Source organism: Muntiacus reevesi, chromosome 10 (assembly GCF_963930625.1).
Source record: "Muntiacus reevesi chromosome 10, mMunRee1.1, whole genome shotgun sequence".
NCBI classification, from domain to species: Eukaryota; Metazoa; Chordata; class Mammalia; order Artiodactyla; family Cervidae; genus Muntiacus; species Muntiacus reevesi.
Genome location: NC_089258.1, coordinates 43,404,109 through 43,476,197, shown reverse-complemented (window position 1 = coordinate 43,476,197; position 72,089 = coordinate 43,404,109). Strand labels below are relative to the sequence as shown.

The 72,089-nt window shown below is 39.4% G+C and overlaps 1 long non-coding RNA gene across 1 annotated transcript; it reads left to right on the top strand.

The window, feature by feature from the left end:
* The first annotated feature begins 28,612 nt into the window (after positions 1-28,612).
* Positions 28,613-69,050, top strand: LOC136176446 (uncharacterized). Its single transcript, XR_010664586.1, has 3 exons — positions 28,613-28,816; positions 33,839-33,940; positions 68,925-69,050. It is a non-coding gene; the product is annotated as an uncharacterized lncRNA (long non-coding RNA).
* The last annotated feature ends 3,039 nt before the right edge of the window (positions 69,051-72,089 follow it).

Below are 72,089 nucleotides of genomic sequence, written 5' to 3'. Positions count from 1 at the left end.
GGAAACATTATCACCATTCTAAGAGTCATAGCTCAAAATATACTCAACAAAGTGTCATTTCTTCCTCTTCTGTCATGTTTCATTTCCAGCTGGGCTCTGAGGATGAACTGTCTCAAAGGTTTCAAAATTATGTTTCCTGCGTATTAATATCTTTTGCACAGAAGATCATGCATACATATTTCTTAAATCCTATTTTTTCTTATTGTATACTAAGGAGAGTCTTTTGCACTTTGCTTTTTATTGCTTGCTAGTTTATTATGTTCAATATCAAAATAGTTAAATATTGGTATAAGAGCTCCAATAACATCCTTTTTCCTGAGTTCCCAGAGAAAACCCTTCTCGTTTCTGAATTTGTTTCAGTTGTCTGATTTACTCCTGATTGTGGCTCATGTTGTCTTGCTTCTTGCCATGCTCAGTACTTTTATGTTGGAGTCATGTCTGCACCGTTGTTTTCCTTGAAAGAGTCTGTCCTTTCATCTGGCAGCAGTTTAAGCTACTAGCAGATCTGCTTGATCTCTTTAAGGCCTCTTGTTAAGCTTTGTTATGGTTGGCCTAGAGTAGGCTTCACTCCAGATAGAGTTTAGCTCTAGTACTAATGCATGACCCCGTGGATTATCACCAGGGACCCTCAGTGGCCTGATCAAATGTCTTTCTACTTTCTCTGATCTCTGGGATTGTTCAGCTTACAAGTTACGGACTATCCTTTGTTCAGCCTCACGAACTTGAACTCTATACATAGACTGATTAGTTCTCAGCAAAAATGCAAAAGTACCCCGAGCACGTTTCTGAAGCTTTTTCCCCTTGTACTATTTGTCTGCAACTTTGCTGTGCAATCTCAGCATGCTCCTCCATGGTTTCTGTATCCTCAACTCAGCAAGACCTGGAGGATTTGCTTGGACTCCCTCTTCCGGTGCCCATGATTCAATAACGCAACCAAACAGAACATGGGTCCTCATGTGCTAATCTTGTTTCCTTTCTCTCAAGGTTCCCTGTTTCTTCTGTCCATTGTACAATGACTGAAAACAATCGATGCCTATATCTTGTTCAGCTAAGTTTTTACCTCACTAAAGCAACTTTGGTTTCTGTTTTTACATCAGGCTTGAAGGCTGAAGTTTGCCCTTTCTGAGTCAATGATAATCAGATTATAAGCAGCACCCACTAGCCAGCATGCCACCTTTGTGCATCGTGGGATTAGTCGTCCATTCTTTAAGATGCTTAGTCACCATTCACTAATTGTGGCAATAAATAGTATGCCAGTCTCTGAGGACTGTGATATGAACAGTGCTTCTGTGGCCGTGAGATGTATAACCTAAACCTGCACAAGTAATGAATTTTGACTCTGAAAGGATTCTAGAAAGAGAGAAGAATTACTGATACCACATCCTGAGAATGTATTATGGAATTCTACTTGCAGAATAAAATGGGCACTGTGATCTTATGTTTTTGTTAGAGGCTATGATGACTTGAAAGAATTCTTAAAACAGATTAGAAACATTTTGACTACTAAAAGAAATAGGTATATAGGTCAAGAAGTATGAGAAGCTAATAAATATAAACTTTGAGAGGAACGTTGTGAAAAACCAGTCAAATGGTTGGATGCTGGAAACTAAACTACAGGGTGTGATGCAATGAAGACATTAGGGATTCCCAGGATGTATATAATTATACACACACACACAAACACACACACACACACATTATAGGTGCATATATATATGTGTGTGTGTGTGTGTATGTATATATACACCTGTATACACACAAAGATTATGTATATTATGTGTGTGCCTACAGAATCACACATAATAGTTAGTCCTTGAGTCATTTTTATTTAGGAGAAATCAGTTTAAGTAAGCAACAGAAAGACTGCCTTAATTGGGAACAAAAGGCAAAAATTAGATCTGAAACTGTGGACAACCTGTCTGTCTTGATGCTCACTTGTTGACAAGTGAACTATGGGATTGAGACCTTTTTTAAAACCACTAGCAGATTAAATAATTCTCTGTCCTTAGCATCTTCTTGATTTACTGCCTAGGCATTTATATTATGGAAGTTCTCTAACTTCATCCACTAGTTTATTGACCATCTAATAGCCATTATGATATATAGTGCCATGACAAATAAGACAAATAAAATGTGACCTTTGTCTTTGAGCATTTCATAATATTGCAGGAGGGATAGACAAAAGAAAAGTCATTTCAATGGAAGTGATAGCTCTCCAAAATGAACCGCATATGGAAGATGAAATTTTAAGGCGTATTAGTTGTGTAGAAGCATCCTCCCAAATCATTATAATCTACAGACCTCTCTCACTGCATATATGTCTCCATGCGACTACATGTATATATTTATATGCTCATTTAGAGCACAGTGTTTGTGAATCCTTGTAAATAATTAACATAAGGTGTATTAAAGTTTTTGCTTCAAATCATATATTCTCTAGCATCAAAGGTAGACATTTATTGCTCTGACAAATATAATTTCAGTAATTAATGTGTTTCATGTAACACTGTCATATCCATCAGGCTGTATTTGGTGAGAATAATGCAGTTGCAATTGCATGAGAGCTTATATCATCTACTGCTATCTTTTGGGCTTCCCTGGTGGTTCAGAAAGTAAAGAATCTACCTGCAGTGTGGGAGATCCAGATTGGATCTCTGGGTCAGAAAGATCCCAAAGAAAGGAATGGCTACCCACTGGCTAGTAGTAAAGAAACTGCCTGCCAATGCAGATGTTTAAGAGACATGGGTTCGATCCGTGTGTCAGGTAGATCCCCTGAAGAAGGGAATGGCAATCCACTCCAGTATTCTTGCCTAGAGAATCCCATGGACAGAGGAGCCTGGTGGGCTACAGTATGGGGGGTCACAAAGAGTCAGACATGACTGAAGCAGCTTACCAAGCATGCATACTGCTGGTTTTTGCAATGGAACTCAGTGAGCTTGCTACATTTCCAGTGAAATTTAGCAGACAGGTTGCTAAGCTGAATGAGGAGCATTAAGATCCAGTGCATTTGTATGGAAATACAAAAAACCTCGAATAGCCAAAGTAATCTTGAGAAAGAAGAATGGAACTGGAGGAACCAACCTGCCTGACTTCAGGCTCTACTACAAAGCCACAGTCATCAAGACAGTATGGTACTGGCACAAAGACAGAAATATAGATCAATGGAACAGAATAGAAAGCCCAGAGATAAATCCACAAACCTATGGACACCTTATCTTTGACAAAGGAGGCAAGGATATACAATGGAAAAAAGACAACCTCTTTAACAAGTGGTGCTGGGAAAACTGGTCAACCACTTGTAAAAGAATGAAACTAAAACACTTTCTAACACCATACACAAAAATAAACTCAAAATGGATTAAAGATCTAAATGTAAGACCAGAAATTATAAAACTCCTAGAGGAGAACATAGGCAAAACCCTCTCCGACATAAATCTCAGCAAGATCCTCTATGACCCACCTCCCCGAATATTGGAAATAAAAGCAAAACTAAACAAATGGCACCTAATGAAACTTAAAACCTTCTGCACTACAAAGGAAACTATAAGTAAGGTGAAAAGACAGCCCTCAGATTGGGAGAAAATAATAGCAAATGAAGAAACAGATAAAGGATTAATCTCAAAAATATACAAGCAACTCCTGAAGCTCAATTCCAGAAAAATAAACGACCCAATCAAAAAATGGGCCAAAGAACTAAACAGACATTTCTCCAAAGAAGACATACAGATGGCTAACAAACACATGAAAAGATGCTCCACATCACTCATTATTAGAGAAATGCAAATCAAAACCACAATGAGGTACCATTACACGCCAGTCAGGATGGCTGCTATCCAAAAGTCTACAAGCAATAAATGCTGGAGAGGGTGTGGAGAAAAGGGAACCCTCTTACACTGTTGGTGGGAATGCAAACTAGTACAGCCACTATGGAAAACAGTGTGGAGATTTCTTAAAAACCTGGAAATAGAACTGCCATATGACCCAGCAATCCCACTTCTGGGCTTACACACTGAAGAAACCAGATCTGAAAGAGACACGTGCACCCCAATGTTCATCGCAGCACTGTTTATAATAGCCAGGACATGGAAGCAACCTAGATGCCCATCAGCAGATGAATGGATAAGGAAGCTGTGGTACATATACACCATGGAATATTACTCAGCCGTTAAAAGAATTCATTTGAATCAGTTCTAATGAGATGGATGAAACTGGAGCCCATTATACAGAGTGAAGTAAGCCAGAAAGATAAAGAACATTACAGTATACTAACACATATATACGGAATTTAGAAAGATGGTAACGATGGCCCTATATGCAAAAAAGAAAAAGAGACACAGAAGTACAAAACAGACTTTTGAACTCTGTGGGAGAAGGTGAGGGTGGGATGTTTCGAAAGAACAGCATGTATATTATCTGTGGGGAAACAGATCACCAGCCCAGGTGGGATGCATGAGTCAAGTGCTCGGGCCTGGTGCACTGGGAGGACCCAGAGGAGTCGGGTGGAGAGGGAGGTGGGAGGGGGGATCGGGATGGGGAATACGTGTAACTCTATGGCTGATTCGTGTCAGTGTATGACAAAACCCACTGAAATGTTGTGAAGTAATTAGCCTCCAACTAATAAAAAAAATAGATTAAAAAAAAAAAGATCCAGTGCAATATCTGATCCTAAGGATTTCCAAATGGATCACACCCATGGTCCCAGTGAGCAGCCAAACTGATGTCCTACTAGAAAAGATGAGACATAGAAAGATAGACCTTGTGGCATATAATCAGTGGGGAAATCTTAGAGCTGTGTTAAAATATAATTTACTAAAAGGATAGTTTGCCCATTGTATTAGCTCTATTGTTGCTGGAACAAATTACTACAATCTTAGTGTCTTAAAACAACCACTGTAATACCTTACAGTTCTAAAGTTCAGACATCTGAAATAGTCTTGTGTGGTTAAAACCAAAGTCTCTACAGGGCTTTCTGAAGACTCTAGGGAAGTGTTTAGTTCCTTGCCTTTTCCAGTTTTCAGAGGCTTCCTCAGCTCAAGGTCTCTTTCTAATTTCAAAGTCAGCAATCTCATCATTCTGACCTTGGCTTTGGTTGTCATATTTTCTTCTCCTCCTGTTCTCTTCCCCTTATGCCTGTTTCACTTATAAGGATCTTTGGAATTACACCAGAGGCCACCTGGATAATCTTCCCATCTCAGTGACATCTGCAAAGTTTCTCCTGCCATGTAGGTATCATAGTCTCAGGGCCAGGACTTAGTCCATATACTTCTTTAGGGGGCCATGATTATGCCTACACCACCCAGACTGTCATTTTTTAAAAAAATTTCACCATGTTATAAATTTTGGTAGGTTATATTAGTTAGCTGATAATATTAAAAAAGTAATTCTGAGTTGCTGACTTAAATTAGGCATAGGAAACAATTTGATATTCAAGGTAAATTTAACTAACTGTAGAAAATCTCTTTGAGATGATACAATACCTTTTCGTGTTGAATCTGTTACTAGAAATGCCTGGAAGCAAGGAGGCCTTGCATATTTAAAATATTTGATTTATATTTCTGTAAAAGAAGATGTCCAGTGTCTGCAAACCAACTTGCTCTCTCTGTACTCCTGGTGCTTATCTATCCATTGGTTATTGCTGAGCATGGATACCACAGAGTACTTGGTCAAAACCTCCTTGTTGCTCTATTAGAGAACTTAATTGATTCTGGGTTATACTGGTGGCTGAGCAGAGAATCAAGTTTTCTGAGGACACATATTTTGGCTCTGAGAGTAGATTTTGGGGAAAAACAAACAAACAAAAAGCCTAAGCTACATCCTATCTACTAAATACCTCCCAGGCATCAGAAAATGTACTTGTCAGTAGCCATTATACCTAACTGCAAGGGGGAATACTTAAGGCAAATAGTCTAGGGACCTGGTTTTTGTTGCGAATATTTTTTGCAAAATTCCTATTTACCCTGGACCCTCCTTTACCTCTTACAAGCAGTCCCTCAGAGCTGAGAGGCTGTCTTCTGGGTTTACGTCCTCAGAAATTCCTTCAAATAAAACATAATTCTAAAACAAACAAACAAACAAACAAAACAGCCTGTGTGTTTTTCCTTTGCTGAAGCATTCCTGCCAGGGCAGTGTCCTCTTCTGACTTTGAACAGATACCGAGTCCCTTGAATCACTGCTAACAGGGTGCTTATTTCTCTTCCTCTGCATCCCTCAGCACTGACTTGGAAGTTAGAGAAGGAAATGTGTGTTGTGTGCTGTGCAGAGATCCTCACATCATTGGATGGGATGAGACTTAGTGGTAGTGGGTGTTAGCTATATTGAGCACATGTTCTTGACAACTGACTCATATTTCCTGTTAATTATTATCTTATGGTGTCATCTCATTAAGTAGCAAGATGATGGGATTTTGAATAAAGGAGAAAACCATGCTTTAATTTTTGTTTTCTGGGGGGAATCCTAAAATTTGATTATATTATTATAAAATTTTATTATATTAAATAATTTATATGGATACATTTATTTAAATCTTCACAAGTTGTTGAAAATCTGCTTACTCCAGGAGTCCCTGTGCTTATTAATATGTGATTAATGTATGATTCAACCATTTAATAAGTACTGCTTATTTATATTTTTATAGGGTCTAGAAGAGGCATCTTGTGAATGAAGAGAATAAAAATACATTTTGAAAATGATAAATACCCTAGATAATTTTTAAATTTTGTCTTCTGCTTCATATCAGCAGAGATAATAAAGTAGTTTGGTAGCAGTGAGTTAAGTGGTTATATATTTACTCCTTGGAAGGAAAGTTATAACCAACCTAGACAGCATATTAAAAAGCAGAGACATTACTTTGTCAACAAAGGTCCGTCTAGTCAAGGCTATGGTTTTTCCAGTAGTCATATATGGATGTGAGAATTGGACTACAAAGAAAGCTGAGTACAGAAGAATTGATGTTTTTGAACTATGGTGTTGGAGAAGACTCTTGAGAGTCCCTTGGACTGCAAGGAGATCCAGCCAGTCCATCCTGAAGGAGATCAGTTCTGGGTGTTCATTGCAAGGACTGATGTTGAAGCTGAAACTCCAATACTTTGGCCACCTGATGCGAAGAACTGACTCATTGGAAAAGACCCTGGTCCTGGGAAAGATTGAGGGCAGGAGGAGAAGGGGACGACAGAGGATGAGATGGTTGGATGGCATCACTGACTCAATGGATATGAGTTTGGGTAATCTCCGGGAGATGGTGATGGACAGGGCGGCCTGGTGTGCTGTGGTTCATGGGGTCACACAGAGTCAGACACAACTGAGAGACTAAAATGAAAGATAACTTCATGTAAAAAATTGGAAATTTCTGAAAATTAATTATCTTGTTAACTTTATTGTTGGTTTCAAAGGTAGCTTTAAAGATGTTAAGAATATAATGAAATGTTCAAGTGTCCTGTCTGTATGATGTGCACCCATCAGATGTTGAATTTGACGAGCATCTCCCAAGAAATGTCTCCAATGAGTGGAGCCCAGATTATAATCCCTGGAACCTCTGATTATGTTTACATGCATGGAAAAGGGATTTTGCAGATTCAGTTAGGTCAAGGACATTTAGATGAGGAGATTATCATAGATTATCCAGGGAGAGTCAGTATACTCACAAGTGTCCTTACAAATGGAAGGAATCAGAAGAGAGTCAGAGGAAAGGATGACTGTGGAGGAAAGCTTGAAGTGATGTGGTGTAGTCAGTCAATCAGTTCAGTCGCGCAGTCGTGTCCGACTCTGCGACCGCATGAATCACAGCACACCGAGCCTCCCTGTCCATCACCAACTCCTGGAGTTTACACAAACTCATGTCCATCGAGTCGATGACTCCATCCAGCCATCTCATCTTCTGTCGTCCCCTTCTCCCCCTGCCCCCAATCCCTCCTAGCATCAGGGTCTTTGCCAGTGAGTCAACTCTTCGCATGAGGTGGCCAAAGTATTGGACTTTAAGCTTCAGCATCAATCCTTCCAATGAGCACCCAGGACTGCTCTCCTTTAGGATGGACTGGTTGGACTTCCTTGCAGTCCAAGGGACTCTCAAGAGTCTTCTCCAACACCACAGTTCAAAAGCAGCAATTCTTCTGCTCTCAGCTTTCTTATAGTCCAACTCTCACCTCCATACATGACTACTGGAAAAACCATAGCCTTGACTAGACGGACCTTTGTTGGCAAAGTAATGTCTCTGCTTTTGAATATGCTGTCTAGGTTGGTCATAACTTTCCTTCCAAGGAGTAAGTGTCTTTCACTTTCATGGCTGCAATCACCATCTGCAGTGAATTTGGAGCCCCCCAAAATAAAGTCTATCACTGTTTCCACTGTTTCCCCATCTATTTCCCACGAAGTGCTGCGACCAGATGCCATGATCTTAGTTTTCTGAATGTTGAGCTTTAAGCCAACTTTTTCACTCTCCTCTTTCACTTTCATCAAGAGGCTCTTTAGTTCTTCTTCACTTTCTGCCATAAGGGTGGTGTTATCTGCATATCTGACGTTATTGATATTTCTCCCGGCAACGTTGATTCCAGCTTGTGCTTCTTCCAGCCCAGCGTTTCTCATGATGTACTCTGCATATAAGTTAAATAAGCTGGGTGACAATATACAGCCTTGAGGTACTCCTTTTCCTATTTGGAACCAGTCAGTTGTTCCTTGTCCAGTTCTAACTGTTGCTTCCTGACATGCATATAGGTTTCTCAAGAGGCAGGTCAGGTGGTCTGGTATTTCCATCTCTTTCAGAATTTTCCACAGTTTATTGTGATCCACACAGTCAAAGGCTTTGGCATAGTCAATAAAGCAGAAATAGATGTTTTTCTGGAACTCTCTTGCATTTTCAGTGATCCAGCAGATGTTGGCAATTTGATCTCTGGTTCCTCTGCCTTTTCTAAAATCAGCTTGAACATTTGGAAGTTCACGGTTCACGTACTGCTGAAGCCTGGCTTGGAGAATTTTGAGCATTATGATGTGGTTTAAGAAGGGCTCAATTTTCTTTTGCTCATTTAAAGATGTAGAAAGGGGCCATGTGCCAAGGAATGTGGGCAGTCTCTAAAATCTGGAAAAGGCAAGGGAATGGATTACCCTCTATAGAGTCCAGAAAAAAAATGTAGTCTTTTGGACACTTCTGTTTAATCTCATAAGGGACTTTTGACTCCTGACCTTAAGAATTATAAGATATTAATTTTGCATTAAGCCACTAAGTTTGTAGGGATTTGTTATAGCAGCAATAGAAAACTATGCACATGAACCAGAGAATATTAGAATTATTACTATTGGTTTACATGCTACAAGCAGGTAAAATCATCTGTAGTTTAAAGTGAATTACAGAACTTTCAGATTGTTCCAAGAGAGAAAAAATGAAGAACTCTAAAAATTATTAGCTTTAATTAAAAGAAAAAAAGATATTCATGCAAGCCAAGTTTTGAAGCCAACTTAAATTTAGAAAGTTATGATTTTTAAAAAAATATTGAATAGTTGATTTATTATGTTATGTTAATTTCTCTTCTATATAGGAAAGTGGCTCAATTATCCAATATATTCTTTTTCATATTTTTTCCATTATAGCTTATTACAGGGTATTGGATATAGTTCCATGTGCTATATAGTAGGACACTGTTTATCCATCCTATATATACTAGTTTGCACCCACTGATTCCAATTAACTCTCAGTCTTTGGGAGTTTGACCCTCCCTTGGCCAACAGTTTGTTCTCTATATCTGTGTGTCTTTTCTGTTTTGTAGGTAAGTTCATTTGTGTCGTACTTCAGATTCCACATCTAAGTGTTGTCATATGTATTTGTCTTTCTCTTTCTGACTTATTTTACTTAGTGTGGTGATCTCTGGGCTCATCCATGTTGCTGCAAATGGCATTATTTCATTTTGGATGGCTAAGTAAATACTCCATTGTATGTATTTACCATACTTTCTTTATCCATTCATCTGTTGATAGACATTTAGGTTCTTTCCATGATTTGGCTATTGTAAACAGTGCTGCTATGGACATAGGGGAGCATGGATCTTTTCAAATTACAGTTTTGTCTGGGTAAATGCCCAGAAGTGGGATTGCTGGATCATATGGTAATTTTATTTTTACTACTATTTTTATTTTTACTACTTTCTACAGTGTCTGCACCAATGTACATTCCCATCAACAGTATAGGAGGGCTCCCTTTTCTCCACTCTTTCTCGAGGGGTCTTCCTTGGTGGCTCAGATGGTAAAGAATCTGCCTGCAATGCGGGAGACCAGGGTTCAATCCCTGGGTCAGAAAGATCTCCTTGAGAAGGAAATGGCAACCCACTCCAGTATTTTGCCTTGAGAATTCCATGGACAGAGGAGCCTGGGGAGTTACAGTCCATGGGGTCACAAAGAGTTGGACAGGACTGAAGAACTCCTTATTGCCCAATTCAGACTTAAATTGAAGAAAGTAGGGAAAACCACTAGACCATTCAGGTAGGACCTAAATCAAATCCCTTACAATTATACAGTGGAAGTAAGAAATATATTTAAGGGGCTAGATCTGATAGACAGAGTGCCTGATGAACTATGGACAGAGGTTCATGACATTATACAGGAGACAGAGATCAAGACCATCACCAAGAAAAAGAAATGCAAAAAAGCAAAATGGGTGTCTGAGGAAGCCTTGCAAATAGCTGTGAAAAGAAGAGAAGTGAAAAGCAAAGGAGAAAAGGAAAGATATCCCCATGTGAATGCAGACTTCCAAGAAAAGCAAGGAGAGATAAGAAAGCCTTCCTCAGTGATCAGTGCAAAGAAATAGAGGAAAACAAGAGAATGGGAAAGACTAGAGATCTCTTCAAGAAAATTAGAGATACCAAGGGAAATTTTCATGCAAAGATGGGTACAGTAAAGGACAGAAATGGTATATGTCTAACAGAAGCAGAAGATATTAAGAAGAGGTTGCAAGAATACACAGAAAAACTATACAAAAAAGATCTTCATGATGGAGATAATCATGATGGTGTGATCACTCACTGCCAGGGTCCAGCCTTGGCAGGATCCAGGGGGTACCCTCAGGATGAACGGCGTCGGCGAGAGAGAGAGAGAGAGAGAGAGACGTGAGACTAGCCTTGATAGGGCCAAGTCTGCGTGGGAGAGAGAGAGAGAGAGAGAGAGAGAAATGACCAGACGGGGGTGCAGAGAGTCTGGAAGAGTCTGGCAATGCTTTATTTTTTACCATAGCTTTTATACCCTAAGTTTGTACATTTCTAAGGGGAAGATAGTTTAACATTACGTCAGCTTGTCCTTCATGAAACCAGGGTGTTTTCTGCATACTTCTTTGTTTATGAGGGTCTTGTACATTATCTTCTGGCCTTGGGGCCTATCAACACTTTTGCAGGTCAGGTGATTGTAAACCTGTTTTCTGTTTTTATGGTTACCTTAACTGAAAGGTAACAGGGTCATAGGGAAGTAGTACAGAGTAGAATTATATTCTTGTTAATACAAAAATTAATCTTTAAGAAGTTTACCCCATACTGACTCTGCGGCTTCAGTGAGGCAGCTTCTGCCTAGTACTCCTGGCTGACAATTAACAACCATCTCATTGTTACCACACTAGGGCTAAGTTCTTATTTCCCTAGATCTTTAACTATATTAACAATGGTTTTTATAACACAACCTTAGCACATTAAAGGCAAAAATACAGCAAGCAAAACACAGCAAGTAAATCACAACCCAATAACCACCTATAGAATAAATTGTCTTATGTTTTCTAATAGGACTCCTTTACCCCTTAAAAGGGCTCTACATCTGAAGAAGGAATTCATAGGGCCTGGACTCCATCTCAGGCCTGTCCGTGCTGATCGTGCTCGGCTGCCTCTCCAGTGGACTCTGAACTCTCTGCTTAGTGCCTGTGGGAACGACAATGGAAGGATAAGACCCCCTCCGGACAGGGGAACCTTGAAGATCATATCCAGGTTACTCATCGCCTAAGAGAAAACAGACACTAATCACCCCTGCCTCCGGACACTATCTATCAGAATGTAAGCACAGGCTTATCGGTTATTAACTGTTTGGAATGTAACTGCGGGCTGATTGATTATTGACTGTTTGAACACATAACATGGGAATGATGGGGTTATTGTAGTTGTATTTACCCTGCCTTTGTTTATGTAAGTCTCAAGGGAATTGAGGTGGTGGGTTTGGACAGGTACACATGGGGTAGGTGGTGGGTTTGGACACGTACACATGGGGTATAAAAGATTTTCACAAATGCTGGACGGGGTCCTTGGCTAAGAGGTGACTCTGCCTTGGGCCCGCCGGTGTAATAAACTGCACTCCACTATCTGCATTGTCCTTCTGAGTGAGTCTGTTTCCCGGAAAGCGTGGCTATAACACATCTATTAGGGCTTTTATATAATCAGGTTCTTTATGCTATTTTATGATTAGGATATTATAAGCAATCATGCATATTAGTACCAAGCACATAAATGCATTTGGCTAACAAAACTACCAGCAAAGGAGTTTGAATTAAAACACTCCTTTCACCCTAAATAATTTCATAAAATACCACCACCTGGGAAACTTATTGATTAAAATTCTAAATTGATTCTTATTTGGGAAGAGATCGGGGAAGGCCTTCCTGCCTGTGTCAGAGAAATTAGGGAGTAGTCCATTGAGGCAGGCATCAGAAAGACAGATATCATCTTTAAGGTGAGAGCCCGGGGCAGCTTTCCGAAATCCCTGAAAACCTGATCTGCCTTGCCTGTCAGGCTTTCTCCTCATGACCTTGTCATGGGTGGGATCTCATGAGCTGGCCTTTTCGAAAAACCCCTGATAACCTGATTCGCCTTGTCCATCAGGTTTTTTTCCTTACGGCATTGTTAGGGGCAGGGTCTCGTGAGCTGACCTTTTCGAAACCCCTGATAAGGTTTTTCTCCCCTATGGCCTTTCCAAGGGCGGGGTCTCGTGTGTTGGCTCCCGGCAACTCACCTAGAGCCAGACATCCTGGAATGAGAAGTCAAGTGGGCCTTAGGAAGCATCTCTAAGAAAAAAGCTAGTGGATGTGATGGAATTCCAGTTGAGCTATTTCAAATCCAAAAGATGATGCTATGAAAGTGCTGCACTCGATATGCCAGCAGATTTGGAAAACTCAGCAGTGGCCACAGGACTGGAAATGTCAGTTTTCATTCCAATCCCTAAAAAAGGCAATCCCAAAGAATGCTCAAACTACCACACAATTGCACTCATCTCAAATGCTAGTAAAGAAATGTTTAAAATTCTCCAAGCCAGGCTTCAGCAATACATGAACTGTGACCTTCCAGATGTTCAAGCTGGTTTTAGACAAGGCAGAGGAACCAGAGATCAAATTGCCAATATCCACTGGCAAGAGAGTTCCAGAAAAACACCTATTTCTGATTTATTGACTATGCCAAACATTTGACTGTGTAGATCACAATAAACTGGAAAATTCTGAAGGAGTTGGGCATACCAGACCACCTGACCTGCCTCTTGAGAAACCTGTATGCAGGTCAAGAAGCAACAGTTAGAACTGGACATGGAACAACAGACTGGTTCCAAATAGGAAAACGAGTACGTCAAGGCTGTATATTGTCACTCTGCTCATTCAGCTTATATGCAGAGTACATCATGAGAAACTCTAGGCTGGATGATGCACAAGCTGGAATCAAGATTGCTGGGAGAAATATCAATAACCTCAGATATGCAGATAACACCACCCTTATGGCAGAAAGTGAAGAAGAACTAAAGAGCCTCTTGATGAAAGTGAAAGAGGAGAGTGAAAAAGTTGGCTTAAAGCTCAACATTCAGAAAACAAAGATCATGGCATCTGGTTTCATCACTTCATGGGAAATAGATGGGGAAACAGTGGAAACAGTGTCAGACTTTATTTTTGGGGCTTCAAAATCACTGCAGATAGTGACTGCAGCCATGAAATTAAAAGACGCTTACTCCTTGGAAAGAAAGTTATGACCAAACTAGAAAGCATTTAAAAAGCAGAGACATTACATTGCCAACAAAGGTCTGTCTCGTCAAGGCTATGGTTTTTCCAGTAGTCATGTATGGATGTGAGAGTTGGACTATAAAGAAAGCTGAGAGCAGAAGAATTGCTGCTTTTGAACTGTGGTGTTAGAGAAAGCTCTTGAGAGTCCCTTGGACTGCAAGGTGATCCAATAAGTCCATCCTAAGGGAAATCAGTCCTGAGTCTTCATTGGAAGGACTGATGTTGAAGCTGAAACTCCAGTACTTTGGCCACCTGATGTGAAGAGCTGACTCATTTGAAGACCCCGAAGTTGGGAAGAATGGAGGGCAGGAGGTGAAGGGCACGACAGAGTGTGAGCTGACTGGATGGCATCATCGACTCAATGGACTTGAGTTTGGGTGGACTCCGGGAGTTGGTGATGGACAGGGAGGCCTGGTGTGCTGCGGTTCGTGGGGTCACAGAGTCGGTCAGACATAACCGAGTGATTAAACTGAACTGAACTGTTGGGAAAAACCATAGATTTGACTAGACGAACCTTTGTTGGCAAAGTAATGTCTCTGCTTTTTAATATGCTTATTAGGTTGGTCATAGCTTTTCTTCTAAGGAGTAAGCATCTTTTAATTTCATAGCTGCAATCACCATCTGCAGTGAATTTGGAGCCCCCCAAAATAAAGTCTTTCACTGTATCCATTGTTTCCCCAACTATTTGCCATGAAGTGATGGGACCAGATGCCATGATCTTAGTTTTCTGAATGTTGAGTTTTACACCAACATTTTCACTCTCCTTTTGAACGTTCATCAAGAGGCTCTTTAGTTCTTCTTCACTTTCTGCAATAAGTGTGGTGTCGTCTGCATATCTGAGGTTATTGATATTTCTCCCAGCAATCTTGATTCCAGCTTGTGCTTCATCCAGCCCAGTGTTTCTCATGATGTACTCTGCATATAAGTTCAATAAATAGAGTGACTATATATAGCTTCGATGTACTCCTTTCCCAATATGGAGCCAGTCTTTTGTTCCATGTCCAGGTCTAACTGTTGCTCCCTGAGCTGCATAGAGACATCTCAGGAGGCAGGTCAGGTGGTCTGGTATTCCCATCTCTTTAAGAGTTTTCCACAGTTTGTTGTGATCCAAATAGTCAAAGGCTTTGGTGCAGTCAGTAAAGCAGAAATAGATGTTTTTCTGGAACTCTTGTTTTTTCAATGATTCAGCAGATATTGGCAATTTGATCCCTGGTTCCTGTTCCTTTTATAAATTCAGATGGAACATCTGGAAGTTCAAGGTTCATGTAGTGTTAAAGCCTGGCTTGGAGAATTTTGAGCATTTCTTTGCTAGCATATGAGCTGAGTGCAATTGTGTGGTTGTCAGCATTTTGTGGGATTGGAATGAAAACTAAACTTTTCCAGTCCTGTGGCCACTGCTGAGTTTTCCAACTTTGCTGGCATACTGAGTGCAACACTTTCACAGCATCATTTTTAGGATTTGAAATAGCTCAACTGGAATTCCATCACCTCCACTAGCTTTGTTCATAATGATGCTTCCTAAGGCCCACTTCACATCACACCCCGGGATGTCTGGCCCTAGGTGAGTGATCACACCATTCTGATTATCTGGGTCATGAACCTGTTTTTGTATAGCTCTTCTGTGTATTGTTGCCTCCTCTTATTAATATCTTCTGTATCTCTAGGTCCATGGAATTTTTGTCCTTTATTTTGTCCATCTTTGCACAAAACACTCCCTTGGTAGCTCTCATTTTCTTGTAGAGACCTATAGTCTTTCCCATTCAATTGTTTTCCTCTATTTCTTTGCACTGATCACTGAAGAAGGCTTTCTTATCTCTCCTTGCTATTCTTTGGAAGTCTGCATTCAAATGGGGATATCTTTCCTTTTCTCCTTTGCCTTTTGCTTCTCTTCTTTTCACAGCTATTTGTAAGGCCTCCTCGGATAACCATTTTGCCTTTTTGCATTTCTTTTCCTTGGGGAAGTACTTGATCCCTGCCTCCTGTACAATGTCAAGAACCTCCATCCATAGTTCTTCAGGTACTCCTGTCTATCAGATCTAATTCCTTGCATCTATTTCTCACTTCCAATGTATAATTTTAAGGGATTTGATTTAGATCATACCTGAATGTTCTAGAGGTTTTCCCTACTTTGTTCAATTTAAGTCTGAGTTTGGAAATAAGTAGTTCATGATCTGAGCCACAGTAAGCTCCGGGTCTTGTTTTTGCTAACAAGAGTTTCTCCATCTCTGGCTGCAAAGAATGTAATCAATCTGATTTCAGTTTTGACCATCTGGTGATGTCCATGTGTAGACTCTCCTCTTGTCTTGTTGGAAGAGGGTGTTTGTTATGACCAGTGTGTTCGCTTGACAAAACTCCACTAGCCTGCTTCATTTTGTACACCCAAGGCGAACTTGTCTGTTACTCTAGATATCTCTTGACTTCCTACTTTTGCATTCTAGTCCCCTATAATTAAAAGGACATCTTTTTTGGGTATTAGTTCCTGAAAGTCTTGTAGGTTTTCATAGAATTGTTTAACTTCAGCTTCTTCAGCATTACTGGTCGGGGCGTAGACTTGGATTACCATGATACTGAATGGTTTGCCTTGGAAAGGAACAAAAATCATTTTGTTGTTTTTGAGATTACATCCAAGTCCTGCATTTTGGACTTTCTTGCTGACTGTGATGGCTAGTCCATTTCTTCTAAGGGATTCTTGCCCACAGTAGTAGGTATAATTGTCATCTGAATTAAATTACCCCATTCCAGTCTGTTTTAGTTCACTGATTCCTAAAATGTCAGTGCTCACTCTTGCCATCTCCCTTTGACCACTTCCAATTTGCCTTGATTCGTGGACCTAACATTCCAGGTTGCTATGCACTATTACCCTTCACAGCATCGGACTTGACTTCCATCTTGAGTCACATTCACACCTGGGTGTTGTTTTTGCTGTGGCTCCATCTCTTCATTCTTCTGGAGTTACTTCTTCACTGATCTCCAGTAGCATACTGGGCATCTACCAACTTGGGGAGTTCATCTTTCAGTGTCCTATCTTTTTGCCTTTTCGTACTGTTCATAGGGTTCTCAAGGCAAGAATACTGAAGTGGTTTGCCATTCTTTTCTCCAGTGGACCACGTTTTGTCAGAATTCTCCACTATGACCTGATTTTAAAGCAGCCAAAATCCTGCCATGGAATCCCCTGTGACTTTAAATGGATATGAATTCTTTGTGTATATTTAGCTTCTTCAAATAAACTTCAGAGTAAGTAACACACACACAAAGTAGTTTTTCAATAAACATTTTTGAGATTATATTTCTCTTTTGCATACATGTGTGCTCAGTCTAGTCCAACTCTTTGTGACCCCATGGACTCTATCTCACTAGTCTCCTCTGTCTATGGGATTTTCCAGATAAGAATACTCAAGGCAATGGTCATTTCCTTCTCCAGGGGATATTCCTGACCCAAGCATCAAACCTGCATCTCCTGAATCTCCTGCATTGACAGGCAGATTTTTTACCACTGACTCATCTGAGAAGCCCATATGTCTCTTTTGACTTAGATATTCATTTTGATATACCAGAAGAGCTAGCATACTGCCTTTCTCAGAGTAGTGACTTAATAAATATACCTGAAAAAATGCTCCTATAAAATAATTACAACTTCTTTTTCTTTGTGAAAAGATTGTCCTCCCCAATTCTAATATTTAAGACATTCCAAAAAATTAAATGTTTTTTTTTTTATTAGTTGGAGGCTAATTACTTCACAACATTTTAGTGGGTTTTATCATACATTGATATGAATCAGCCATAGAGTTACTCGTATTCCCCATCAACACTAAGCAGAATCATTAAATTCTCTATTATTAATTTGATGATGACACATTTTAAAATAATAAGACTGCATTTTGATTTTAAAATACTTCATTCAATACTTGGAAAATTGGGATATAACTCAAGTGCAATTTTGGATTCTTTCAAAACAAATCGTGACAAATTAAAATTCTTTAAGACCCTCCAAGACCCTTCCTACAGAGCATAAAATCAATTTACATTTAATTTTAGGCATAGTAGAATGTCAACTAGAAATATTTATGCTTCAAAGTAGTTGGAAAGACAACATGCCAAAATATATCCCACATTTAGATTATTTGAAACACTGAGATGTTAAGAACCTGGAGCTCCACATTGGTAGGATGGTGGTCCATATGAATTCTTCCAGTCAAGTAGTTTTGAAGAGAATAAATAAGGGAACTACTCATAGAATAATTTTACTGGAATAAAAGAATGTTTGAAGAGCTACATCCCCATCCCTTCTCTGTGTTTTTTGTCTACTAATGTCTAAAAACTAATCAAAGCAGGAAAATTACCATGTTCCTCTTCACTTTCTCTTCCTCGTTTAGAACCATTCAGTCTATTTCTCCTAAAATACAGGAAAGTCATCCTTTCATGTGATGGTCAGTTTCTTGAGGGGGGAAGAATGCTGTCTATGCCTGTCTTAAAGTTTAATGCTTCTCCTCTGATCTTTGATGCTCTGACTATTTCTGCACAAGAAAGAGAGACAGATGGACATGGACACACACACAAGAAACAAAGTAGAAATGACTGAAGGGAGAAAGGAAGAAACTCAAGGGGAAAGCGGTGGCCACTACTGGTACAATACATTTTGAGGGATGTATCAACAGGGGCTGCACTGTAGTTGTGACAGGAGGCAGCAGACTGAGAACACACATAACTCTGTCTATGGGAAAGCATTTGGTCTAGATGGATTGCTTCAAGGATCTGGTGTCACAAAGAAAAATGACAATAACAACAAAGACGTGAGCTATGAAATTTCCATAAGACAAGGGAAAATAAATATGATTTGAGATGAGTTTCTATAGCCAAGATTACCAGCCAGTCTACTGGCACTCATCTAGATGTGGCACACAGACTACAAGTGGCAGAAATTTATTCTTTTCAGCTCTCAAAGTAACCATGGAGAACCTGACATATAGCTGGAACCCATGAGCACTCAAGTTTGCCCTGATTCAAATGTCCCTTTTCTATGTGTTTGAAGAACGATACCAGAAAAAAACAAAGAAATGATAATAAAATTATTCACTATCCCTGTAGTAAATAAAATGGCATGATTTTCATGAAAAAGAAGGAAAAGACAATTAAGTTTTTAATGTCTATATTTGTTTATGTTACCATCAATTCAAACATGAGGTTTCTGGATCAAGACAGATTGTTATTACTGACAGTAATACTTGTATCAGTTCACTACACAACAATTTCTACCTTCTTCTGCGGTGATGCTATATGGACAAGCTGGCATGTTTGGGTGTCACATAACAGGAGAGAAGCCTTGAAATTAAGAATCAGGGATTCAATACACATGCTGTCCAGTTAACATTCTTCCTTCCTGAGAAGAGAAATGAGTCTCCCTAATGCAAACAAATTCTCCTAGGGTAGAGAAAGGGAAGTTCCCTTGTGGGAAGTAAGTAGTGGTCTCTAGATGAACTGTAAGTCAAGTGTCTCCAGGTTTATATATCCTGGTATACACCCAAGGATCCAGGTTTCCTTCCCTTTTGGAATGTAAATATATAGTTTGGGGAGGTAAAGTTCTCTTTATGGAAAGCACAATCACAGAAAACTAATCAAACTGATGACATGAATCACAGCCTTGTCTAAATCAATGAAACTATTAGCCATGCAGTGTAGGGCACCCAAGATGGACGGGTCATGGTGAAGAATTCTGACAAAACGTGGTCCACTGAAGGACGGAAAGCCACTTGAGGATTGTTGCATTGAGAACCCCATGAACATGAAAAGCCAAAACTATGACACTGAAAGATGAACTCCCCATGTGGCTCGGTGCCCAATATGCTACTGGAGAAGAGCGGAGTAATAGCCCCAGAAGGAATAAAGAGGATGAGCCAAAGTGGAAACAGCCAGGTGTGGATGTGTCTGGTGGTGAAAGTAAATTCTGATGCTGTAAAGAACAATATTGCAATAGAAACCTGGAATGTTAGGTCCACACATCCAGGTAAATTGGAAGTGGTCAACCAGGAGATGGCAAGAGTGAACACTGACATTTTAGGATTCAGTAAACGAAAATGGACTGGAATGGGTGAAATTAACTCAGATGACCATTGTATCTAGTACTGTGGGCAAGACTCCCTTAGTAGAAACGGAGTAGACCTCACAGTCAACAAAAGAGTCCAAAATGCAGGACTTGGAGGTGATCTCAAAAATGACAGAATGACCTGTTTGTTTCCAAGGCAAACCATTCAATATCACAGTAATCCAATCCTGTGCCCCAACCACTAATGCCAAAGAAGCTGAAGTTGAACAGTTCTATGAAGACCTACAAGACTTTCTAGAACTAACACAAAAAAAGAGATATCCTTTACATCAGAGGGAACTGAAGTACAAAAGTAGGAAGTCAAGAGATACCTGGAGTAACAGGCAAGTTTGGCTTAGAGTACAAAATGAACCAGGCTAACAAAGTTTTGTCAAGAGAATGTGCTAGTCATAACAAACACCCTCTTCCAACCACACAAGAGATGAATCTATATGTGGAGGTCACCAGATGGTCAATACCGAAATCCAATTGATTATATTCTTTCCATCCAAAGATGGAAAAGCTCTATACAGTCAGCAAAATTAAGACCGGGAGCTGACTGTGGCTCAGACCATGAACTCCTTATTGCCAAATTCAGACTGAAATTGAAGAAAGTAGGAAAACCACTAGAGCATTCAGGTATGACCTAAATCAAATCCCTTACGATTATACAGTAGAAGTGACAAATAAATTCAAGGGATTAGATCTGAGAGAGAGAGTGCCTGAAGAACTATGAACAGAAGTTTGTAAGACTATATAGGAGGTGGAACCATACCCAAGAAAAGAAATGCAAAAAGACAAAATGGTTGTCTGGGGTGGCCTTAGAAATAGCTGAGAAAAGAAGAGAAGTGAAAGGCAAAGGAGAAAAGGAAAGATATCCCCAGGTGAATGCAGATTTCCACAGAATAGCAAGGAAAGATAAGAAAGCCTTCCTCAGTGTTCAGTGCAAAGAAATAGAGGAAAACCATTGAATGGGAAAGACTATGGATCTTTTCATGAAAATTAGAGATACCAAGGGAATATTTCATGCAAAGAGGAGAACAATAAAGGACAGAAATGGTATGGATCTAACAGAAGCAGAAGATATTAAGAGTAGATGGCAAGAATATACAGAAGAACTACACAAAAGAGATCTTAATGACCCAGATAATCACAATTGTGTGATCACTCACCTAGAGCCAGACATCCTAGAGTGTGAAGTCAAGTGGGCCTGAGGAAGAATCACTACAAACCAGGGTACGGTAGGTGATGGAATTCCAGCTGATCTATTTCAAATCCTGAAAGGTGAGGCTGTTTAAGTGCTCAACTCAATATGCCAGCAAATTTGGAAAACTCAGCAGTGGCCACAGGACTGGAAAAGGTCAATTTTCACTCTATCCCAAAGAAAGGCAATCCCCAAGATGTTCAAACTACCACACAATTGCACTTATTTCACATGCCAGCAAAATAATGTTCAAAATTCTCCAAGCTAGGCTTCAACAATACATGAATCCAAAACTTCCATATATTTTAGCTGTGTTTAGAAAAGGCAGAGGAACCAGACATCAAAATGCCAACATCCACTGAGTCATAGAAAAAGCAAGAGAATTCCAGATAACCATCTACTTCTGCTTCAGTGACTATGCACATCCTTTCAGTTGTGGATCACAACAAACTGGAAAATGTTTTAAGTGATAGGAATACCAAACCACCTTACCTGCCCCCTGAGAAATCTGTATGCAGGTCAAGAAGCAAGATACAACCAGACATGGAACAATGGACTGGTTCCAAATTTAGAAAGCAGTACATCAAGACTGTATATTGTCACCCTGCTTATTTAACTTATATGCACAGTACATCATGTGAAATGTCAGGCGGCTGGATGAAGTACAAGCTGGAATCAAGATTGCCAGGAGAAATATCAATAACCTCAGATATGCTGATGACACTACCATTATGGCAGAAAGCAAAGAGGAGCTAAAGAGCCTCTTGATGAAGGTGAAAGAGGAAAGTGAAAAAACTGGCTTAAAACTCAACATTCAAAGTAAGTGGATTAAAAAAAAAAAACCTCAACGTTCAAAAAAATGAAGATCATAGCATCCAGTCCTATCACTTCATGGCAAGTAGATGGGGAAACAACGGAATCAGTGACAGACTTTCTTTTCTTGGGCCCCAAAATCACTGCAGATGGTACTGCAGCCATGAAATTAAAAGACGCTTGCTCCTTGGAAGAAAAGCCATGACCAACCTAGATGGTCTATTAAAAAGCAGAAACGTTACTTTGCCAACGAAAGTCTGTCTCGTCAAAGCTGTGATTTTTCCAGTAGTCATGTTTGGATGTGAGAGTTGGACAATAAAGAAGGCTGAGTGTCAAAGATGTGATGCTTTTGAATTTTGGTGTTCGAGAAGACTCTTGAGAGTCATTTGGACAGCAAGGATATCCAACCAATCAGTCCTAAAGGAAATCAGTCCTGAATATTCATTGGAAGGTCTGATACTGAAGCTGAGGCTACAGTACTTTGGCCACCTGATGTGAAGAGCCGACTCACTGGAAAAGACCCTGATGCTGGGAAAGCTGAAGGCAGGAGGAGCAGGTGACAACAGAGGATGAGATGGTTGGATGACATCACTGACTCAATGGACATGAGTTTGAGCAAGTTCTGGGAGATGGTGAAGGACAGGGAAGGCTGGCTTGTTACTACTGTCTGAGAGGTCACAAAGCATCGGACACAACTCATTGATGAACAACAAAAGCTTTCTAGATTTCTCACTAGAATGCCTGAAAGAACTATGGAGAGGTTTATAAGACTATATAGGAGGTGGTGATCAGAACTCTATATTTTCACACATCTTTAACTTCCATGGCTTGTTTATTAACTCTTGTTCCATTAATTCCTTGCTTAGAGGGCCCTAACCTTGCAGAAACATGAAAATATTTACTTGTTGGCAAAGAAAGAGAAGGAAAAAACTGAGGTAAAAAGATGGCAGAATACAATAAAAAAGGGGGAGGGCTACAACAAGTAATCAAATTCTAGGAACTAACAAAAATGTTAGTCTGAGCGAGACAACCTACAGAACTCATTCAAAACTGCGTGAACCAAGGTAGACCTGTGGGATTAAACATGAGAAGGCAGCTAAAATAATACAAAAGATGAAAGTAATGAGCTGAGGCACTGTGAAGAGAGTCCCTGAGGAACATGAACTTTATGAGAAAAAGACCATTGCAAGGATCCCAAGAGAGAATATCCATAGGACTAGAATAAAATCAAAGGAATCTGTAGTGTTACAAAAAGTAGAAAACTTTAAGATGAGCAGGACTGTCAAATATTCTTTTAAGCAATTTAACAGAGGCAAATAATTGCTACGAAATAAAATAAATAAGAAGATATTGGCTAAAGATGTTCGTAGGAACACAAAATGTGTTCAAGCTCTTTGAGGAATGATTGGATGGCACTGAAGGGGTGATACAAATTTAATTTTTGAAAGTATATAAGCTATTAAGAGACAGGAAAGAGTTAATAATAACTGGAAAAAGAAACTGTGTTATGCTGACATGTTTGAAACTTCATAATGTTGTTAAGTATATAATTCATAGAGTAAGGGTCCTGAGAAGGGCTGGAGATGGCATAGGCAGAAGCTATCAATGGACAGGAAGAAGAGTCCTTCTTTAATAATATAAAAAGAGGAAATGTCAGGCAGATATGTTCTTAGGTTCCAGGACAGAAATTTGAGAGACTTATTTTCTGATACTTTGCTTTTCTCCATGAATTAGAAGGTGGGTGATGAGGGACAAAATGGAATCATAATAAGAGTGGGTAACTATTTCAACAGATGTTATAGAGAATTGAAGAGTGAAGAGTAAAGACACAAGGACACTTGGCTAGGCAGCAATAAAATTTGAAACCATTGTGTGATTGTTTTTTTAAGCATTACTCAGAAACCCAGCAATGGGAATAAAGAAGATAAAATGTTGAGTGTTCAGGATTGGTGTGTCTCAGGGTGTCTGTGACAGATGGACAATGGGTAAACAGACATAAGGATATCGGCAAGAAAAAAGGTTGACATTACACATTTTCATGAGGCAATTTTGTTCCCCAAAGGACATCTGATAATGTTGGAGACATTATTGATTGTCATAAGAATAGGCTATGGATGAAATAGCAGTTATTTTAAATTATAGCTCTGATATAAACTTTAGTACAAAAAACTAGTGGTCACTGTTGGCAGAATTGCCAGAAGCCCAACTTTAGGCTTGCCCTGACATTCAAAAGGAATTCCTTAGCTAAAATAGATCTAGGACCTTCCAAAATTGGTCTAGAAGTTCAGTAAGGAAGAAATAAACATGAACACACTTATCAATATGATTTTCCCACCCTCTGCGGGGCTCCCTTCTGGCTTCACTCTTTGTAGAAAGACTTGTACTTTTACAGAACCGTGGAGCTTTTGATGAATTTCTTTACCACCAAGGATCATGACTTTTTTTGTTGGGGTTTTTTTTTTTTTTTTTTTTTCAGATTAAAAGCTCATCGATCATTTCTGTTGGATGAACCTCTCTGGTATACCATCTGAAGGGTATTAGGGGAAAAAATGTCATATTCCTCTAAAGACTGAAAAAGAAACATAATATTACTGATTCAACATGATAGCTGTTTCGAAGGCAGAATTAAAGTAACATAATTTCAGCAGCTTCCTCTTTTCTTCTAATACCAGAGTTCATTGTTATTTTATACACTGAGGCACTTTGGAACCTCTCAGATGCTTTTAATCCGTCACTTACTTGTTGGCAATTACTACTTCATCTTCGGTCTTTATGCTCTTAAGAATTTGAGCTCATAAAACAACATTGTTCTTATAATTGTGGAAAAACCACAGGAAAAGAAAAATTCCCTGTCTTTATCAAGCCCCACTTGTGAACATTTCTATATTTATTATACTTATTAAACTTTAACATATTTTAAATTTAAGGTGGAATTGCACTCTCTTTTTGAAAAAGGGGGAGAAATCAAGAAATTATTCTCACTGAACTACACTGGGAACATACATTAAGGGGTGTAAAAAAATTAAAGCGACTCCCCATGTTGCAAAATGAAGTTTAAAAGGCGTCTGAACTAAAGCTAACATCACATGCGGCCAATGCCCAGGCAGAATGGAGGGATGCTAACCATGCCTGCCTGCAGTGTCACAGGAGCCAATTCATGGGAGAAGAATGAAGGGACTTAATTAAAGGTGGATGATGTCACTTGAAACAACTTTTGGACTGAGGTTAAGTCAGGGTTAAGTTCAATTCTATGAGGAGTCCCTCTATGCCATGTCAGTGGACAGTTCAAACAAAGTTGATAGAAGGGAGGTAAAAGCCAAGAAGTTAAAAGTCGCACAGTAAAATAAGTATCAATGTGTAAAAAAATGATGACAGTTTAAAGCATTTTGAATGCTGAAAATGTTTAAGCAGGAGCATCAGAAACAGGCTTACAAAAGCTGTTAGACCCCAGTAAGGGTGGAGCTTTTATAAGATATATCCAATGAATCCTGGCTCTTTGAAAAGGGCTCCATTTCAAATGAGTCACTTACATACTTTCCCCTACACATCAAGAGCACCATCTTAAAAGGACCAAGGAACACTAGAAAAATCTTGTGGATAGTACACATTTTAATAGCATGTTAAGATTATGTAGGCAGGGTACACGGTTGAGAAATGTGAATTTGATCTACATAAGTAAATGATCTTTGTAAAATAATTTTAAGGAAGAAAAATTTACTCTTGGTACTATGAATTTTGCCTAAAATGTTTGACAAACAAGATATATCAATGTAACAGTCAAGAAATATGTATTGATTTCCCCATTGATAGACATTAATATAATGTCTGGAAATGTTTTAGAAAATGTAAAGATGAAATGGACATGACCATATCTTTAACAAGTAAGAGAAACAGGTATTAAACAAATGGTAACAATTAATTTAGGTAGGCATAAATATAAGAAGTCTATAACAGGTATAACCAATGTCATGAGGAAAAATGATAGGTATGATCAACATCATGAGGAAAAATTATGGCCTCCTTCATCTAGGAATAGTAACAATTATATGATAGGTATAATTAATGTTGTGAGGGAAAAAAAACAACAACCAGTATCCTTCACCTAATTTATTTTTTTTTATTTTATTTTTTTTTCTTCACCTAATTTAGAATTATAAACATGGATTATAAGCCTACCCCAGTAAGACTGGTGCATCTAACCACATGAACCAGGTCTAATCACATGGTTCCTCTAACCACGTGGACCACACCCTTGTCTAATTTAATGAAACTATAGACTGTGCCAAGTAGGATCACCCAAGATGGACGAGTCATGGTGAAGCGGTCTGACAGAATGTGGTCCACTGGAGAAGAGAATGGCAAACCACTTCAGTATTCTTGTCTTGAGAACCCCATGAACAGAATGAAAAGGCAAAAAATAGTACGCTGAAAGACGAACTCCCCATTCGGTAGGTGTCCGATATGTTACTGGAGATCAGTGGAGAAATAACTCCAGAAAGAATGAAGAGACAGAGCCAAAGCAAAAACAATAGCCAGTTGTGGATGTGACTGGTGATGAAAGAAAGGTCTGGTGCTGTAAGAGCAATATTGCATAGGAACCTGGAATGTTAGGTCCATGAATCAAGATAAATTGGAAGTGGCCAAACAGGAGATGGCAAGAGTGAACGTCGACATTTGAGGAATCAGCAAATTAAAATGGACTGGAATGGGTGAATGTCACTCAGATGATCATTATAACTGCTACTGTGAGCAAGGATCCCTTAGAAGAAATGGAGTAGCCATCATAGTCAACAAAAGAGTCTGAAATGCAGTACTTGGATGCAATCTCAAAAACAACAGAATGACCTCTGTTTGTTTCCAAGGCAAACCATTCAATATCACTGTAATCCAAGTCTATGCCCCAAACCGTAATGCTGAAGAAACTGAACTTGAACAGTTTCTTCAGCAGAAGAACAGAAGAAACTTGAACGCTTCTATGAAGACCTACAAGACCTTCCAGGACTAACACCCAAAAGGATGTTATAGGGGACTGGAATGCAAAAGCAGCAAGTCAAGAAACACCTGGAATAACAGACAAACTTGGCCTTGGAGTACGGAATGAAGCAGGGCAAAGGCTAATAGAGTTCTGCCAAGAAAATGCACTGGTCATAGAAAACACCCTCTTCCAAAAACATAAGAGAAGACTTTACAAATGGACATCACCAGGTGGTCAACATTGAAATCAGACTGATTATATTCTTTGCAGCCAAAGATAGAGAAGCTCTATACAGTCAGCAAAAACAAGACCGGGAGCTGACTATGGCTCAGATCATGAACTCCTTATTGCCAAATTCAGACTGAAATTGAATAAAGTACAGAAAACGACTAGACCATTCAAGTATGACCTAAATCAAATCCCTAATGATTATACAGTGGAAGTGAGAAATAGATTTAAGGGACTAGATCTGATAGACGAGGGCCTGTGTTTCTCCACTTCCCCCTCCAGACTGTGACCCTGGTGCTTCTTTTCATCACAGCCCCCACTGAATGCTCAGGGCACAGCTGGTAATTGAATAGATCAGAGGCTCCATTCCTCCTCTGAGAAGCTCGGATGCTAGTAGGAGGAGGTATAGGCCAGGTCAGGGGCAGGGGAATGTGTAGGAGTGCAAGGGACACTCTCCTCGACCCCGTACTGGACACATGACCCCTTTGATGGGAACCTCTCATACTACACACCCAGCAGGGAAAGCACAGCACAGACCCTACCTCTGAGAGACTTCAGGACACCAGCATTCCTTGGGCCCCAGGAGGGAATGTGAGAGGATCCACAGGAACCAGGGGCTTTGAGAGGGACCTTGAAGAGGACCCTCAGCCTCCTCTTGTCCACTTCAGCCGGGGGGTGTCTCATTCCCTTCTCAGGACTCCTCACCACAGCCAGTGCAGATGTTCTGACCTTGATTCCATACGAGGTCCAACAAGGTGGTCTTTGCCTCAGTCCAAGGAGAAATGATGCATGTTTCTGTCACCGTTGCCACCCCAAGGTCCACCCCTCCCCTGACCCCACTGTCTATGCTCCCTTCCTCTGACGTGTGTCAGTGTATACTTGTGTGCACACGCAGAGAATCTGCTCCACATTGCCAAAATATCCTGGGGTCTTAGCACCTCTAATTCCCACGGCAAACTACGTGGCAGGGAGACAGCCCTAGCCTAGGAGATCCTAACTCTCCCTTCATCTCAAGACTCTGCCCCTGCCAAGGCTGATTAGTAGTAAAACACACACACACACACACACACACACACACACACACACACACACTAAATAAAACTTCACAGGCTAAAACGTATTGACTGAAAATTTATAGAAGCAATATATAAGTTTGGTACCTATTATCTGACTCAGTTGACCAAGTAGAAATTATTATTCTTAAATCTTACAAAGACAGAATCTATAGTCATGAAATTATGATTAGGATAAGAAAACTTGACATTTATTTTTTTAAAAAACTGATATCAAGTCGAACACTAAGGAAATGTAAAATAAAGATTTTCCAGCCAGGAGTCCTGAGGCTGACAAACGCCCCTCCCCGCCCCCACTGGGCCTGGAGCGAGTGCGCAGGCGCGAGAGGCTGCAGGCGAGAGGGCGGAGGCACAGGGACGCCTGAGCTCCCGGGACCGCTCCTGAGGGAAGGGAAGGTGGAGACTGGGTCGGTCCCCACTGCGAAAGGCCCCGGACCGGGGAGCAGGACAGACACGAGTAAGTGCAGCTCTATCCGCAGCCCCTCACCGCGCGCCCCCGCCTGCCCAACGGCCAGCGGCCCCCGACTCCTCCAGCCTCGGGGAGCGCGAGCCTCGCTGGGTCCTCGGGTCCGGGGTCGCCGCCACCGGCCGCAGGGTGAGGACCCCGGGCCGGGGCCCAAGACGGTCGTGGAACGGTGGGCTCCCCGCGCGCTCGCAGCCCTCCCTGCTCGGCGCCCCTCGACCGCGGGGGGCGGCCTCTGGGTCTGTGGGCGCCGCCTGGACCCGGTCGCCGCGGGCTCGCGGGTTCGGGAAGGGGAGGTGCCTCCGAGGAGCCCGAAGTCGGGGCCGCGGGGTGCGCGTCGGGCGCGTTGGGTCCGCAGGTGTGAAGAGGTCTCTGCTCCCGGGATGCGCGCTGGTGATGGGGGCGCACAGCTCGGGGATCCTGTTCGCTGGCCGCCAACAGCGGGTGTTCAGATGGGGCTCCGAGCTCTTTGCTAAAGCCTTCTGAAGGATAGGCTACAAAAGGTTATTAACGTTCACTTTCAGCGTTTTCAGGCTTTATTGACGGTCACTGACTCTAAGAGCGCGTCTTGGAGGGCAGTTTGTGACATACTAACATCTAAGCAAAGTTTGAAATAAAACTATTCCCGCCTTTTTATGTTTTGGGGGATGGTGAAGAGTTTTTCTTGATTCCTAACGACTTTTGGGGACTTTTGGCGAAGCTGCACTGCTCTTAAATGGTGATAGTATTGTCGCTAAGTCATGTCCCAACTCTTGGGACACCATGGACTGTAGCCCTTCAGGCTCCTCTGTCCGTGGAATTCTCCAGGCAGGAATACTTGAGTGGGTTGCCATTTGCTTCTCCAGGAGATCTTCCCAACCCAGGAATCGAAGCCGTGTCTCTGGCATTGTAGGCAGATTCTTTAGCAACTGAGCTACTAGGGAAGCTCCTAAGTTAAATGAGCATTTAAAAAATACTTCTTTGAGCAGTTACCATAGACGCTCAAATATTTGAGAATTTTAGTTAAAGTAATGGGCGTGGTTTCTTTGGTTTTTTGTTTGGTTTTGGGTCTTTGGTTATTTTTTGTTGTTGGTTGGCTGGTTTTGGGATTTTTGGATTTCTTTGGGTCGGGGTAAAGTTTGCATCAGGAAGCGATGGTATCCAAATCAGGAGAAATGTTTATTTCATGGTGTTCTGGTATGCAGTGTTGCAGTTTAAAGTATCTAATCCTGGTTAAATCTCAGATTGGCTCCAGCAAATGGATATTTTTATTGAGAATAGTTTGGGTTTTGTTCTGTGGGTTTTTTATGTGCTTTTCTTTTTTAGTACAATCTGCTTATTTAGCATGCTTCGAATCATAATAGATTGTAGTTAACACTGGTGGTTGATGCAAGGAACAATGCTTTGTAACACAGAGATGGGTTGTCTTTTTCTACAGAAATTTTTTCTTGAGTCAGTAAATTTCCACGTAAAACTCTCAGGAGTGACTTTTGTTATAGCACTTTGGTCTCTGTAATGAGGAATAAAGCATATCATTTCACTGTTGAAGATAATGGCATATACTATAAAGATAGGCATCGGGTACATAAAAGGAATTCGAGCTTTGAGTTTGGTGAATTAGTGTCCTCAATGAAATGGCTTGTCTCTTCGAAGAGAAGGAGAGCGATAACCACATGGTGATGACCAGGGTTCTTTCCCTACCTTGAACACCAAGAGGAACGGGAGGAGACAAGAGTGATTTTCAGAAGAACTGACGTTCATTTATCAACCACGTACCCTCGTTCCTTGCTGTTTCTTAATTCCCAGAGAAATTAAAAACGTGGTTCCTAACCAGGATATTTGAATGGGAAAGGTCCTTTCAGTTCCCAGGCAGGTAACTGAATCCATTGTATAAGCGTTCATCTGCCTGTACCTTGGAAGTAACACTGAGAAAATCGTCTTCTCTAATGGATGAAGTGGGCAGAATAGGAGGGTGGTGGAGCTTTTTGGGGCAAGTTTTCCAAAAGTTGGAGCAAAAGTAAATCACTCTCTTCAAAGGAACAGACTCATTAGATACCAGCATTTGGGCCTTAAGGTCTTTTGCAACATCATGTAGCTTGTTAGTAAAAATACTCCAGACCAGAGAAAAATCCACGTGGTCAAATGCTTATTGGATGAAAAGTAATGAAAGAAAAAGAACATGCTGAAGATTTTTAATATCTGGTATTTGACCCAGATCAGTTGACTGAGTACAAATAAAGGTCAGTCAAGAAATCTTCCAGAGAGAGAATTTAGTCATTCAGCTGTGATGTGGACAAGAAACCTGCTATTTATTTGTTAAAAATTAATCCCAACTAAAATACTTTGTTAATTAGCAATAAATATGGATAAACTGCAAGTAGTTTACTATGCTGTGTTTTCAAAGCAGGATCAAGGAATTAAAAGTTACTGAAGTTTTCTCTGGAAAGTACTTTCTCAACATTATTTTTCAAATATTGTAATTCTGATTGCAGTGTGTATGAATCTCAGAGTAAAATCTGTTGAGGAATTGATATTCTCTGAGGTCAAAGACTGATTCAGAAGAGCAGGGTTAAATTGGAGGGTAAAAGTGTCAATAACACAAATTGATGTCTGTCATTTAAAATGTACTAGATTGAGGGCCATTTAAGTTGATCGTATAATTAGCATAATTGTGCGTATAATGGTTTATGCTAAATTACCACACAACTCCCCAAATTTCAGCAGCACAGCACTATGGTTCCCACATCACAGCCCTGGGTGGGTATTCACTTTGGGGAGACTGCACTCCTTCAGATGGTCATTCAGGAACCCAGACTCCTCCCATCCTATACCGTCTCCCTTCCCTTAGACCTCATCCCCATCTGCATCCATCAGCAGAAGGGGTCAAGAATATGGAGAAATGCATATGGAAGTTTCTGATGAGCCAGGTCTGGAAGGATCCAGGTCAGTTTCTCTGCTGCTGTTTTGGCCACAGTCCATTTCTGTGGCCACAAGAGAGACTGGGGATTCTTCCAACTGTTGTCCCCAGGAAGGGAGAACAATTAAAGTTGTCAGCGACCGTGAGTCATTCATTTCGATTTAATTCGTTTTCAAATCTTTATTGGCTGTTTGCCATACACCAAGCGCTGTGCAGAGTGTGACCTGAGAATTGGTTGAGCAGCATCTTGATCTTGGAGGAGTTGTGAATCCTCAGGAGAGAAGACAGAGTATGAAGTGCCTGCCATCCTAGGAGAAAGGGATTAAGAGAACCTGCTTTGAAAGTTCAGGGAATGATTCTAGATTTGAAAGCTGCCTGGAAATGATTGATTTGAATTCCACTTTCAGAGATGAACAAGATATGATTGTGAAAGAAGCTAGCATCAGGAGCCGTAGAAACAGGTCCTGCGATACAGGGTATCATAAAGAATATCATGTCGTCATTGTTCAGTTGCTAAGTTGTGTCGGTTTCTTTGTGACTCCATGAAACTAAGAACAGATATATCATTTTACAGCTAAAGCAGCTGAAGCCTAGAGTAGGAAGGTGACCATCCAGGTCAGGTAAAGGGGTTGAAGATCAGGTTTCAAGCTGAGAAAGAGTCCACGGGGACTCAGTCTGAGCAGTTCAAACACTGAAAGGAGACCACTAATGTTCTGGGAAGGCTGGCATCTGGCCTCAGTGTGGGATTTGAGACAGAGAGTGGGCCCAGGGGGAACTGAGCCTCTGCAGTGGGCAGAGGAGGCCACCCCATCTCCGAAAAGTGCCACTCACCTCAGAGTGGGTGGAATGAGCAGTGAATTCTAGTCCACCTGAGAAAGCAGTCCAATCTGAATAACTCTGAGTTTAGGTTTATCTTACATACTTCTTAAGAAAGAACTTGGACAAGGCCAAGTCAAGTGCAGCCTCTTGAATTCCACACCCAGTATTCATTGGTGGAAGTGCTTAAACCCTCCAAGTGATTCCAGTATTTTAATTTTACTCTGTATTTAATTCCAACAGTCCTATGATTACTTAATGAGCAAATAACTGGAATCAAAAAGAGTGTGAATGTATTTTTAATGTGAGGACAGATGAAGTGAAGCAGTCTGGAAGAGGGAACCAATAAAAAGGGATCTTGGTAAATAAATAAAGACATCGTTTAGAAATGGAGAGGTATTTGGAAGGAAATTAGTGCCTGACACCATACTCTGCTCTTTGCATGTTTAGGAGCTAGTTTCTGATGTTATTTTCACCACAGATCTCCGTGTGGTGAATTGTATTTGACCTCCACACTATTTATCTCCTGGACACATTGTGAAATTTTGAGAAGAAGCAGGTATTAGAATTTGTCTTGAGAGCAGCTATAAACATTTTCTGGAACCCCTCTAGGGTAGAAGAAAAAGGAAAGGAAAATGGAAACAAGGGATAAAGACAGCTAATAATGTTGGAGATACCACTGGGATTTGTGGTCTCTTTTTGAAATGGCTTACCTGGTGGTTGAGACAGGAAAGAATCCACCTGCAATGCAGAAGTCCTGGGTTCGATCCCTGGGTTGGAAAGATCCCCTGGAGAAGGGAACGACTACCCACTCCAATATTCTGGCCTGGAGAATTCCATGGACAGAGGAGCCTGGTGGGCTACAGTCCATGGGGTCACAAAGAGTCGGACACAACGGAGCACTTTCAATTCACTTTTTGAAACTAAATAGAAGAAGTCAGAACGTGACTGTTTCTTGATCATGGTTTGTTTTCATTTTTGTCTTTTTTTTCTTCCTCCTTCATCAGTTATTCCAGTTGATAGAACATTATGTCATCTTCAGTTTCAGTGTGAGTGCTTGTCTTGCTTCCATTTGTATTATTCATGCAAACGTTGATTGAACTGATGACCCCAAGTCATCAAGGAAACATTAAATACACTGATGAATACATTTCTTAATTTTAGAAAAAATTAATGAGTGAAGGTTAAAATACTCTTCTTAAATTTGTCATTTAAAAAATTCTCATATGCATACCTCATTGCCTAATACTGCCAGAAAAATGAAGAATTCTTATGTGTTAATGAGCCTGTATATTTTTTTACAGGTATGACTATTACCGAATGTAACAGCCCAGTTTGCTGGCCATGTCCTGTCTCCAGGAAAGTTGTAGCTGCTGTTGTTTCAGGTAGTCCCTTGGGTACCAGAGGTGAGTTTATGAAGCTATACTACCTTTTACACTTATTTAAAAAAATTGAAGTGTCGTTGATTTACAGTGTTGTATGTCAGCTGTACAGGTAAGTAATTCAGTTGTGTGTGTGTGTGTGTGTATCCTTTTCCATTACAGTTTATTACAAGGTATTGAGTAAGTTCTCTGTGCGATACAGTGGGTTCTTATTGTTTATTTTATATATAATATGCCTTGCGTGATTCACGCTGGTCAGACAACATGATTATGTTCACTTCTGATATAATCTTTTTAGGTACAGCCTTAAAGTCTTTGATAAGATATTTTAAAATAATTTTAGCATGTGTGTGTTCTAATTCCAGTGGTAGTTATTAGAGATATGATTTTGCATGAAGTATTTCTCTTTTTGTTCTTGACCAATTAAAAAAATTGTTTTTATTTTCTGATTGGTTTGCTAGATATTTGTGACTACATTAAAAATGTTAACTTTTGTCTCATCTTAAAATACGATCTGAATTAGCAATGAATATTGTGCTATACATAAGCGCTGTGACATAAATATAGTTTCTAACTTCATAAACACATAATCTAGAAGGGAACACAGACACATATGTAACAACTGCATTTGTTTACTGAGTGAAATAGCGAGATGGATAAAGTTCTAGTAAGCCTTGAACAGCCAAATCAGCTTCAGAAATAGATGTGCAGTTATTTTAAAATATTTTAAACATTTTCCAGCTACATGCAGAAAATAGTGTGAAAAAGGTATGGTTTTTACTATAAGCAATTTAGCATTTTGACATTCTGAGCATCCTCATCATGGAATTAAGTCCAGAAGGAGTTTTTTTCCATATCTCTTGAAATGGTCCTTGTTCGTCCACAATATTTCCCATAATAACAGAGGTGCTTCCAAGGGCAGGAAACGTCAACATTATTAAAGTTTCACAAAGCAAAGTCAATTTTAAGAATATGATGTCCCCAAACTGACAAAGGTCTTGAAAAATAATTTCAAGGGAGGCATAAATTATTTTCTGCTTGTCAAAGGGCAAAAATATTTAGGTTGAGCTAATGAATGGTAGAGTTTTAGAGTGGAGAATATCCTTAAAATATTACATAGATTTATACTGTCAGTAGATGCTACCTACATGAGGTTATTTGTATTTAAACAAATTTTAAAATTAAAACTGCAGTTTCTCAGTTGGATTTGCCATATTTTAAAGATGTTTATTAGCTACATGTAGCTAGTGAATACTGCATTGGATAGTACAGATACAAAACATTTTCATTATCATAAAAAATTCTATTGAGCAATACTAAATATATACCCAGATATTCATAGAGGAGGCAACCAAGTCTCAAGGAAGTAATAAAACTTCCAGAGGTCACACAGCTATGTTTTTAAAGAAACGCAGAATGATGCAAAGGAAGTAATAACAGAGGCATTAAAGAAACCCAGGAGGTTTCTGGAACAGATAAAGTAGAGTTTAACAGTGCAGGCTTAGTTGTTAGCAGGGTTGAAGCTCATGATCATTAGGACGACCTACCTGATTGCATTTGGACAGTTAAAATTTTATGCAGTGAATTAAAAGCAGAAAAATATTTCAATTTCAATCAAAAGCTGCCAGCTCCATATTTTTAGCCTGTGCTGTGCTTCCAGATTATGTTTATCACTTTAGTATACAGGGCACCACTCAAACCAAACCCGAAGTTTGGTTTGCCTGGCCCCAAGAAATGAAACAATCTTGAGGGGTTATGGCTATATTTGAAAAGGTTGATTTTTCAATGCATCATGCAGACTGGCCCTGTTTTAAAAGGGACTCCTGCCACCACATAGTCGAAATGTGAACTCTTTTCTCACTTGGCAAAAGTCAAAGATAGGCCCTGCATTTTTATTATTTCATTAAAATCCAAATATTATTTTTCCATTTTCTACCTTGTTTTCATCACAGTGTGATCAACTGTAGTCAAGAAAGGAAAGGTTAGATTTATCAATCGAAGTTTGATAAAGGCCCTCTAAATAATTGAACCCTCAGGAGAAACAATCCTCATGTATTCTTTTTCTGTTGCTTCAATATCTTAATAAAAAGTCATTTCAATATGTTTGGTCCTGTAGCAGAGATTCTGTGAAGTGCTTATCTTCCTCGGAGGTCCAGAAAGCCTGTGAGTGTGTGGATAAAGGTGGGTCTTAGAGAGAGAGAGGGAGGATGGAGAGAGACTTGATGCTGAGAGAGGACAATGTTCTAAAACCTCCTTGGGTTGAAGGTAGGGGAGCAGAAATACCCATGAGTAATCTAGAGTAAAAGTTAAATAATCAAGGAGATGAATACTCTGAAGGAATATGGTAACTTCCCTCCTAGAAATAAAAGTTACCCTTATTAATTCTCTTCCTTTTGCCCCAGAAAAGCATTAGTTAGGTCTAGAGAGGGGTATTATTGCCAGAAATGGAAAAGGCAGTTTGAAGAGACTAGCCTGGAGCAGAGAGAGCAAGAAAGCTGAGCCAGTAGATGGAAAGCAGACTTCATGGAAGTCTCCAGCTCAAGTTCTGGGAACACCAAGTTCAAGTCCAAAAGGGCCCACATGGGAACTGAGGAAGACTGGCAGAGAGGGCAAAGTTACACTGAAGGTACTTATTATGGTATTTATTATGGGATTGAACTCCTGAAAGGCCTTCCAGTAGCTTCCGATCTGTTCAAGAATCCTTCATGTCCTGCTGCTTCCCAGTGAGTGGCTCACAGCTTCAAGACCTCTTCTCCAGGCTAAAGAACTATTTGTAATATACCCTGCCTGTATTTTTCACTTTGGCAACCCAGACAAGGAAAGTTGAACAATTTTCAGATTCTAGAGCTTTTGCCCCAGCCCTGGAAATGCTGCAGACAGCCAATCTCAGCTAAAGGGAGCCACTTAGCCCAGGGTCACATCACCCCTTCGTACAATGCCCTTCATCCAATGACAGGTGTAAGAATATAAAAGTTAAGACATCCTCCTGAATTGGGACATCCCCCTGAAGGGGTCATCTCATTTTAAGAACTCTCCCCCAAAGGGTCACCTGAGGTTTCCTGAGGCTGCAACACAACTTTACTTCTACCTTTGCCCAATCTGATGTCCTTTTCTTCCATACATTGTTGATGCCAAGAGTTGTCCCTAATTAATCTCTTAGACACTAATCACTGTCTCAGGGTTAGCTCTGAACATGGTGGTATTTGTTTATGATTTGGAGTGCATACCTAGACTTTAAAGTGCAGCAGTGCCCAATTGCACAAATATGTCTTTCTATTTCTCTCTCTCATCTCTGTTTTCATTTTCTCTCTGCTAGATTAGTCAGGGGACTCCCAAGTTCTTCATTGTGTCATCCTGGTACCAAGATTCTCCTGGAAATTATAAAGTTATTCACCTTCTACATCAAGTACTTCTTATTTTTTCCCTAGAAACATAAATCATCCTTAAAAGGAATTAGAGTGTCAAATCTTAAATATATTTTAGTTTCTCCACCACTTTATACATTAAATGCTTTTTCCTGGAGACTGCTTCTGACATTGGCGTTCACTGTGCTCTCAAACTGCCTAATTTGGAAGCTACTCCTGTTTCCAAATGCTGCCTTCTGCTGGTCTCCTGAAGTTCTGAAGTCTGCCCTGCCTCCACTATTAGGTATAGTTCAGTAGTTGTCTACCTCAAGGTAATAGGGTATCTTTTGGAAGCTTTATTCTTTTTCCATTTACACAACACACACACACATATATGATTACATATATTATATAATTCTAATACTTAAGCGTCTATGTGACCACAGCTTTATCTGCAGCCCACAGGTTTTGCTACAGTATATTTTCATTCAGTTCAGTTCAGATGCTCAGTCATATCTGACTCTTTGCGACCCCATGAACTGCAGCATGCAAGGCCTCCCTGTCCATCACCAACTCCCAGAGTCCACCCCAACCCATATCTGTTGTGTTGGTGATGCCATCCAACTGTCTCATCCTCCATCGTCCCCTTCTCCTCCTGCCCTCAATCTTTCCCAGCATCAGGGTCTTTTCAAATGAGTCAGTTCTTCACATCAGGTGGCCAAAGTATTGGAGTTTCAGCTTCAACATCAGTCCTTCCAATGAACACCCAGGACTGATGTCATTTAGGATGGACTGGTTGGAGCTCCTTGCAGTCCAAGGGACTCTCAAGAGTCCTCTCCAACACCACAGTTCAAAAGCATCAATTCTTTGGTGCTCAACTTTATAGTCCAACTCTCACTTCCATACATGACCACTGGAAAAACCATAACCTTGACTAGACGGACCTTTGTGGCCAAAGTAATGTCTCTACTTTTTAATACGCTGCCTGGGTTGGCCATAACTTTCCTTCCAAGGAGTAAATGTCTTTTAATTTCATGGCTGCAGTCACCACCTGCAGTGATTTTGGAGCCCAGAAAAATAAAGTCAGCCACTGTTTCCACTGTTTCCCCATCTATTTGCCATGAAGTGATGGCACCAGATGCCATGATCTTCGTTTTCTGAATGTTAAGCTTTAAGCCAACTTTTTCACTCTCCTCTTTCACTTTCATCAAGAGGCTCTTTAGTTCTTCTTCATTTTCGGCCATAAGGGTGGTGTCATCTGCATATCTGAGGTTATTGATATTTCTCCAGGCCGTCTTGATTCCAGCTTGTGCTTTCTCCAGCCCAGCGTTTCTCATGATGTACACTGCATGTAAGTTAAATGAGCAGGGTGACAATAGACAACCTTGACGTACTCCTTTTCCTAATTCTGGAACCAGTCTGTTGTTCCATGTTCAATTCTAACTGTTGCTTCCTGACCTGCATACAGGTTTCTCAAGAGGCAGGTCAGGTAGTCTGGTATTCCTATCTCCTTCAGAATTTTCTACAGTTTATTGTGATCCACACAGTCAAAGGCTTTGGCATAGTCAATAAAGCAGAAATAGATGCTTTTCTGGACCTCTCTTGCTTTTTCGATGATCCAGCGGATGTTGGCAATTTGATCTCTGGTTCCTCTGCCTTTTCTAAAACCAGCTTGAACATCTGGAAGTTCACGGATCAGGTATTGCTGAAGCCTGGTTTGGAGAACTTTGAGCATTACTTTACTAGTGTGTGAGATGAGTGCAATTGTGCAGTAGTTTGAGCATTCTTTGGGATTGGAATGAAAACTGACCTTTTCCAGTCCTGTGGCCACTGCTGAGTTTTCCAAATTTGCTGACATATTGAGTGCAGCACTTTTACAGCATCATCTTTCAGGATTTGAAATAGCTCAACTTGAATTCCATCACCTCCACTAGCCTTGTTCGTAGTGATGCTTACTAAGGCCCACCTGATTTCATATTCCAGGATGTCTGGCTCTAGGTCAGTGTTTCATTATCATTCAATTAATAAAATTCTAATTCCTATTATGACTTTATCTTTGACATACATATTTATCAGAAGTATGTTTTGGTTTTTTTTTTTAATTTAATTTGTTTATTCAACTGCACCTGGTCTTAGTTGTGGCTTTCAGGATCTTCAGTCTTCATTGTAGCATGCAAGGTCGTTTAGTTGTGGCATGAAAACTCTTTGTTTGTGGGAACCAGTTCCCTGACTAGAGATGGAATTCAGGCTCCCTGCATTGGGAGTATGGAGTCTTAGTCACTGGACCACCATGGAAATCCAGAAGTGTGTTTTTAATGTCCAAATATTTGATAAAATATTGGTTATACATTTTTAAATTTCTTGATTATTCTGAGTCTTGTTTTATACCCAGCATTCAGTCAACTTAAAAATGTGCCATGTACACCTCAAAATTTGTATGTAAATGTGCATTTCATTCTTGTTAATGCAGTGTTTTATGCAAATGTAGGCCAAAGATTTTTTCAATTAATTTATTTTAATTGGATATAGTTACATTAAGGATATTGTGATGTCTTTTGCCATAGATCAACATGAAATGGCCACAGATATACATGTGTCCCCCCCAATTCTGAACCTCCTCTCCCATTTCCCACCCCACTGTATTCCTCTGGGTTTTCTCAGAGCACCGACTTTAGGTGCCCTGGTTCATGCATCAAATTTGCACAGGTCATCTATTTTACATATGGTAATGTACATGTTTCAGTGCTCTTCTCTCAAATCATCCCACTCTCATCTTTTCCCCCTGAGTCCAAAAGTCTGTTCTTTACATCTGTGTCATCTTTGCTGCCATGCATGTAGGATTGTTGGTACCATCTTTCTAAGTTCTCTATATATGCATTAATATAGAGTATTTGTCTTTCTATTTCTGGCTTACTTCACTCTGTATAATAGGCTCCAGGTTCGTCCACCTCATTAGAACTGACTCAGATGCATTCCTTTTTATAGCTGAGTAATATTTCATTGTGTGCATATAGCACAACTTTCTTATCCATTCATCTGCTGGTGGACATCTAGGTTGCTTCCTTGTCTAGCTTTGTAAATAGTGCTGCAGTGAATGTTGGGGTACATATGTCTCTTTCAATTCTGGTTTCCTCGGGGTGTATAGGCCAAAGACTTTAACAATGGTATTCAGATCTTCTGTAGTTTACTGATTTGTTGTTGTTCTGAATTATTGATCTAGGTAATTTAGATTTTATTTCTAGTTAGTTTTCAGAATTTCCCTTCATATATTGCCTCGAAGTTTAGTTTTATGACATGTTCCTTGTAAAGTAATGGTTGGTTTTATTATCCTGTCTTATCTCCAGTGATACTTTTTGCTTTCAAATCTCCCATTATTTTTTTTTCAGTTTTGCTTATTGTTTTTATGACATAATTTTTGCATCCTTTAACTTGCAGTCTGACTATGGTGTCTTGTAAGGGGCATAGAATTAAGATTTTTGTTTGTTTCAAAAAATCTCTGCCCTTTAATGTGACTATTTACAGTTAACGTATCTTATTATAGACCTTTTACTCCTTGTTTTCTGCTTGTCCTTCCTTTTTATGTCCCTCTGGCTCTTCCTTTTAAATTCATCAAACTCCATTTTCCCTTTATTAGCTCACAATGCTTATATAGGTAGCAATTACACATGCACCGTGACTTATTAGCTCTTTTACTGCTTCTCAAGCAGTGCTGAGACCTTAAATTTATTTTATTACTTTTTCCTCTTCCTCTTGTTTTCATGCATTCTAATTTTTATATATTTCATTATTACTCTTATGTGCAGTTAGATTTTATTCAGATTTATTCACTTACGCTTCCTTTCTGTTCTTTTTAATTCCTTTGTCAAGTCCTTATTTTCCTTTATGATAATTTTCCTTCTGCCTGCGGGTCTCCCTTTCAGTTGGTTCTGATGAGAACATATTCTCTAAATTTTGTTTGTTTGCAGATTTCCTTATTTCATCTTCCAAACAACATTTTCTCTGCCTCTAGAATTCTCAGTGAGCAGTTATTTTCTTTAGCACTTTCCATTATTTTCTAGTATTAATCATTTTTGTTGAGAAGTAAGCAGTAATCTTAATCTCATGCATTGTTGAAAGGTCAACTGTTGTTTTTCCTCTGGTTACTTCTAAGGTGTTCTGTTTTTCTTTGCTATTTGTAAATTGTACTCTGGTGGTGTTAGATATGGTTTCTTTATATTTACTCTTGTTGCGTTTTTTAGTGCTTGTTGAATTTATGGCTTGATATATTCTTTTTAGTTTTTGAGAACTCTCAGCTATTATTTCTAAATATTGTTCTCGCCCGAATCTCTCTCTTCTTTTCCCTTTGGACTCCAATGTAAACATATGATGAAAATGTTTACTGTGGCCCATATGTTTCAAATGCTCTTTTCTGTACTTTTTTATCCTTTTTGTTTTCCACGTTTAGTCTTAATATTTTTACTGCTACTCTATCTTCCAGTTCATTTATCTTTCTTCACCTGTGTTCAGTCCACTACTGAATTTAATTTTGAATTCTGTCAATTCAACTTTAATCAGTTTCTAGTTGTCTAGTTAAATTCTCTACCTTGTCATCTATTTTCCTGAACTTGGTAATATTTATCAAAATATATTTGAACTTTAATATCTAGGTCATCCATGATTCTGATTCTGTTTTTTATTCTAATTCTCCTTTTCTTGGGAGTCTTGGTGGTTCTTTGATGAACACCAGACTTGGGATATGACAAGTTGTAGAGAATCATAATGACATTCCAGTTGACCTTTGAACAACCTGGATTTAGATTGCACAGATCCACTTATATATGGATTTTTTCCCAACAACTGCAGCACTGCATGATCCGTGGTTGGTTGAATCCTCAGATGCAGAACCATAGATAGGAAGGGCCACCTATCAAGTGATATGTGAATTTTTGACTGCATAGGGAGTCGGTGTCTCTAAGTCTTGTATTGTTGAACAGTCAACTGTACTTTTTTCAAGAGAGAATTTCCTATTCCCAGGTAAGGAGCAGAAGGAAAGATCAGCTTATTGATCTTCAGTCATTGCACAAGCTTCATACTCATTTTCCTTCTTTATAGATGTTTCCATCAAGATAGCTGTTTCATCAACCTTCCTAACACACATTCACGTGGACACAGATACATATAGAAACCTCCAGTGTCCTAATTCATATCATTAGCTTTCCACCGGGCCACTATTTGGTGGGTTCTGAACCTCAGTTTTATCTCCTCAGCATTACAAGACTCCTGAGTCTTTGCTTTGACTTCAGTTAGCTTTTGTTTGACTTCTTAACATCTTGCCTTGTCTACCTACGTGGAAAATGTGATAACGTCAAGGGACACTTGCTGAATTGAGCTCGAGTCTCTGAATCTTTCCCATCTCTGGGATTTTGATCCTTAAAATTCTAGCTGCCTTGTTATTTCTAAAGTCCAACCCTGCTCTCTCCTCAGTCCTCCAATATTGTCCTAAGATCTACTGGCTTTTCTGCCTCTTAGGAGCCATATTTGGTTTCTCATGCTTTTGATTTTCATGAATAGTTTCTAAATGACTGGATTAGATAAAGCATGTGCAGAATACTGTTCTTACTTCTATGAGTTTCTTTTCTATTTTATTTTTCTATGTCATGGCTACCTCATTAGCTTTATAATGCTCACAGTCAAATGTTGCTTATGATTTATCTGACCTTTCTAGTATGGTTTCCTAAGGTAAACTGATATAGTTGGAAGCAGAAGTCCTTACCTACTATTGAAAAATTCTGTTTTAGCTTTCTATGAATTCTTTGATTTATTTTATTTTGTCCCATCTTCCATCACTTTTTCCTACCAGAAATTCCGATTCTCACAGTTAATTTTAAAATTAAAAATTATAATTAAACTAATATGTTAATAGTCAAGGGATTAATTTTGCTTTGAAGAAGAACACAGATTGATGAATGGAATATGGAGAATTTCTTAAGACCTTTGTCATTTCTAAGCATGGGAATCAGCCATCTGCACCATGATAAATTAGTCAGATATGTAAGGAAGCACTCATTATAAAATCAGCATTACTCAGTAACAATCTCAAAAGTTGCTTCACTTTCCTACTCATGTTACCAATTCCCAAATGTTCAATAGGAGCTTAGAATCATGAGATAGGCCATTTTCCATGTCCTATCTTAGTAACTATAATTATTGGGAAAACAAAACTATAAATAAGGATTTGCTATGAATATATTCAAACCTTTTGTTCCTAAACATCTTCTAGAAGAAGACTGAAAAGTTTGACATAGAAACACCTCTTGATAAGTAAGAAACAGTAAAATTTCTCATAATAGTTCTTTTCTGATCCCATTATGTGATTCTCAGGTTCACACAAAATTATTTTTATATGAACTTCACAAATCTTATTTTTACTATTAAATCAGTGGCCCCACTCTTTTGAAACATGGGGCAAAATAGTTGAAATTGGAACAATTTTCCAAAACCCAGGGCATATGACATATGTACCTATAGAACGCAATATTTCTGTCTGGTTCTGCGGTAGAATTTTTCATACCTGCCAGTCTAAGTTGACTATTGTTTTTACAGTGCGTTAGTAGAAATCAAATGGTAAATTCAGTCAAACAGTCATTTCATACATCAAAAAGAAAAATCAGTCAACACAACTGTCTGACTGAAATAAAGGAAGAAAACAATTCAAGGCAAACAGTTGTCCTAGGAGACTTGTATAAATGCAGTAGTGGTGTCATGTGCAGAATTAACCTTTCCCCACCTTTAACTGGAGAACATTCTGCCAGCCAATTCAGTCAGCTCAGATAACCCTGAATTTTAATATTCCAGTCTCATCACTCTCAGTTGATGGTGACTGCGCTTCCTTCTCCTTCCCCTGTCACTCAGTGGAGAACGTCAGAGCAGGAGGACAGTGATATCGACATACTGTAATGGCCTGCCCTGGACTCTACAGCTTCAAAGTTCTTAAGCTGACTCAATGATCTTACAGAGTCTGGTGCAGAAGGAATATGTGAATTAAATTACAGACCGTTGACTGCCTTCTAGCACTAACATCCCTTATTTCTGGTTCTAATATATCACTAAATACTCAGGAAGAAATTTTTGAGTGTTTAGCAGAAATATGGCTCCAAAGCAGACACATTGAAAAGAAACATTGTCATCTATGATTGGTTTTAAAGTTGACTTGTCTTTTACTCATAAACAGATTTAGTGTGAATTCAGTTTTGCTAAACGTTAGAGAATCTTTTGGAGGGACGTGCCAACTCTTTTGAGTTTTTTGCACTCTGACTTTTAAAGCAAGGATATTTTTCAAAAAGTTTAAGGGTTACTTGAATACTATAAAGATTATTTGTATTTTTGAGTTGCCAGTTCTGTAGAACAAATTTGTGTGCTTGAAGTTCTTAACTGTAGTACCTAGATGGCACGTGGAAAGCAAGCAAAAGAGATGACTTTTCTGCTTTGAGAGACTTCTGCCTATCTTTGTAAGTAACAGGACTCATTCCTCATGAAACAATGTTCAGAAAGGAAGGAAAGGTAGTTTTCTTAGTTGAAGCTTATGATACTGAAGAGGACTCTAAGAATAGCTTCATAAAGAGGATCTGCGTAAAACAGAAGTAACTCTAGGAAACATGTATTTTCTGATGGACTCTTATCTTTGTGATGGTGAAAAGAGGATATGGCAAGGAAGTGACACTAATACTGGCATGTTACATCAAGCTGTCTCCTGGGATGCAGGGGTAAGCACGTGGGACAATAAAAGCACTTGAGAAAGAGTCAGCTCTCAGCCATCCGTCACCTAGTTTGTGAGCATACTTGTGCCTCTCCTCCTCCTTTCCTTTTGACCATTTTACTTTTCTCAGCATATTTAAAAGAAGGTAAGGTGAAAAGAGTGGGTTAACTGTCAGATCAATCTCATTTTCTGTTTTATAGTACCTCTCACAGTTTGAGAACAGATAGAGAGCTTTGGAATAATGGGGAAAAAAAAAGTCTCTTGGATCAGTAATAGACTCTCATAATGTTTGGCCAATCTTGTGCTCCTTTAGGACGCTAAATAGCAATTGAATGTACCAACTTCTAATTCAGTAACTAATTAAGTGCTCCTTTAGATAATATACCTGGGTAAGGGGAAAAAAACCCTATTTTTCTTTACCTTGTCATAGCATTAATGGATGTTGGGGGGAGTCTGTGTTTATCTGTCTATCCATCTAGATATAGATACATATTTTGGATTTACTAGATTTATTATTCCTGTACCTGTTTCCCCTCAGATGTATTCCCTCTCCCTTTCTTGCTCTGCTGACCCCTAGAAGCTACATATACTAGGACCTACTGTTCACATGATTAGATTTAATGAGAATCCTTGATATGTAGTTGAGGAGCAGGAGGAAGGGAGAAACCAGAGTCTTTTTCTCTATCTTGATCTTGCTGGCATCTCTGGCAGGAATGTCTTCAACTCTTTGACTCCAGGTCCTAAAAAGCCTGTCAGCCAGGTGACCATAGATGCTGTCTTGACTCTTGGTGATATCACCTGTTTCCTTTGACCTCCAGCCTAAGAGAATAGTAGTCTTCTGTGGTGATAATCTGTGGATTGCACACATCCCTTATTTGGTCTCATGGCTCTTCCATGACTGGTATAACCAATTCTCTGTACTTAATTCCCTTTATTCTTGCTTGTAAAATGGTTTTCTTTCCTTGGCTAGCCCCTGGGATACAATGGATAGGGCAGTTTTTCTCATGACTAACTCACTAATCAGTGAGGATCAACCAATTCCCAGTAACATTAATATCCTAATTTTACTAACTCATTAGCTGCATTTGACTAACTGTAATATCTGAGCCATCCTTAGAGTATCTTTAAGGTAGCATGATTTGGGGGGTCTTGAGAAAGGTTGTAGGACCTTTCTACCAACTTCATCAATTCTCCTTCCAATGTCACATGTATAATCATTTCTTAGTCTCACAAAATCTGAGAGATAGAGGGGGAATTATAACTCTGCAACATAGTTTCTGGAATCAGATGCAAACATTTAAAACATTAATCACACCTGTTTTTTCTAAGACAGTATGAATATTTCAAATATTTGGCCTATATGAAACTTAGTAATAAATGCAATTTATAATCAATGTCCCTATGAGATATGCCTACTACCACATTTAATTTTTACTAACAAGGCATTTCCCCATGCAATAACAAACATGAATCATTACACAATCCTAGGGGTACAAGTAATATCAGATTTTTCATATAAATACCATTTATTTTGGATCCAGACACAAACCACCTAGTTGGGCAAATGTACAGTATCATCTAATAGTGGGAAACCCTTCCATTATTTTGTAGAAGAGATCGGAGGCTTCTTCTATACCAGAAAAAGTGAAGAGAGACTTGGTCCTCATTTGCAAAGGTCATGCCTGCCAATACTTTTTGATCAGACCAGGAATGATCCCTTTGAAGGTGGAGGGGATTCCAGAATATCATGATTTAGAATCCACTCCATAGACACAGCACGTTTAGAAATCCTTCCATACATGGGTGCCATGTTCAATTTGTAACCACTGTCCTCTGCTTCATCCTCAGTGACCTCACAATAGGTAGGGTCAGATCATCCTTGTTAGACCTTGGCACTCACTCTGTCAGCCAACTGATATGCCAGCTTCGTAATGGACTCACTGTGAAACTGAAGCCACAGTGTAGTGTTTGCCAATTTCTGTAGTGGGACTGCTCCCATGGTGGTCAGTTTCATGTTACCAACATGATGTCAGTGAAGGCAGAGTTGGGAACAGACTTTTTTTATTATTTCCACCATACAAATTTAAGACATGTAAATAACCTCAAGAAAGAGCACAGATTATAATAAAATGCAGTATAATAATTAGGAAGTGATGAGTTTTGAATATCCGTTAGTATTGTTGTTAATAAAATTAGTTTCACAGTAAGTTTATATCATTTAAATTTTAATGATGACTGTATTTAACAACACAAAATCCCTGAAAAAGATAAGCAAGAGAATATGAGCTATCTGTAGTACACTACCATTTGTCTTTCTCTCCTTAGATTCTCTTAGAGCCTGCCAGGCTCCTCCCACCATGGAATTCTCCAGGCAGTAACACTGGAGTGGGTTGCCGTTCCCTTCTCCAGGGGGTCTTCTGGACCCAGGGATGGAGCTCAGTCTCTTGCACTGCAGGCAGATTCTTTACCCTCTGAGCTACCAGGGAAGACCTTGAGTGTCCCCAGTCTCCAAACAGAAAGAGCCGTTGTAAGAACTGACAGCATCATGGTCCATGGTCCTGGGTCTGATTTCTTTAAAGAGGTGTGAAGAGGATCCTGTCTACTATGCACCTTGTCACATGGAGAATTAAGAACTAGAACTGTGGGGCTGACTGTGCTTCTGGAGAGAAGGGAGTTAGGGTTGGAGATTGTAGGGAAGCTCATTTTTATATGTTTTTGTGAGTACAGAGCAGTAAAACACAAAATGAAAATGGATTTATCAGTAGACTATTTCACTACGTAAAATTTTGACTCAGTCACCCTACTATGAACAATGTTCCTGCTGCCCCCACTGTTTTAGGATGTCACAGAGGGCTCCCTTAGAGTGCTCCCTGACTAATGTAGATGCCAGGCACCGTAGGGGGCTCCCCAGCTGGCACTAGTGGTAAAGAACCCGCCTGTCAGAGCAGGAGACATAAGATGGACAGGTTTGATCCCTGGGTCAGGAAGATCCCCTAAGGAGGAAATGGCAACCCACAAGAATGATAGTATCAAGAGTTAGTAAGGAAGTGACTTAAGAGTCAAGAGGTGAACCCTTATGAATGAGATGAGTTTTCTTATAAAAGAGGCCCCACAGAGATCCCTTGTTTTTCCTGCTATGTGAGGATGCAATAAGAAGTCTACAATCCAGAAAAAGTCAGCAGCCAACCATGTTATCACTCTGATCTTTTGATGTACAACTTTCAGAACTCTGAGAAAGTTCTGTTATTTATAAATTGTCCAATTTATAGTATTTTGTTACAGCAGCCCAAGTGGATTAAGACACCAAGTATTTGCTAAGAGTGTTTTTGGATGAGATTAAAATTTAAATCGGCATATCGAGTAAATCAAATTGCCCCCCCTAATGTGAGTGGGCCTCATTTAATCATTTGAATGCCTAAATAGAACAGAAAAGCTGACCTTCCCCTGTGAAGAGGGAATTCTGCCAACTTGTGTCCTTTGAACTGGGACACTGACTTTGCTCCTGCCTTTAGACTCAAACTAAAACATTAGCTCTTCCTGATCTCAAGCCTGCTAGTTTTTAGAATGGAACATCATCATTGGCTTTCCTGATTCTCAGAATTGTGGACTTAGGCTTGAGTCTTCAGCTCTGACTTACCACCCTGCAAATACTGAGACTTCTGCATCTCTCTAATCATGGGAGCTAATTCCCTGTAATGAATGTGTTTGTATAGAAATATATACATATATTGTTATAAACACACATATATACATATTTATGCCCTATTGGTCCCATTTCTCTCGAGAACTCTAATGCATTGCCTGATATTCTTAATTTTGACTCTGTTGACCTCAGCACTCTATTATGGAACATGGTATAATTTTTATTTAGCAGTAATTACCTTATTGAATACATTTTTGAAGTAGGAGGAAAGATATTTTCTTTTTTGCAGCAATACAGATTTTTCTTTTTTGCTATAGATGTAGATCCCAATGATTATTTCAATTAGCTGATTTAGTATTGATGAAAATGATGGAGAATATTTTTAAACCAAATTCCAATTACGTAATCATAAACCTTCACACTTAATTAATCATAGTTTACATGTTTGGAAAATTAAATCACTCTTAAGGAGCCTAAGTAGTTATTTATGTATACTATAGAAAATTACAGAGGCAGGAAATTTGTTGATACTCCTTTTAAGGTTCTTTTGAATTTCCAAAATATTTTATAAGGTTTAGGTTACTTTGAAGTAGGATTCGCATTTATAAAGAAGTAATCAAAGTTGAAAGAAGGAGCACAAAACTAAAAGTCAAGTCTCTTAGAAACTAACCTTGACTCTGACAATGATTAGCTTTTAACTAGTTCACAGCAGTGGATCTCACTTTCATTATGTATGAGTACTGGTAATAATCAGATAATATGTATGCTTTTAGTATTATTTCATCTATAGGCAACAGTGTGAGATAAGTTTCTTTGTTCTGACTCATCTAAACTCATCTTACTGACTTGGGTTTTTCTCATCCTACTTCTAAGACCACAGAATGACTCCCTCCTCTGGCCAGACTGCACTAGGGAAAAACAAATCTGATATTCATCTGTCATAAGTTTAAATAATTTAAAAGGGATTCAAGTGTTATTGACTCTGTGTTGCTGCATTTGTTTTGCATTTTAACAAGACCAACATTTTTAGCTAAATGAATGAAACTCAAAAGTGGAATTTCAGATGACAGTATAGTTTGGGACAGAAGTTTTCTTAGCCATTTGAGGAGCTTTCAGGGTGATTGTTTATTTGGCTTACCTATAATATTGAGAGAAGAATGTACAAGTCAGGATTGGCCAAGAGATAGAGGAACTGCTGCCAACCATACTTCATTAATTTTTAATCAAGTATTATGTACTAGGCATTGTGCCGGTTCATAGGTATGTAGGGTTAGCGAAGATGGTGCATAGAACTTATTAACTACTTGTGCTTACTTGTGACCATGAAATCTACAAACTTAGAGAAATATTGAAGACCCCAGGCCCACAATGCCCTACATCGCATAACAGTCATCTATTCTTACTTGATAGAGTTTGAAACACTGTTAAAAGCTGGAGGAAAGATTAGAACAATTCTTCATATCTTACTTCAGCCCTGAAATAACCTCCACATTTTCTCCTGTATCTTTCTTTCTTTTTTTTTTTTTTTTCCTGTTTTGCTTTAAGGAAGAAAGGGCACTTAAAACAGTAAACAGGGTGATTGAGATAGAGACAAGTAAAAAAATAGTATCAATGCATTTTGATAATTGATCCCTCAAATTGTACAAATAGTATGAGATAATTGTATAATTAAATTGTAAAATTGTATAAATGTGTATGAGATTAAGTTTAATTGAAAAGAGTGTTACTGAAAATGATTAAATACCAGTTAGCAATATTTATCTGCTACTATTCAAAGTCACAAGCTGGACACTAATAGTAATGTTCAAATTTATAATCAACAGTAAGTAATAAATAGACTAGAAAAAATTCTTTTATAGGACTTCTATAGCCTCTTAAATTAATTCACCAAAACTCAAATACTGTCCTTGATAGCATTGGAGATGAAAGCTTTACTTTTTAATGGGAAATCTGCATCTCATTGTAAAAATGGAACACTTCATTCCTGGTCTATACATAGTTTCAGAAACAGTAGTTTTTGGATTGCCAAATACTTAACATAAAGACAGTCTTGAAAATTCATTTCAGGCATAAGACACCTATATATATAGAAAGAGGACTATTAAAATGAAATAACCACTTCCTGGGACCAAAAGGTTATAATGATGAAAACTCTTCAAAGTGATACCTTTTGCCTTATGTTTTGCAATCCTAAGCCTGCAAGTACAAAAAAAGATTGAAGAGTGAGAAATAGATACAGTTTATGATGATTATTGATATAATTGCAGTTCCTGGTACTACTTGGGTCAACTATCAAGGAGCAGGGAGAATTTCGGCAGTAAAACAGTCTTATCAGATTTATCAAATTTTTTCTTAAACTTGATCATTAGTGTCTCCTACATGCAACCATTATTACATTTTTCCTTTTGACATTTTCCTGCTTTGCTAAGAAAGAAAATATATATTAGACTGGTAATATAGAGCCTCAAGTTTTGGTTCCAAGTTTGTGATTTGGAATAAGTCCTGTATCTTATATAAGCCTTCTATTGTAAAAGTAAAACTTCCATTTCCAAAGTTTTAGAGAACAATATTTACAGTGGATTTAAGTTTATGAAGATTTTTTAAAAGTCCTATATAAGAATTCCCTCTAGTTTTGATTATATTGACATTTGATTATAAATTTAGAAGGTGGATCATGACCCCAGTTACCAGTGCTGGGTACTTTCTACAACACCAAGATATCTCTCACCTTGAAGATCAAAAAAGTAAAGTGTGTTCAATTCAGATTGATCTGATCTGACACCTTGGTGTTGAGACTCAGGCTAACTAACATTTGTTAATGAATGTAAGCTGTCTCTCAGAAATGTGAGTAGATCCGTTGGTATTTAGATTGAGTTTAAAGTCAACCAGTTGGAATATATATTTCACAAAGTTACATGCATTTGTAGATCAAATGATCCTGGGATTTCTATGACTTTGTTGTGAAATGCCTAACTGATAGAGCCTCAGAAATTACCTGTAGTTTGTGTAGGAGAACATAAGGACAATGTGGCAGATGTGGCTAATGGACTGATAATGAAAAGTCATACTTTCCTGAGCTTGTTTGCAGAGAGATGGGGCCCTGTGGCTGCTTCCCCCTAAAATGAATGTAAATGAGAGCAACACACACATCTTCAGGGCCAAAGCAGTTAAGGACAGATGCACCTTTCCTAAGGTCTCTTTTCTCCAAATACACAGTGAGAGGATCCCAAAGACTGAGCCGAGGACAGGATTTCTGAAGGCCGTTAAATGAGGAAACCCCAACTGGCCATTCAAGTGTCAGAAATAACATCTGTTGTGTGAAGACACTAAACTATGGAGAGTTGCTGGCCGTACTGAATTATTACCAGACCTTCCTAATACAGAATTTGATTTTTTTTCTTTTCTTTTTTTTTTTTTTTGCTAGTGATAGCACTAACTCAAAGATATTTAAGGGCTGAGGAAGAATGATACCATCAGTTTGTTTGCAGTCTCTCAGTTTATATGGTTTACATTTATGTTTTTGTCCTGTTTATGCTGTTTGTCCCTACTGGGGAGTTGAGGGGCACAAATCCATAAAAACTTTACTGGAGAAACCGAGGGTTTAGGAGACTTCCCTTAGAACACATTGCCAGTGAGTGTCACAGTGCAGTGGAGATTTGTAACTCAGGCAAATGGATCCAAAGCCCACACTTTTCCAAAGTTCTTCAGCCTGAAAAAGCCTACAAGTTAGTTAATCCAAGAGATCCATGGTGGTACAGATGCAGTCTTAAGGTCCAACTATGTCCTTCCTTAGCAAGTTTTATTGACGTGTATTCTATGTAGAGGAAAGTACAAATATCATGAATGTTTCATTTCAAAGACTGTGACAAATAAAGCACAACTATGCACCCATCATGCAGATGAAGGCGGAGCCCTCCATACCCCCTGCACTAGTTCCTTTTAGCAGCTCCTCGCCTCCTTTAACCTATAGACTAGTTTGACTGCATTGCATTTTATATAAATTTGGTAATATAGTGTGTATTCTTTGGTGTCTCGCTCTTGTTTTTTTTTTTGGCTGATTAGCGTATTTAAGAAAGCCTCACTGTTGGGTGAAGTGAAGATGATTCTTTTTCATTGCTTGTGTTTTCTTCTTGTTTGTGTAAATCACAATCTGTTAATCCATCCTTCTACTCACGGGCACTTGGGTAGTCTTCACTTTGGGTTTATTGGAAATAATCATACTCAGTGAGTCCCACATTTTCCCAAGGGAGCACACAAGTGACAGGACCAGAGGGCGCAGTGTCTCCTGCTTGCCGCCTCCCCTGCGTCCCAGCCCTTCACGTTTCGCTGGTCGGACTCTTAAAGGAAAGGGAACCAGAGGACCCTTGGCATCCACCTTCTATCTGATTTTACACTGTGTGTTTTGGTATTTTTACTCCTTGGATACTCTGTATAGGTTTACCTTTTTGAGTATGCTGAATGTAGGAAGTCTAATTTTAATTTATTCTTTATATAAAATATTAAAACAATTAATAAACATTTCAAAGTTGAAAATATCAATTTAGTATACAGAAAAGATCATTGGACTTTGAATTCTGGAAAAGTAGATTTAATTTCTATCTCAGGGACTTTGTTTCAAAAAAACCATCTTCAAGACTAAAATTTGCAATCTGCGTGATGGAGCTATATTCCTGCTGCAGAAACTTTTTATTGTGCAGATGTTACATTTGTGAATGCCTTTGGTAATCCTAAGGGCAGTACACAAATATTGGTCATTATTAGGGATAAACTTGCAAAGAAAGTGGGTGCTAAGTCTGAGTGTTCATAATAGGTGAAACAAATCTAAGGTCGAATTTGTTGAGATTTTCTTCATTTAATTTTCTTTTCTGTGTGTGTGTGTGTGTGTGTGTGTGTGTGTATGAATGTACTTTTAGGTCTACTTTTATTTACTTAGACAAGAGAGTGAAAGAAAAAGAGAGAAGGGAACGCTATCCAGGAAAAATGAAGCTTAAAATTCTTGCCAAGAACTAGACAGGCTCCCCACAGAGTGAGGTGTTACGGTTATGGACATCCGTTGCCCCCTCTCTTGGGACTCATAAACTGGCTAGATGTCCTCCAATTTCTACCCCAGACATAAAACAGCTCGGGTGCGTTGTCAGCAGTGATTACACCCTCCCCAAGGGACCTGAAGTTTCAAGCACCCACTCCTAATCTCCCTGCTACAACAGAAGTCCCCTGCAATCAGACAAATTTGTAGGTCAATGAGTTGAAAATTGGTTGTCTTTAACTTTCTGATTTTTAAATACATTTTGTACAAATTGGTTCCAAGGAAAAATAGGATGGGATGGTGAAAAATAAGAGCTGCCACCTTGCATTAATATTCACAATATTGTCGTCTACTTACTTTTGGTTTCTGGATTAATGTAGCTCTGACTTGGCTCCTGTCTCTGTCAGTAATAAAAAGATAATAAAATGGGTAAATGGAAACCAGAGAATTTGCAAGCTGTATGATAAGTGTGGTTTTTCATGTTAAAAAAAAATGTTCATCTGGGAACAAACTAACTTAAAGATTTTTAAAAGCCAATTTCAGCTTAGCGGCTGGGGTTTGTTTGAAATCTTAACCACTGACTGAGGTGTGACACTTACATTTGATACAGTAAATCTTGTCAACTGTTATTTTAAAGGACTGAAATGTGCTTTTATTGCAAAATTGTCTCAGATAAAAAATACATTTTTACAATCTCACTCTGTCATAAACTTTCATGTCAGGTTTTGGCTCCGCAATGCATGTGGGGGAAGCATTATACAGAAATAAGAAGGAGACATGTATAATATTTTATTTTCCATTTTAAGAGAGGAACAGAGATGGTCTTATACCATTCTTGTTATCAAAATACTAAATATTACATACTTGATCGGAAATGATCTGTAAGCATATCTCAAGTCATAAGATTATTGCTTATTGTTGCAGAATCGTTTTCTTAGTTTGATATACTATAATGCCATATATATAAGAAGTTCTGTGAAATGTGTTTATACTTTCTCTCACTTATCATATTTCCTGAAATAATTATTAAAAACTCCAGGCCAAAATTCTACAGGAGAGGGGAGCTTGATTTATATGATTCTCACACTAACATTTCAAAAAATTGAGTTTCTCAAAAAAAGTTTTAAATGAATTGTGTTGTAATTAATTAAACTGTAGATTTCTCACTATTATAAGTCCTATGATTTCAAGTTTAAAAGTACTTGAAAAGATTCCATTTATATGAATAAAACGTCTAGTCAAGTCTGTGTTTGAGAATGGAAGGATACAAATTTGAAATGACATTGATTAGCACAACCATTGGCATATTTGTCAATAGATATCAATGATAGAAAACAAACTGGCAAGCAGTTTTTGTCTCAGGGCCATTTCTTTTTAGAATATATTATTTGTTTATTGACCTTAGAAATCTGGGCACACATTAAAGCTTTTAAACATAAAATAATGATGGTGGGAAAATTAATTACAAGGCATTGCTCACATGTTTCAAAACACCAAAATGCTATAATTCTCAAAGAGAAGTCCTCTGCCCTTAGCCTTAGGATTTTACCTCAGAGATTCTGTAGGTTCAGTTCCAGACCACTGCAGTAAAGCAAATATGATAAAGTGAGTCACATGAATTTTTTTGGTCTCTTGAGTGCACAAAAAAGTTATGCTTACACTATACTGTAGTCTAGTGTGCAACAGTATTATGTCTAAAAAAGTACATACCTCAGTTGAAAATACTTTATTGCTAAAAAATGCTAACCATCATTTAACAACGCAGTCTTGCCACAAACCTTCAATATGTGAAAACCACAATGTATGTGAAGCTTGATAAACTAAGCACAGTCAAATGAGGTATGCTTGTATGTGTATATTCACAAATAAAGAGGGTTGTTCATATTGTTCCTTCCCTTACACTGCCACTAGAAAATGCTCTTAGGGTAATTCAAACAGGATAACGAATGTTAAAGTGCTTTGCAAGCTAAAAAAAAAAAAAAAAAAGCTTTGACTCCTGTGCCACCCCCCTGAGTTTGGTATACTCTTTACATCTGTTGACTTTTAGAATGACTTTTGTGATTATTTTTGCTTGACATGAGAGTCTCAAGTGAGCTGTGATTTCCACTTGATATGTGGGTGTTGAGCGCTTCCTTGGTGGCCCAGCAGTGAAGAACCCACTGATAATGCAGGAGACACGGCAGGAGCTGAAGGTTCAGTCCCTGGGTCGGGAAGATCTCCTGGAGAAGGAAATGACAGCACAATCCAGTGTACTTGCCTGAAAAATCCCATGGGCAGAGGAACCTGGTGGTATCTCTAAACAGTTCAAAATGACTTAGCGACTAAATAGCAACAACAGCAGCAGAGGCCAACTCGTTCATAACATTTCTGACACCAGATGTCTGGGATTTTTCCCACGCTGAATCTCCAACACCAGCTTGATATCCTTTATTCAGTTCTGACACTAACCAGCGGTAGCATAGAGCCTGCTGGTTAAGGGTTGTGAGACTGCCCCTCCCCCAGCCCCTAACTTCAGATACTAATCACTAGTAGTAGATCCTCAGGTTGCCTAAAATTTCTGACCAACTTGGCTGCAAATTGGAGGTTCCCACAGTACCCTCCCTGGATTCAGTAATTTGATCGAGCAGCTCATAGAGCTCAGGAAAACAGTTCACTGATTTTATATTTTATAAAGGTTACAAATGAAAGGCTGGATGAAGACATACGTAGGATGAGGTCTGGAAAGGTCTTGAGTGCAAGAGTCTACCTTTTATAATTGAAATGCACTGTCCTCCAGGCACGTAGGTGTGTTCACTAATGGGGAAATACTCTGAACCCAGTACTTTTAGGGTTTTTATGGAGGATTCCTAATGTTAGCATGATCACAAACTGCACTTCCAACCTTTTCCCCTCCTGGAGAATAGGGGATGGGACCAAAAGTCCCAAAGTTCTGCTCCCAGCTTGCTCTTTCTGGTGACCATCCTCCATCCAAGAGAACAGAAAGATATTCCTATCACCTAGGAAATCACAGAGGACTTAGGAGCTCTGTGTCAGATGGTCCCATCACTCAGTAAATTAACGAAAGTCTCAAGAGCTTTGTGTCAGGAACTTGGGTCAAAGAGTAATGATAGTATCTCTCTCTACAAGTCCAAGAGATCTGTGTCAGACACTGGGGCCCTGACTAATATATATACATATATATAATATTTGTTTCTTATTTTACAGAGGGTCTACACTGCTGAAGAATGAGACAGCTAGGCTTTTAATCTAGGCTTCCATGATAAACTCAGGGCACTGAGTTTTCTATCACATTAAAAATTCTAAGGAGATACTAGCATCATTAAAATCTTATTTAATTATACTTTTTAGTAAGAAGTGTTAATGTGGTTACCGAGTGCTGCTGGATTGTTAATAAATAATCTTTCCAACAAGAATTTTATGATCATGATATACTAACTAGAAAAGCTCTTTAGATTTATCCATGTTATGATTTTGAAAAGTAGTCAAGTTAGGTATTTCTGATGTCAGAAACCCAGTAAGAGTAAGCTGCTGAATTCAAGTTAGTAAAGATATTGAGACATTTCTTATCTGTATGAACAGCAAGAATCTGAAAGCATAATTCCAGCAAATACACTCTTTGAGAATCAGCCCATATGTCACTAGAAGTCTTAATATTTAAGGTGAACTAGAAAATAAGACCAGAAAGATTTCATTTACTTCCAATCTAATTCAACAAACACTTATTGAACTCTTATTAAAGGAAGGTTCTGTTTCAGAGACTGTGCATGTATAGATGAATAAAAAGAAAACAAACAAAAAAATTCGACTCTTGTTGACCTCATCAACAACATTTATGGTGGTTGAGCATACACTACATAAAGCCTGTTTCCTCTGGTCTGCCCTACTTAAACCAGGACAGAGACTCTGGGTATCTGCATTTTCCCAATGAAGATTAAGACCTCTGTAGGAAAAATCGAAAATGATTTGCAGACCTGCTCAATCATTTCCTGCTGATTGCTATTGAAATTCCTTGGTAACTGACACTGGCTTATACATACCTATCGCTATAGTTCCTACACACTTGTTGCTCAAATTATGGCCTGTGGGCTAACAGTGTTTGAGTCTACTTGAAAAGTATAGATGACAACTTTTCTCTGTTTGGTAGAATTCACCTGTAAAAGCTATCTAGTCTTGGCATTTTGTTTTGGGTGCAGTTTTTAAATTATCTGTTCTGTTTCATTACTGGCAATTGGCCTGTTCCTATTTTGTATTTCTTCCTGACTCAGACTTGGGAAAATGTGCATTTCTAAGAATTAGTTCAGCACAGAGGGCCTTGAGACAACTCAAACTCTTTATTTAGTACTGAATTATGATTGGGTAAATGTGTATGTTTCATGCTTAAGTGATTTTTATCCCACTTGTGTGTTCTTTTGGAGTTTAGATACCTAAATGTATTAATGCAGACCAGGTTATGTCCTGTACATTCTAGGTAAGCATTGTGATGTGTGTTTACTGAAAATGCCCAGTGCAGTCAGTGAGTTAGAATGCTGTCTCCTGCAGTAGCTGGTCTCTGTTAGGGTTCCATAACCAGTCCCAGCTGCAGCTTCTCTCAGAGTCACTCTGTCTGACGCTTCTGGAGACGCCGTGTGGAAACAGAGCTTCGGGCGCTGAGCTGTGTCTCCTGTGCGTCGTGGGCTGTTTTGTCCAGCTCTCTGTGGCCCCGTGGAGCGCTGAGTTTCACATGGTCTCAGTCCTTCCTCCTCAGATCGAGTGTGTTGTTTTATTTAAGATCGATGAAACATATCTCATTCCTGTCATCTATTATTTCCATTATCTAAGATACTTGAAATTTCACTTTTGTTTTTCCTCCCGCAAGTGGTTAATTCTATATTTATGTATGCATTAACTTCTGAAAGATTTGCCTTCTTACAACTAGAATACAAGTCCCATGTATTTAGAGAACATTCGCTTTGTTAACCATTATGTACCAGTTCCAAAAACTTGACTCAACCTATAGTAGTTATTAAAACATATTTATTAAAAAAAATTTTAAAAACATATTTATTGAATAAATAAGTACATTCCCATACTGTCAAATACCTTTAAACCTCTTTTAGGAGTAGATTACTTATCATATTATGAATGATTTAGTTCAAAGCCCTTCTACATGTTCCTCTGTTTTTCTCTTTAAAATGCTGTCTTTATAAAATGTGGCAAATTTTACTGCTTCTCTAGGCTGATATGATCCTCTGAGTTTCATTTTTCCATTTTAGATAATTTCTACACTAATTAGAAAGCAATGAAAAACATACTATTATTTTTAGTCTCTAAAGCATGAGACTATAGTGCATTTGTTCTTCCACTATAGTTATTTTTAAAATAAAAGGCAGTGTTTCAGTTTCATAGGTTTCTCTTAACTGCCTGGTGAATGCAGTCATTCTTTTGGGAGGTACTTTCTGACATATACTTGGAGAGTAGAGTATAAGAGCCTGTCTTTAAAAACTCACTGTCCAATAGAATATAAAAATCTTAAGGGGTGTGCCAACAGCCCCTAAAGATCAACAGAAAATCCTGAATTCAGTAAAGCTAAATTTATTTGACATATTGCAATAAGGGAAAATACACTATAGCTGTCACACGCTTGGTAACATCTCTGAAGGGGAAAACCGGGGAGGTGGGGAATAGTTGCATGATTTTAGAATTTTAGAGAGTAATTTTCAGGTGAATCTTGCAAGAGAGGGAACCAGCTGGGACCGGGCAGAGTTTATGATATAACTGCTTTGGATTGGCATGTACAGGGAAGTGAGGGTTTTGAAGTAAGGTGTGACAAATAAGTTTAGTCTCCATAAGTCAACTGCTCTTATTTGCTCAGTCTTCTCTTCTAGGAGGGAGTATTCCCTGGAGCAAAAACCTAATTTTACTTTGCTTATTCTCAGTATTGTTTAACATAGTCAGAGGAAGTTTGCTCAGTCTCTGTATTGTTTAACACAGGAAGAGAAAATTATTTTGGCATCAGGTTTCAGTCCTTCGTTTTTGTGATTTATCAGCTTTGGCTGAAGAAGACTATTATCATCTGATCACATGATAAATTATATATGTATCACTGTTTGAGCTATCCAGCTCTTTGGGAAAGACCCTGATGCTGAGAAGGACTGAGTACCGGAGGAGTAGGAGACCACAGAGGATGAGACAGTTGAACGGCGTCACCAGTTCAAGGAGTTTGAGCAGACTCTGGGCGATAGTGAAGAGCAGGGAAGCATTCTGCGGTCCTTCAGGGCACAAAGAGTAGGACATGATTTAACGACTAAACACCAGCAGCACTGTTTGATGTTATGGCTGTATATAAAGTTTCTGATAATAATCACTGCAGCTGTTTAAGATTTTCTTCTCTATTGGGGGGCAGGTAATTTATTATATACATATTGTTTGATGGAATTGCAGCCATGAAACAATATTTAAGACTGAAGATTAAACAATTGAGCACTACAACACAGACACATACTAATATGAATTATTATCATCAGAACTGTGGTTCACTTCTAAGCCAGAAATAGTCCTCATTCTTGAGAATAGATCAAATCCCACACCCACATTATCTCAAATTATGTATGGGTATTTCTTGTATTTGTCCAGTTTTGGCATCAGGGTAAATTGAAATAATAGAATGAGTTGAGAAGTATTCTGTCCTCTTCTGTTTTTTAGAAGACTTTGTAAGGAATTGGTCGTGTTTTCATTAACTGACCATAAAATTCTTTGGAATTCAGCCTCAAAGCAATCTGTACACTGCATTTTAAAAAAATTGTTCATCAACTCACAAATCTACAAGTTATCTGAAAAGTTTATCTGTAAAACTCTACCTTTCCGTAGCTTCATCACATACTATGGATATTACCTTAGCACTTTATGGAGCAGTGTCACATACAAAACAAATCCCCTCTTCTTTTTCCTGAATGTAAAGTATTGTTGATTTGTTACATTGAACTCATAGTGAGCAGCACTATAAGTCATGCTTGAATGAAGCTTATCTAACACACATTTTTTCCTAAAAAGCACATCACAGCCGTCTTGTGCTTGTAGACAGCACTTCACTACACTTGAGGCCATTTAAAATAGCAAAGTCACAAAAAAAGCACAAGAACATGAAAAACTTGACACTAAGTATAGGTCAGAAAAGAAACTTGTTCCCGTGTGAGAGCTGAAATGACAGGGCAGTGTGTTGCCTGATTTGACCTCAGTTAGAACATGTTTTGGGTGACTCAGATGATTCATTACTTTTTATATAAGTTTGTAAATGACTGTGAACTTGCGCTGAGTGTCTGTTTGGGGGGTTACAAACACATTTTGCAAGTCGTCAAATTTGCAAATGCAGAATCCATGAAGAATGGATCCGTACGTTAGTATGCTCAATAGTGTCCTACATTTCTCCAAGGCTCTTTTCATTGTTCCTCATTCTTATTTTTTTTTTCTGCTCTCAGATTCTGTGATCTCTATCAACCTGTCTTCGTGTTTACTGGTTTATTCTTCTCCTAACTCCCATTTCCTGTTGACCCCTGAAGCAGAATTTTTGTTTGGTTATTGGGCTTTTTGAACTCCAGAATTTCCTTTTGGTTCAATTTATCATTTCTATTTTTCATTGATCTTTTCTAATAGATGAGACATTATCATCATATCTTCCTTTAATTCTGTAAGTGTGACTTTCTTTAGTTCTTTGAAGGTATTTGTAATAGCTACTTTAGAGTTTCTCTCCTCAAAGTACATTTGGGCTCTCTAAAATGCAGTTTCCTTTGCCTGTTCTTTTAAATCCTGAAAATATGCTTTCTTGTTTATTTGCCTTTCTCATAGTTGGTACTTTTTTAGTTCCAAACTGGATATTTGATAATACATTGTATCAGTTCTGATACTAACTCCCTATTTCTAGGACTATCATTGTTAACTAGTCTACTTGTTTGTTGGCATTTATTTTCTAGTTAGTTGCTTGTTTTAGCTGAGTGAAATTAGTTTTTCCCCAAATGTGCAACCCTTAATGTTGAGCTTAGAGAGTGCAGGCTTGAGTATGACTCCTCCTACCCCACTGGGTTAAAATGGTTTTATCTCTGTCCTCTTTGACTATCTCTTTCAATGAACTCCCTTTGAGGATTCTGCTTTAGTTGCAGATGACATATCTGCATTGGTATCAGATGCCACAGTTAGCCTATGCGAATTTCTAGCTGATTGCTCTATTGTTTTGACAACACCCTGGTAAATAAATTACTCTGAAGTCTGATCTGATTCTGCTTGAACAGAAACAATCTGATTCCAGTGCTTCTGCAACTTCTGTAGGAGTTGTCTTTGAGGTCACATTTTAAGGCTTCCTCCACCCCCAGGAGGACCCTGCTACTTCTTTCCTCAGTTATTTCTACTAACCTTCTAGCTGTTCTGCCTTTTCTCGTATTGCTGTCACAGAGCTATAAGCCCCAACTAATTTACTTATCACCAAAATCACCACTGGTGATTCCAGTGTCCTTAGGCTTGAACTTCTCCACACTCCATTCAATATAAGATGAGTCCTCTTAAGGAGAAGTATGGAGTGCTCTGTGCTTTTAGGCTTCCTCTTCTTCCCGGGCAGAATGTACCTGCTACTGCTTCAGAGTTTAAGGTGAGGACAGCACCCTGTTTCTCTTGCAGAGACACCCATGTTCTATGAGCAGAGTTCTAGGCAAAGATACTGTATGGTCGTCTTGGCTTTCTCCTCCTAACATGGAACCTTAGCTATACTCGTGAACTAAGACGAGGATGCTTAAGGTCTAGTATTCTCAGCCTGTCACGGCTGCTGTGGAACTTTTGTCCTACAACAAGGCCCAGGTAGAGGAAGAGAGCCTCTACCTTCTCAGTCATTTTTGCCTGAAATAGAGCTTTAGCCACATGAAGCTGGGAGAGGAAGGGATGAGAAATAGGTGGTCTGCTCCTCTTGGCAGATACCATAACCCTAGGCTTGGACTGTCATGAAAGACTTACTCCATCTTCTTAACTTCCCAAGCCTAGATTAGACCTCCTGTCACTATACCTGGGAAAGGAAGGGGGCAAGGCATGGTTCAGATGGCACTGACTCTGTTCTTCTAAAAGTTAGCAGATTTTCTTGAATAAGTATTTCTCCATTTGTTATATGACCTTAGGATGGCTTCCAGACATATTTAAATTGTTTTCCATACTTTGATCATTTGTTTTTTATTGGGAAGAGGATCCACAGAGTTCCTCACATCACTATTCTAGAAGTGCTTCTGACTTGACTTTTCTGGGATGTTTCACTGTTTATAACATCTTTGCATGAAAAGTTCTCTTGATATCTCTAATTTTCTTGAAGAGATCTCTAGTCTTTCCCATTCTATTGTTTTCCTCTATTTATTTGCATTGATCACTGAGGAAGGTTTTCTTATCTCTCCTTGCTATTCTTTGGAATTCTGTATTCAAATGGGGATATCTTTCCTTTTCTCCTTTTTCTTTCACTTCTTTTCATAGCTGTTTGTAAGGCCTTCCTAGACAACCATTTTGCCTTTTGCGTTTTTTTCTTGTTGATGTTCTTGATCACTGCCTTCCCTGCAATGTCACAGACCTCTATCCATAGTTCTACAGCCACTATCAGATCGAATCCCTTGAATCTATTTGTCACTTCCACTATATAATTCTAAGGGATTTTATTTAGGTCACACCTGGATGGTCTAGTGGTTTTTCCTACTTTGTCCAATTTCAGTCTGAACTTGGCAATGAGTTCATGATCTGTGCCAGAGTCAGCTGCTGGTCTTGTTTTTGCTGACTGTATAGAGCTTCTCCATCTTTGGCTGTGAAGAATATAATCAGTCTGATTTTGGTATTGACCATCTGGTGAAGTCCATGGGTAGAGGCTTCTCTTGTGTTGTTTGAAGAGGGTGTTTGCTCTGACCAGTGTGTTCTCTTGGCAAAGCTCTGTTAGCCTTTGCCCTGTTTCATTCTGTACTCCAAGGCCAAATTAGCCCAGAGACTTTGAAAGATGGGGCCTGACTGTTCTCTAATTGTGATATACATCTATCATTACCGTGGTGGTTTGTGAACTTGATAACAGCTGTGAAGTTTGGCACTTCCTCACAGTTAATACATGCCGGTATCTGAAATTTGTTTGTTCTGTTGTGGGATAGGCATTATTTAATTAAATAACTGTAATGTATGGATGTGAGAGTTGGACTATAAAGAAAGTTGAGTGCAGAAGAACTGATGCTTTTGAACTGTGGTGTTGGAGAAGACTCTTGAGAGTCCCTTGGACTGCAAGGAGATCCAACCAGTCCATCCTAAAGGAGATCAGTCCTGGGTGTCCTCTGGAAGGACTGATGTTGAAGCTGAAACGCCAATACTTTGGCCACCTCATGCGAAGAGCTGACTCATTTGAAAAGACCCTGATGCTGGGAAAGACTGAGGGCAGGAGGAGAAGGGGACGACAGAGGATGAGATGGTTGGATGGCATCACCAACTCGATGGACATGGGTTGGAGTGGACTCTGGGAGTTGGTGATGGACAGGGAGGCCTGGCGTGCTGCAGTCCATGGGATTGCAAAGAATCGGACATGACTGAGTGACTGAACTGAACTGAACTGAAATTCATGCATGAGCAAACTGTTCAGAGTGAGAACTGCCTGTATAGCATATGTTGAGTAATGTCCCATGGTAAGAAACAAATACCTAGAGGCCTGTAGGATGAGAATTTGTATCTTGTTATGAGGAAGTCTTTCTCTAAGCGGAGTGTGAAATTGAGATAAAAAAGAGAGTTGCTTTGACTTCAGAAAAATGAAAGAATTCTGCATAGCAAAAGGCAACCCAAATAGAGTTAAAGATAACTGGCAAACTTGGAAACATAAACATTTGATGATGTCTTTGGCCAACAATTCCCTTTTTTCACCGTAGAATGAGGGGGAAATCTCAGTGAGCCAAACCTCATGAATCAATAGATAAGAGGTTAGACTAAATTTCTCATATGGTATGGATTTAATTTTATGGAATGCAAAGTATCTTCCTGTAGGAAACACGGAGTATTAGCAGTCTTATCCAAATCCTTAGCAGTGCACACAGGTAAACCTTGCGTAACTGTGTGATGGGTGAGTCTCTTTTCTGTTCTATGAGAGAGAGAACAATGAGCAGAATGTGTGTTTCTCCAGGGCCGAATTCTAGTATTGTCTCTGGACCACTGAGCTTTTCAAAAAATCGAATCGCACAGTCTCTCGCAAATCACTCTGAGACAATCAAGAGGGAAAGAAATGGAAAGTGTTAGAAAACGCTGCGGGAAGAAAGAGCCACCTCTAAGGACCAGTGGTGAAGGCCTTTATTGGGCGGTCGCTCTCGGGCAGAACTCCCGGGGAGGGGCGGGTGAGTGAGGAGACAAAGGGAGTCTGCGAGGAAGGAGAGGTGGGGAGAGGTTTTATATCAAGGCCAGGCGTCCAGGTCAGGTCCTTCTATATAAGGAAGAAAGCGCGGGCTACAGCGGCGGTGGGTGTCCAAGGGCTCTGTGTCCGTTCCTGGTAGTACCAGGCTGCAGGGGGGGGTCGGTCCCCGGAAGTTTAGCCAGCCTCCGGAACCTGTCTGCGGCACTTTTTCAGGGCAGGACTCAACACACCCAACCTTTCAGAAAGGTTGATGAACTTGCCAGTCACCGTTGTGGTCCTGACTCCTGAAAATAGTGATGATGGGGAGGATGAGATGTCACATATCTGAAACTTACAGGGCATGAAGATTCAGATGTACAGGGTGTAGATTCACATGGAGTAGGGAAGAATGCCTCTCATAACCTACCTCAGCTGAATTACTTATTGGGAATTGTTGATTAAGAAATGAGAGGATACAGGCAGGAGCAACTCCTGAAATAGTGCCTAAATAACTCAAATATTCCTAAGGAATCCTGCGGACAACTGTGTCAGAGAGGAACTGACAAATGGAATATAATAAGCACAGAGATCATGCCCTTGTCAGCTAGCATACGGAGAGCATTACTGATCCTCAGCAAATCATTACTGATCCTCAGAAAAATGTAATGTGACTGGGCCTAAAACCTGGTTGGAATTTTCTATAGATGTGTGATATTGTAGATGTGTTTGCAGCTGCACTTGCCAAATCTCCTTTTCAAAGCACAGTAGGTCATGGCCAGAGGAGCAAGGGCAGCTCTGCTCGCTCTCAGGCAGAAAAGGATTTTAGAAATGTCAGGTTCTCTCCCACAAAGGAAGGGGTTAGCAGATTATGAATTGGTGATTAGTACAAGTGTCTGTGATCCCTCAACTAATTTCCATCTTGAAGCTGGGATATAAAGACTCAGGTGCTGGGTGGTGAGTCACAATCTCTGAATAGGTGCTTAGTCAGGACGGATGGGCTGAATCCGGGTCTCGGCATCTGGTACCCAGCTCTTTTTCCAGCAGGATGCCTTTAGACATGACCCTGACACCTTTGCATCCATAGCTTTTTGTTGTTGTTTGGTTGTTTGAGTATATAAAATGGTGATAACACTACTTGGTGGCATATTCAATTAAAAAAAAATAGCAACCTTTCATTACTCAGTGCAAATCAAACAGGAAATGCTTTCTCTTAGTAACCCTGCTTAACAATTTTCTGGACTCTTCTGCGCTGGGCCAGATTCAGAAATACACAAGTGAAAGATGAGACAGTACATCATGTTTTATTCAATTGGGTCTTGATACCTGTGTGTGACTCTTAACCAAGTAGTATGCAGTAGTTAAGGACACAGATTGAAATTGTTTAGAGTGTGTCCTAAACTCTGACTGCCAGGATTTAAACCTCAACTCTGGAGATTGTAAAACCTGGGAAAAATTGCTCTCCTAAACTTCATTTCCTGCAACCGAGAAACATAACTGTATCTTCCTTGTTGTGTACTGAATAATACCCTTGTCCCTAAATATCCATATTCTAATGCCCAGAACCTGTGAATGTCACATTAAATGACAGAAGGGATTTTGCCAATGGGATTAAATTAAGGTTATTGATAGGAAGATTCTCCTGGGTTACCTGGATGGACACTCAGTAATCACTGGTGTCTTCACGAGAGAGAGGTAGAGGGAGATTTGACTCCAAAGAGAAAGTGATGATGAAGCTAGGTTTGGATTGATGCAGCCAGAAACCAAGGAATGCTGACAAGAAAACAGATTCTGTCTTAGAGCCTCTAGAGGGGGCATGAATGGTCCTACCAACTCCTGATTTCAGTCCAGTGAAACTGGTTTTGGACCTCTGTCTTCCAGAACCGTAAGAAAATGTGTTTCGTTTTAAGCCACCAAGTTTGTAGTAATATTACAGCAACCGTACCGAACAAATGTGCACCTCTTAGGAACTATTACCCCAGTTAAAATGTGTGACTGGAAGCACACTTAGTGGAACAAATGTGCACCTCTTAGGAACTATTACCCCAGTTAAAATGTGTGACTGGAAGCACACTTAGTGGAATAGCGGCATGCAGCAGGTTTGCCATCATAAGCCATTCTTAAAAACCTGAATCCTTGGCTTTGCGGGATCATCAGATCCAGTACAATGGTTGCCGTTTTTCTCCTTGTTCATCCTGGTAACATGTCTGGACAGCTAGTAGAGAGAGCTCTGTCCTTCTCCACAGGTCCTCTCACCTCTATTAATTAGAAGGAAAGTAAAAGTTGCTCGGTCATGTCCAACTCTTTGGAGACCCCATAGCCCCCCAGGCTCCTCTGTCCATGGGGAGCCTCCAGGCAAGAATACTGGAGTGGGTTGTCATACCTTGCTCCAGGGGATCTTCCCAACCAAGGGATCGAACCCAGGTCTCCTGCATTGCAGGCGGATTATTTGCCAACTGAGCCACGAGGGAAGCCCAAGAGTACTGGAGTGGGCAGTTTCCCTTCTTCAGGGGATCTTCCTGACCTGGGAATCAAACTGGGGTCTCCTGCATTGCAGGCAGACTGTTTACCAACTGAGCTACCCAGGAAGTCCTAACGAGAGGGAAGAGGTTACTTAAGTAAGACGTTACTTAAGCCACCATCTTCTTTTCCTCTCCTTTATGACTCTTCATCCAACTGGTCTTTATAAATTTTAAAGAAAACAAAGTCATTTCTCAATGGATTCAGATACTACCCCAAATTAATATTCCCAAAAAGTTCTTATTCTTATTTCCAGACCTCATCACCAGAAATTCCTGAGCCTAAACCCTGCCTAGATTCTAGGATCAGTCATTTTCTCATTTCTCCCTTTTCCTTTTAGTTGAGTCTTGTCATTTTTGTCCCTTCCCTAAACATAACTTGTAATAAGGTGACATAGCAAAGTGATGAAAGTATAGATGGTTTGTTTTAATCCTGGGTTTTTGCCATCTACTTACTGTGTGACATTGGACAGGCTCTTTAACCTCTCTGGGCCTCAGTTTCAAAAAAATAAGTCAGTATTATAAATACCACCTACCTAAGATTGCAATTGTGAGGATTAAATGGGTTTAAGCACTTGCTAAGCACTTAAAATAGTACTTGTTATAGTGTAAGCACTGTAATTGTGCTTGCTAATAATCATAAGTGCAATTCCCAGCACATAACTTACTCAACTTTCTGTCATCACTTTGAGGTATGTATTTGATGAAATCAGTAAAATCATTCTGTTTCAAGGGGAACAGAAAAGTATTTTTGAGCAATTGTCCATGTGGCTATTTCACCACATTTAGTGTTTTCAGATTTCTGTACAACAGCCTGGGCTAGTCCAGCAGCAAATTAAAAATGGACAGAGCTTATGTTTTGCACCCTTTATCTCACTGTCCCCCCGCCTCCCCCACACACATCCCCATCTCTTTGGACATAAGCTTTCATTTTTCCTCCATGTTCTGAAAACCTACTTCTAAGAAAGTGTCTCGGTTCATCCATGTCGCCACAAAGTAGCATTGGCATATAGACATGATCACGTGTGAAATAGCTACTAGTGGGAAGCTGCCGGATAACCCGGAGAGCCCAGCCTGGTACTTTGTGATGGCCTGGAGGGGAGTGAGGGGAGGGCTGAGGTAAGCTCAAGAGGAAGGGGAGATATAGATATAGATAATTATATGTTTATATTATATATAATGTATATATTATATATATATATATAATCATGACTGATTTGCTTTGTTGTATGGCATAAACCAACACAACATTGTAAAACAAGTATCTGCCAATTTAAAAACCAAAGGTGTGTGATCTCCAACTTAGCGTGAATTTAAGACAAAAGTGCCACTTATCTCAGAGAGACAACTTTTCAAGCCTGGTTCTGTTTCTCAAGTTTGCTTCGTTTTTCTGTCTCTCCTAGCCTTTCCACCTTGGGCAAATACGGGAGATCCACATTGTGGCTCCAACACTTAGCACCCGTGGCGTTCTCCAGGCCTGAGAGGAGCGTCTGAGGGCGACACTCCTGTCCCGGGGCTGCTGAGGAACCCGCGCCCGGCTCCGTCTCAGGTGAGGTGTCAGCTGCTGCTCAGGCAGCCCCTCGCCTCTCGTCACCCTGGGTGACGGCAGCGACCGGTCCAGGGAGGGCCTGGGTGGGCTCAGCATAGGCAAGGGTGTTTCTGGATCTCTGAGAAGAAAATATTGGCGACAAGAAAGACATGCATTCATGAGTCTGGAATTCTCAAATCTTCCACAAGCCACCTGCTATTTCTTGAGAGGTATATGTGGGGGAAATGCCCTGCTTGATAATAAAGAGAGTTTTAGCCTGAAGTTCCACACAAAATTTCTAATCTTAAGAAATATAAGAGGCCCTAGGTGAGATCTCACTTGTGGCCTAGACCAGTATTGGGCACAGTATGGAATAAGGACTGCCTGGCTCATAATCACCTGAAGTACTGGTTGAAATCCAGATTGTTAACTCTCCCACAAGGCAAGGAAATTAGGAGTGATGGGGCCAGAATTATGCCGTTTTCATGATCAGTAACTAGTCGTTATTTCCAGTCTAACCTGAAAGCAATTTGGTCTCTTTTCTTTCAGGGTCTTATGCTTCCTTTGGTCTTAGAGCTTCAAACTGAGGAGGGGGAGGGGCAAGGGTTCTGAAAGAGGAGGGGATCCAGGCAAGGAAACAGTGTTGCCTTTGAACATTTTAAAAATAGTTTATTCTGGGGAAATGGTTCAAGAGAACAAAAGAAGGTGGGTCAGATTTTAGGAGAAGTAATGAAATTTTGTGAGAAAATAGCAGTTGAAGGAAAAAGCAAACTGAAATACAGCATGAGTTTAAACAGTTGATGATAGAGACAGAAGTAGGAGCATCATACCTACAGAGAGGGAAATACAGTTCTACCATTCTGTTGTCCCCAGGACCGAGCAGAACTTAGTTAATTTAACTTACTGGTTTTCAACCCATAGCATCAACCTGTAAATAAAACACAGGACACTTTGTTGTGTTTGCATAACAAATTATAAATATTATCATCACAGGTAAAGCAAACATGCTATTGACCAAAGGTGAGCTGTACAAGGGGAAAGACAGAACTGGGGGCACAAGCAGTCTCAGGCATAAAGAAAATGATGAGATTAGAGTGAAAGTGAGTACTGTAGCTATGTCCTATAGCTAATATTTCTTGAGAGCTTCCGTGTGTTGGACATTGAAGGCTGCAGATGTGTTATTATTTGCATCATCACGAGCAACTCCATGCAGTGGTGGTTATCATCCAGTTCCTCATCATACAGGTGAGGAAACAGAGGCCCAGGAAGGTTGAGTAAATTGCTCAGGATTGCAGAGCTAATATACTGAAGAACAAAGCTTCCAAGCCAAGTGGTCCATCTCCAGAACCAAGGCTTTTAGCCACTAGGCTACTACTTCTCCCTTCAATAAAAGCCAGCAAAAATTGCATGGCATTACAGAAGAGAGGCAGCAGAAGTGATGAAATGAATATGATGTATTGGAGGGAAGAGGGATGAGAAGTAGTGGGGGTAGGAGTTTATCTTCCTGCCTCATGCTAGGGTGCTAAAATGGATCTACAATGGATACAGCAGATAAACATAATGTCTAGAATTATGGGGGCAACATTCCTGTGGCCAAAAACTGTCTCTGGAGAGGGGAACTGGGGTTAGAAAAGTTGAATTTCTGTATTTGAGATGCTATCATGTCCACATAGTATTTTCATAACAATATTTCCATTTATTTAGATGTAGCTTCAACTGTGTAAATGCATTAAAACATGAAATTCAAAATCATCTTTATATCTCATACATTTGCTAAGTGCTTGCCTTATCAGAATTGTTCTTTTCAGCTTTGAAGGATTTTTGTTTTTTAATGAAAAGCATTATAAATTTTAAAAGTTAAAAATTGTCCCTGGTAATGTTGTCCTGCATGGCCGAGAGAAGGTGTGGAACTATTAGAAGCAAACTGTATTTCAACCCTGCTTCTGGTAGGGAAGGAGAGTGTCTGAAGTCAGGCAACAGGAGCTTTGATCCTCTGGAGTCGGAAGGAACAACTTGGAGTAAATGAATCAGGCGGCAGGGTGCCGGGAGGAGGCTGTCGGCCTATCTGTGATGGTGTTCTTTGTTTTGCAGGACTAATCTCAGAAATGTTGCATTAGGCTCAGTGCTGTGCATTTTTAGGCTGGAGTATTTTTCCATCTGTATACTTCATGAAAGCAAGCACTTTTATGCTCCGTTTAAAATGGGAATCTCCTATTTGAATTGCCTGGTGAGGACATTTGAAGTAATTCATTAAGTATACATATGCATGCTCTATCTCCATCTATGTAGCTATCAGTTATCCTTTCCCTACTCACCTCAGGCTGCTATAACAGAATAGCATAGACTAAGTGGCTTAAACAAGAGACATTTCACACTTCTGGGAAGTCTTAAGAGCAAGGCAGAAACACTTCCAGGTGAGTCCTCCATTTTTGGCTTGTAGATGGCCATCTCCTTGCTGTGTCCTCCTCACATGGTGGAGAGAGAAAGCTTTCGTGTTTTTTCTGTTTCTTATAAGAGCTAATCCTATCATGACAGCTCTACCCTCATGGCCTCTTCTAAACCTAGTTACCTCCTAAAAACTCCATCTCCTAATTCCATCACACATAAGGGGATAGGGCTTCAATATATGAATCTGTGGAGGGGGACAAAAAAATTGTCTTAACTCTCTATATCTGTCTGTCTATCTGTCTTTATGTGTAGAATAATAACAGTGGCTTATAATTCATTTCCCTGTGTTATTTTATCCTTCCAAAACTCGTGTGAGGTAAATTGGCCATAGGAAAATCACTGATTTCACTGAAACGTTTGAAGGTTGAATTAACTTTGTGATCACACAATCAATAAATGATGATGCCACAATTCAATCCACATCTTCTCCATCCTCCTTTCCTCTTCTCTTCTCCCTTCCCACTTTCTGACTTTATTCCAGCCGCATTATTTACTAGCTTTTCCCTTAGGACATTGGTGTCCTTCTTCTGGGCCTTGGAGAGGTTATTCCCATTATCTGGAATGCTTTTTCCTCAGGTATCTGACTCAGTTC